Source organism: Leucoraja erinacea, chromosome 6 (assembly GCF_028641065.1).
Source record: "Leucoraja erinacea ecotype New England chromosome 6, Leri_hhj_1, whole genome shotgun sequence".
NCBI lineage: Eukaryota > Metazoa > Chordata > Chondrichthyes > Rajiformes > Rajidae > Leucoraja > Leucoraja erinaceus.
In genome coordinates, this window is record NC_073382.1 from 72267449 (window position 1) to 72339537 (window position 72089).

The following is a 72089-nucleotide window of genomic DNA, read 5'->3' on the forward strand; positions in this document are numbered from 1 at the left end:
ACCTGACAGCGAGTTATAGTTAAATGAGAAAATCCAGAAATTCCTATCAATAATATCGTGGCCCTCTAAAATTTATAAAGTTAGTCATCAAAGTAGAAATTTCATATGGTATTATCAAAAAAAAAAAAAAAAAAAAAAAAAAGAAAATGGCGCGGCCCTGTCCAGTCGCCGTTGTGGCAGCTCCGCGAAAATTGTGTGTGTTTTTAACTTTTATGTTCCTTTTTAACTTATTTCTAAGTTCTAACTCCCTAGTACTAACAAAGTATGACAGGGAAACCCTCTTAAATCTAAACTCCAGGGCAAACGGAGACTTTTTAAACTCTTTACTCACTGATCCAGCATGGCCAGCAGAGATCAGCAGAAGCTGCTGCAACAACAAAGGGAGCTCGGCTGCAAGGAAAACCCGGAGAAAACATCGAGGGAAGCGGGGGGGGGATTCGGAATAGGCTGAGAGCCCAAGCCTTTCGTCCCCCTCTGCCCAGCATTCTTCTGGCGAATGTCCAGTCCCTGGAAAACAAGCTGGATGACCTCAGGGCGAGGATCAGATTCCAGCGGGACATAAGGAACTGCAACATCCTCTGCCTGACTGAAACATGGCTGACCTCACTGATTCCGGATCAGGTAATCTGCCCAACCGAGTCCTTCACTGTCCACCGTGCTGACAGAACAGAAGCATCTGGGAAATCCAAGGGTGGAGGAGTCTGCTTCATGACCAATAACAACTGGTGCAACCCTGGAAATATCAAGATGCTTTCCCGTTCCTGCTCGCCGGATCTGGAGCACCTGACAATCTCATGCCGCCCATTCTACCTTCCCCGGGAGTTCGGCTCAGTGATCGTCACAGCCGTCTACATTCCACCGCAGGCGGACACCGACGTGGCACTATCGGCCCTACACGATGTGCTATGTCGACATCAAAACAAGTACCCGGATGCGGCTATGGTGGTGGCTGGAGATTTTAATAAATCAAATCTCAAGAAGGTCATGCCGAACTTCTACCAACACATCACGTGTGCCACCAGGGGGGAAAGAACTTTGGACCACTGCTACACACCATTCAGGAAAGGCTACAAGGCCGTTTCACTCCCTCCCTTAGGGAAATCTGACCACGCTGCTATTTTCCTGTTGCCGGAGTATAAACAGAGGATAGTTCGGGAAGCGGTAGAGACGAGGGACGTAAAGCGGTGATCCGACCAGTCAGAGGCCATGCTGCAAGATGCACTGAGTGATGTCGACTGGAATATGTTCGAAGCAAGTTCCAGTGACGTCAGTGAGTTCGCGGAAGCAGTCATGGACTTCATCGCAACAGTAACCGACAACATCGTCCCCACGGTAAGGGTAAGCACCTTTCCGAACCAAAAACCGTGGGTAGACAGGACTGTTCGGGTGGCCTTGAATGCTCGTACCGCTGCCTACAACTCGGGCTTGGCATCAGGAAACATGGACGTCTACAAGGCAGAGTCCTACCGACTGCGAAGGGCGGTGAAGGACGCAAAGAGAAGGTACAGGGACAAGATGGAGTTACAGATGGAGCAGCAGGACACCAGAAGCCTGTGGCAGGGGCTACGGATTGTAACCAACTACCGAAGCACCCCTCCCTCAACCGCATGTGCCGGCACCTCCCTAGCTGATGACCTGAACTCCTTCTACGCTCGTTTCGAGAGGGGCAACACCACTCCAGGTCTGACGACTATCGACAATACCACCAGCGGGCTGGCTACCGAAGCTGAAGGGAGGAATGTGCACACATTCTCGCTGTCCGAGCATGATGTGAGGAGAGCTCTGACACGGGTGAACACGAGAAAAGCTGCAGGCCCCGATGGCATCTCGGGGCGAGTACTCAAGTCCTGTGCTACGCAGCTAGCTCCAGTGCTCACTACATTATTCAACCTCTCCCTGGACAGGTCCGTGGTCCCTGCCTGCTTCAAAAAATCCATCATTGTACCGGTACCAAACATCTGCGCCTTCCTACCTCGGAACATGGACCCGTTGCAGTTTGCATACCGTCCGAACACGGACGGACGATGCGGTCTTCCAGGTCTTGCACACTGCTCTCTCCCATCTGGACAGCCAGAAGGGGGGCTACGTGAGGATGCTGTTCATAGACTACAGTTCAGCCTTCAACACGATAGTCCCCACCAGATTGGCCGGGAAGCTACTGGAATTGGGGCTCAACACCTCCCTGTGTGCCTGGGTCCTGGACTTTCTCACTGCCAGGCCCCAGGTAGTCAAGATGGGAGGGAATACATCGAAGTCCCTCACCCTGAGCACAGGATCGCCCCAGGGTTGCGTCCTCAGCCCCCTATTGTACTCCCTGTACACACATGACTGTGTGGCTAGGTTCAGCTCCAATTCAATAATTAAGTTTGCTGATGACACTGTGGTGGTGGGCCTGATCTCAGACAATGATGAGAAGGGCCTACCGGGAGGAGGTGGCTGATCTAGCACTCTGGTGCCAGGAGAACAGCCTCCTCTTGAACATCAAAAAAACGAAGGAGCTGATCATGGACTTTAGGAGGGCACATCATCCGAGGACGTACACTCCATTGAGTATAAATGGGGATCCTGTGGATAGGGGGAACTGTTTTAAATATCTGGGAGTCCACATCTCTGAGGATATGACATGGTCATCACACGCCTCAGCACTGGTGAGTAAGGCAAGGCAGCGCCTTTACCACCTCAGGCAAGTGAGGAAATTCAGAGTGTCTCCGAGGATCCTCCAGTGCTTCTACGCAGCGGCGGTGGAAAGCATCTTGTCCGGGAACATTACCATCTGGTTTGGGAATTGCTCTGCCAAGGACAAGAAGGCTCTGCAGAGAGTAGTGCGTTCGGCCGAACGCACTATGGGAACTTCACTCACCCCCCTGCAGGAACTATACAACAGGAGGTGCAACTCCAGAGCAAACAAAATCATGAGAGACCTCTTCCACCCCTGCAACGGACTGTTCCAGCCGCTACGGTCAGGCAAACGCCTCCGTTGCCATGCAGTGAGAACGGAGAGGTTGAGAAGGAGTTTCTTCCCAGAGGCAATTCGGACTGTAAACGCCTATCTCACCAGGGACTAACTCTACAGAACGTTTTTCCTTCTATTATTTATTATGTAAAAGAATATGTGTGTTATGATTGTGTTTATAATTTGTTTGGTTGTTTTGTTGTTTGTCTTTTGCACAAAAGTCCGCGAGCATTGCCACTTTCATTTCACTGCACATCTCGTATGTGTATGTGACAAATAAACTTGACTTGACAATGAAAAATATTGAACTTTGTTCAATTTTGCTTTGTTAATTCATTTTTTCTATCGATCTATTCAGTAGTTCATCTGCAATTGCTCCTCAGAAGTGGTGGTGAGTGGCCATATTCAATCAATGTAGCTTATGTGTTTGAGGTATTCATGGAGTGCTGTTAGTTACACAAATGCAGATTTTTGGCTCGGTAACAATGAAGGTGTAATAATATAATAACGAAAGTACAACAAACGGCTCTGGGGGAAAGGTGTTATTCTGTCAGCCTTCCCGAGGTGCCACAGCCTCCTGGAAAGCTCTTTGGTTGTTGGGACCTTGCCTGAAGGTTCATCGTCGGCGGGACCCCCCCGAAGCCTCCTGTGAGGACATAATCCGTAACCCACATGAAGGCTCATCAGATGGCGAGACTGAGAAGCAGCTTCAAGATCAGCTGCAGGAAGCGATCCCAGGGCACAAAGATGGTCAGACGAGGAGAGAGAGTTAGTTTGTGGGCCGTGCTCGTCAAGGACGATGGAGGAGGTCTTGCAGCAGCCCAGGCCTTACCTGTATCGAGAGCTGCTCCAGTACATCAAGCGCGTGGAACAGACTTTGGATTTTTTTTATAAATGGTGATGTAAATGGTGCCAAAATATGGCGATTTGTGCATGTGTGATCTTTGTAAAAAGAATTTCACTGTCCAGCGCACATGTGCCAATGAAAGCATAATTGAACCATTGTGTCATTGAGGTGTTACACTTTGGGAGCCCAAACGTAATGGAAAAATATACAATTAATGGTATGACCCTCAAAAGCATTAATATGTGGTGGGATCTTAGGATCCAAGTCCACATAATCCATAACCCACATGAAGGCTAACAATCGGCACGGACATTGTTCTTATGCAGTAATGTTCCATGCACTACCAAATCGGAATATTGTGTGATTTGGAGGGGACATTGCCGTGGTGAGCTTCGTAGCATGTGCTGCACTTATCCTTTGAGATGATGTTGGTCAATTATTTTTTTACAAATCCCAAGTGCGATTTTCTAGTGCATCTTGCAGCCACGATTGACATGGTTTGGTAGTAGTAAATGTTTGTGGTGGCTCCTGTCAATCAAGGTGATTTGTCCCAGATAATATCTAACACAGTTATGGGAAGAAGATTCAATTGTGCTTGTAATTTGTGCAATAGCCATTGACAATGCTTTGCAAGATTATGGCAACTTAAAATCCTCAATTAAGATAATAGACAATAGGTGCAGGAGTAGGCCATTCGGCCCTTCGAGCCAGCACCGCTATTCAACGTGATCATGGCTGATCATCCACATCATGTCATATATCATATGTTGGTTAATTGACTACTGAAGTGGTGACTTTCACGCATAGATCATTTTGCATCATCCCATAAGACTATGTATGTACTCTGCAGTGTACAAAAGCTCTTCCCAATCAGACTATGGATATAGGGCCAGACTCTTTATCATTATTAAACATAAAACATCAAACATAAAAGTTGGACACAAAATGCTGGAAAAACCCAGGCCAGGGAGAATCGCTGGAGATTGATGTAATCATATAGAAAGCCCATCAATGTCTCTACTTCCTTAGAAGATGGAGATTTGGTATGTTAATGAATACTCTTGAACTTCTACAGGTGTGCAGTAGAGAGCATATTGACTGGTTGCATCACAACCTGGTCCGGGTAACTCAAATGCCCAGGTACGAAGAAGATAGCAAAATAGTGGTGAACATTGGCCAGTCCATTACGGACATTGATCCCCTCCCACCTCCCCACCATCCATCGAAGTTGGCCTCAAAAAGGCAGCCAGCATCAACAGAGACCCAAACCAATCTGGCCACACTCACTCCTGCCATCAGGAAAAAAAATCTGATGTCCAGGTTCAGGAGCAGCTTCTTCTCTTCAACTATCTGGTTATTAAACAAAAACCATCAACTAAGCTCCCATTTGTTGTGCTTCTGCAAGAAGGTCACTGTTCCATTTCGGGAGAGATGCAGTGAATCTCTTGACTCTTGCAAATGGCTAGGTGACGTATGGGTCGAACCCTTCTTCAGACATAACACATGTAATATTGTTTATACAATTTGTTCAAGTTGGGAATTATTAAAATATCCACCACTGACAAGATCACCATTTATTGTCCGTCCATATATTTGCATTTGAAAAGATGATGACCTTAAGGAGGCACAAGGAACTGCAGCTGCTGGTTTACAAAAAAACAAAGGAATAACTCAGGAACAAGGAATAACTCAATGGGTCAGGCAGCATCTCTGGAGGTTGTTGATAGGTGACGTTTTGCGTTTTCTTCAGACTTATTGTCGTGGGGGTGGAATAAAGACTGGCAACTAGGTGGATAGAAATGGGGATGACTTGATTGACAGAGGGGTGGTCAAGGCCAGAGTTGAAAAGGAGACCAAAGGATGTCAGATAAGGAGAGAAGTGAAATGGAAAGTCAAACAAATGTAGAAGGGAATACGGGTGGAGAAAGAGGAGCACGCCAGGAGATGGGGGCGGAAGAGGGAGGGAAAAGTGTGTGTGTGTGTGTGTGGGGAGGGAGGATCACCTAAATTTGGAGAATACAATGCACCATTAAGATAATGATCTAAAACTAAAAAAATAAGGATGGCTTCATTGGATAGGAATGGAAATGAAGTAGTCATGATACGCAGCTTAACTGCTCATTTGACTTGCAGCAACGTGCACAGAGTTAGTCTGCTTCTACCCATAATCCTGATTAGGGTTGATGCCAAATGTCCTCATGCAATAAACTGCATTTTACATCTGTGCCTTTCCTCATTTGTTAGGTCTGCCATTCCAGGACAGAGTGTGGTGAATCTCTGCTGCAATCTCTCTATATTGTCTATCCTTTTACCAAGGCTCATCACAGTTACAGTATAGCAAGAGATCCTACTATACTTAAAATAATGACCAATATATAATTTGCCTTCTTAAATGCGTGCTATATCTGCTTGTTACCTTTTGATGACAATATAGGACATTAAGGCCCTTTGAACATCAACTGTTTGGGTCTCTCCTGTTTTAAAAAGATACTCCCAAACTTAGGTAAGAGCTACCCTTATGTAAGACTGATTTTACGCGTTGGAATCACTACGCGTCTGCGAAGGGCTACAATGTGAGCCGCAACAATAGCCCCATCAACCTAATGATGCAGCAGCTGGTGAAGAAGGGCTCGCTGGTGCATCTTGTGGAAGACATTAGTGACTAGGCCGGGAGTTACTCACCTTCCCAGTGTCGCATCAACCCTGGGCAACACTTATATCTATGAAGCAGCCAGGAAGCCCCTCCCCGTTACCATAACATAGGTCATTCAGGAAAAAGGACCGCCTATCATGAATTGTTTAGGTAATTCAGAGTTTACATGTCATCTTATAAAGTAAATTATGGAGTGTCTGTACTTTTCTTTTTTGTTTCAAAATGGATAAACTCATATTTTTCCACCTTTAGATTTAGGGCAGCACAATGGCGCAGAAGTAGGTATGCTGTCTTATAGCACTGGAAACTTGGGTTCAATCCTGACTACAGGTGCTGTTTGTATGAGTTTGTACGTTCTCCTTGTGACCGCATGAGTTTTCTCCAAGTACTCTTGACGTCATTCCCAAGCCGTGCGGGTTTGCAGGTTAATTAGTGACTATAAATTGTCCCTAGTGTGTAATATAGAACTAGAGCATAGGTGATTGCTGGTCGAGGCACATCCGGTGGCCTGAAGGGCCTGTGTCCGAACTGTTTCTCAAAACTAAACTAATGATATGTAGGGCAGAATTATCACCAAACTATTTATAAGTATGATCCTTAACATATTAAATGCTCCATTTGAACCCACAACTGGAAGCAGACATCATGTAGCACATGAGAGAATATCCAATTTCTAATCACACAAGAGTCCCAATTTATAATCAAAATGTGAAATTTATTATTAACTAATTAAATTAAGATGTTGTATCGTTGACTTCAAAAATTTCCCACTCACAACCTATCTCCATATTAGTTTTGCATTTAATTACATAACTATCATAGATTATTCACTTTGCTATAATGTTTATATAAGCAAGTGAAATGTTACATATAATGTAACCATTTCATAGCAGCAGGTAATAAGGTAATTGCTTCATCAACACCTTGACTTTGACGTTATCCTACTGATGAATCTGCAATACAAGAGAAATATTGTAGTTTTAAGTTTGTGAAATATCGACAGTCATTCATGCTGAATGCTTAACATACATTATTCACAGTACCTTCTCCTGTTTGTTGTCCTAGAGCAATATATCTATTAATAATGGACGTTCACAGTGGTACAGACTAAAATCAGGAAAAATATAGAAAACAATTATGTCAACTTTTGTCATTCAACCTTTATATATCTAAACAATTCTAATGAGTGCACTATATGTCTGGATAAATGTAACTTTTTATTTACCTAAAATTTTAGATAGACTGCTAACATTAATTTTATTCTGTTAAATTGTTCAAATAAAGCCCAAAATGTATGTGTATCTCACAATAGGGCACACTAGTTATATTTCATTCTGTACCTAATTAATGTAAAGGATTTGAAAAGAAAATTAAGATGCACCATTGAGTAAATAATCTAAAATTTAAAACATATATGATGGCTTAATTGGATAGGAACCAAAATGAAGTGGGGTCATGATGCACAACTTAGCTGCCCATTTGATTTGACACAAAGAATGTCTCTGCTTCTACCCATTATCATGATTATAGTTAATGCTAAATAAACTGCATTTAGCAAATGCTTGTTTTCGGGCAATCATACAAACTCAATTTTATGAACAGCTCATGGTACAGGTACTGATTGAAGCCTATCTTGCACCTTTAAAGTTGTTAATTGCCTCTGTTGAAACAATGGAAGCAGATTCTTAGAGACAGGATTACTTTTGTTCTGGACTGTATTTTGTTTAAATGCATTAATGCCACTTGCTGGAAGTTCTGGTACAGCAGCATTAAGTTTCATTTCCTATTAGATGGGAAGTTGTCATAAACTCAGAAAGGGTACCTCATGGTGTTTAGACAGTGTAATTCAGTGTGTTTAATCCATTGCCATTATTCCTCACAGAGTTTGTTAGACACAATGTCTGTAAGTAATTATGTTTATTGACATCATCTTTATATGAATGCTATTGAGCAGGATTGTGATTATTAACAAAGTTTAGGAATGTTTCATGTACCCTGGTTGGTTCTCGGATACCAACGCTGTGTTTGGCGGTGGCAACCTCGTTTATGTTCCTATACTAAATGCTAAACCCTATGTTGTTTCTTTTCTGCTTATATGTTACAGTTTCTGTGCTGGACCACATTCTGTTTACATGTATTAATGCCACCTGGTGGATATTCCGATTCCTACAGCTTTGAGTTACCTTTCTTTATACAGGAAGTTATCATAAACTAGGAAGTCCAGCTCAGAGAAAGTACCGCATGGTGTAGATAGTGTAATTCCAGTGTGTAATCTATCGCTATCCTACCCCATCAAATGTTAGACGCAATGTCTGTGAGTAATCATGTTTGTTAGCAGCATCTTTATATGATATAAACGTTATTGAGCAGGATTGCTATTATTAACAAAGTTAAGAATGTTTCATGTACCCTGGTTGGTTTCTCACATAACAGCATTATATTTAGTGGTGGCATCATAGTTTATGGGCCTATATCAAGCGTATAATGTAACTAAATATGGTGTTTCCTTTTCTGCTTGTAGGTTACAGTTTCACAGTTGAATACAGTAAAGCATCAACGACATCTCGTGTCTACGGGTCTTTATTGGATTAATTGTTTAACTTGCTAGATAGCTGGATAGGGACATTCAGCGAGTCCAGTATAGTGAAAAGACAGCACCACAACAAGCTGTACTACAGGGTGGCTCACATCATCACATTGTCCGTCCACACCTCAACGCCATGGCAACAAGCAACCAAGTCAACGCTTCACAGAATGAAGCTAAGTCTCTCAGCGTTCGTTCTTACCGCTCTACAGCCAGATCCAGTTCCAGCATGGCCGCCCTTAAAGCACGGGCTAAAGCAAACGCAGCCGAAGCTAGAGCAGCATTCGCTCAGAGAGAGATAGATATGAAGGTCGAGGCTGCGCGGATGCAGGCGACCTTAGAGGTCTTGCAGCAAGAAAATGAGATGAAAGCAGCCTTTGCAGAGGCCGACGCCATAGAAGCACGTTTATTAGCAGAACAAGGGTCACGTAATAGATCACCAAGCCCTGTTCACCTTCAAAACCAACACGAGCGTACTCTGGACTACGTCATAGAGCAAGCCAGCATAAAGTCAAGCCAACATGTCACCGATTATGATATCGAGAGTGGTAGCACACTACTTGGTTCATAGCTGCCCGTGCATCAGACCAAATCTAATCTGGCCAGTTCATTTCATAGGCATCACAATCCCAGTAATGTCCAAGGAAACGTGGAGCCTAAATTGAAGGATAGAAAACCAACTTCAACCTTTCTGCACAGCGGCTTTATCAACTCTCCTCGAGCCACCAACAATATCAATCCCACCACCATGGACCTCGCCAGATACCTCGCCCGCAGCCAGCTTGTTACAACGGGATTGACGGCCTTTAATGACAAGCCTGAGAATTACTGGGCTTGGAGATCCTCCTTCCAGCGCACCATAGCAGGCCTGGGCCTTTCACTTGGAGAAGAGCTAGATCTTTTGAAAAAATTGCTTGGAAAAGAATCCTCGGTGCAGGCAACACGAATTAAGGCTGTCAACATGAGGAATCCATCAGCAGGTTTGAAGATGGTCTGGCAGAGGCTCGAATAAACTTATGGTTCACCTGAGTCTATTGAGCATGGCCTCTTTACCAAGCTTGAGAACTTTCCCAGGATCACCATCAAAGAGCCATACAAGCTACGTGAGCTCAGGGACCTTCTGTCAGAAATCAAAGCGGCAAAGTTGGATGGGTATCTACCTGGTTTGTCTTACCTTGATACCTCCAGGGGAGTTGCACCGATTGTTGAGAAGCTTCCTTATAACATCCAGGGAAAGTGGATCACTTTTGGATCTAGGTATAAACTCCAGCACAACATCTGTTTTCCCCTATTTAGAGTGTTTGCCGACTTTATCCGCTTGGAGTACAAAAAAAAAGAACGGACCCCAGCTTCAATCGCTGCTTCTCTCATCCACCAATTGTCAAAAGAGAAAAAATAGAGATACATGGTAAAACTCGCGTCTCCGTCCACAGGACACAAGCATCTCCAACAACTCCTGAGACACAGAAATCCAGTGACCCATCCAAGCTGTGTCCCATTCATGCTAAGATTCATCCATTAAAGAAGTGCAGAGCCTTCAGAGAAAAGAGCCTGGAAGACCGCAAACACTTCCTTAAGGAACATTCCATTTGTTTCCGCTGCTGCTCCTCCACAAGTTATTTCGCCAAGATCTGTGAAGCAGAGTGAAATGTACTGAGTGCGACTGTGACAGACACCTCTCTGCTCTACATCCAGGCCCAGCCCCTTGGAAGTCCAAGCCATCTCCCCCCCGCATCTGAGCATGGCGGGGAGGAAGAGGTAGCGGTAAACTAGGAAATCACCTCCAGATGCACAGAGGTGTGCGGTGATGGGGTCAGCGCGAGAGCATCTGCTAAGATATGTCTCATCTCAGTCTATCCAGAAGGACGTCGCCAAGAGGCACGCAGGATGTACGCCATCTTAGATGAACAGAGCAACCGCTCTCTTGCAACATCTGAGTTTTTCAATATCTTTGAGATCAAAGGAAATCTTAAGCCATATTCAATGCGGACATGTGCTGGACAAGCAGACTGCAGGTAGAACAGACTGCGGTTACATGGTGGAGTCTGTGGATGAGAAGACATTGCTCCCTCTTCCTCCACTCCTAGAATGCAATCAAGTGCTTAATTTCCGTGCCGAGATCCCCACTCTTAATGCTGCGCGTTACCACAGCCATCTCAGATGCATTGCCAACGTGATTCCTCCACTGGACCCAAACGCCAAAATACTGCTCCTATTGGGAAGAGATATTCTGCAGGTGCATAAAGTGAAGAAACTAATTAACGGTCCCAACAATGCCCATTTGCCCAGAAGCTGGATCTGGGATGGGTAGTTGTTGGTGATGTAGGTCTTGATGGAGCACGTAGACCTACCCAAGTGGAGGGACGCGCTCCAGGATCTACAGATGCTACAGATTCCACGCCCCTACACCACATTCTCAAAGTTGAGCATGCTACAACAGGTGCTTTGTCTGTTCTCAGACGCATCAGTCAAGGCCATTGCTGCAGTTGCCTATCTTAGGGTCATCACCGAAGACGGAATAACGGAGGTGGGCTTCATCTTTGGGAAAGCAAAGCTAGCAACCCAGCCAGAGCTCACTATTCCAAGACTGGAATTGTGTGCAGCGGTCTTGGCTGTCGAAATCGCAGAGATGATTGTGAAGGAGATGGACGACATCATCTACCACACGGACAGCAAAGTAGTACTGGGGCACATTTGTAACCGGTCAAGGTAGTTTTACACATACGTCCACAGCGGTGTCGAACGTATCCATCAGTTTTTGTCATCTCATCAGTGGAGGTTTGTTCCCACGGATGACATCCCAGCTGACCCCGGATCACGGTCCGTCCCAGAAGCTCTACTCTGCACCACCACCTGGCTGTCAGGACCAGCGTTTCTCAAGAGACCACTTACCTGCAATGTTTTACCTCAAGAGACCATGGAGGTCGCGGAGCGAGATCTAGATAGTGAGATCCGTCCTCTTGCAACTAACATGACACAGGTCCTTACTGTGCTGAAACCCTCAAGAAATGAGTGGCCCGTGGCAATCATCTCAAAGACTTTTCCAAGTCAGGATGGGAAGGTTCGGAGAGTGGAAGTCAGAATCTTCAAGGATGGAGGCCAGAAGCTCTACGTCTGCCCGATCACCAAAGTGGTTCTTCTCTTGTCTCCCGAGGACTCTGGGGGTTAAATGGGAGATTTGCTTGGGGTCTGGGAGACCCCAGGCGGGGAGTGTGCTGGACCGCATTTTGTTTACATGTATTAATGCCACCTGCTGGATATTCCGGTTCCTACAGTGAGTTACCTTTCCTGTTATACAGGAAGTTATCATAAACTAGGAGGTCCAGCTCAGAGAGAGTATCGCATGGTGTAGATAGTGTAATTCCAGTGTGTAATCTATCGCCATCCTACCCCACCGAATTTGTTAGACGCAATGTTTGTGAGTAATCATGTTTGTTAACAGCATCTTTATATGTTATAAACGTTATTGAGCAGGATTGCTATTATTAACAAAGTTAAGAATGTTTCATGTACCCTGGTTGGTTTCTCACATAACAGCATTGTATTTAGTGGTGGCATCATAGTTTATGTGCCTATACCAAGTGTATAACGTAATTAAATATGCTGCTTCCTTTTCTGCTTGTATGTTACAGTTTCACAGATGAATACAGTAAAGCATCAACGACATCTCGTGTCTACGGGTCTTTATTGGATTAATTGTTTAACTTGCTAGATAGCTGGATAGAGACATTCAGCGAGTCCAGTATAGTTTCACAGTTGAATACAGTAAAGCATCAAAGGATAGATCATCTCTATTGGATCAATTGTTTAGCTTGCCAGATAGATGGATAGGGACATTCAGCGAGTCCAGTATATTGAAAAGATAGCAACACAACAAGCTGTGCTACAAGGCGGCTCACATCGTCACATTGTCCATCAACACCTCAACGCCATGGCAACAGGCAACCAAGACAACGCTTCACAGAATGAAGGCAAGTCTGTCAGCGTCCATTCTTACCGCACTTCAGCCAGTTCAAGTTCCAGCGTTGCCGCCCTTAGAGCTCGGGCTAATACAGCTGAAACCAGAGCCGCATTCGCTCAGAGAGAGATAGAGATGAAATTCGAGGCTGCTCGGCTTCAGGCGACCTTAGAGGCCTTGCAGCAAGATAAAGAGATAAAAGCAGCCATTACAGAGGCCGACACCATCGAAGCACGTTTATTAGCAGAACAAGGGTCATGTAATAGATCACCAAGCCCTGTTCATCCTCAACACCAACACAAGCGTACTCAGGACTACACCATAGAGCAGGCCAGCATAAAGTCCAGCTAACATGTCACCAATCATGATATCGAGAGTGAAAGCATACTATTTGGTTCATTGCCGCCCGTCCATCAGACCAAGTTTAATCTGGCCAGTTCATTTCATAGGCATCGCAATCCCAGCAATGTCCAAGGAAACATGGTGCCTAAATTGGAGGATAGAAAGCCAACTTCAACCTTTCTGCCAGTGGCTTTATCGACTCTCCACGAGCTTACAACAATATCAATCCCACGACCATAGACCTCGCAAGATACCTCACCCGCAGCCAGCTTGTTACAACGGGATTGATGGCCTTTAATGACAAGCCTTAGAATTACTGGGCTTGGAAGTCCAACTTCCAACGCGCCATAGCAGGCCTGGGCCTTTCACCTGGAGAAGAGCTAGATCTTTTGATAAAATGGTTTGGAGAATCCTCGGAGCAGGCAACAAGAATTAAGGCTCTCAACATCAAACGTTCATCAGCAGGTTTGAAGATGGTCTGGCAGAGGCTCGAATAAACTTATGGTTCACCTGAGCCTATTGAGCATGCCCTCTTTACCAAGCTTGAGAACTTTCCCAGGATCACCATCATAGAGCCATACAAGCTACGTGAGCTTGGGGAACTTCTGTCAGAAATCGAAGTGGCAAAGTTGGATGGGTATCTTCCTGGTTTGTCTTACCTTGATACCTCCAGGGGAGTTGCACCGATTGTTGAGAAGCTTCCTTATAACATCCAGGAAAAGTGGATCACTTTTGGATCTAGGTATAAACTCCAGCACAACATCTGTTTTCCCCTATTTATAGTGTTTGCTGACTTTATCCGCTTGGAGTACAAAAAAAAAGAACGGACCCCAGCTTCAATCGCTGCTTCTCTCATCCAATTGTCAAAAGAGAAAAAATAGAGACATGGTAAAACTCTCATCTCCGTCCACAGGACACAAGCATCTCCAACAACTCCTGAGACACAGAAATCCCTACACCCAGCCATGCTGTGTCCCATTCATGCTAAGATTCACCCATTAAAGAAGTGCAGAGCCTTCAGATAAAAGAGCCTGGAAGAACGCAAACACTTCCTTAAGGAACATTCCATTTGTTTCCGCTGCTGCTCCTCCACAAGTCATTTCGCCAAGAACTGTAAAGCAGAAGTGAAATGTACTGAGTGCGACTGTGACAGACACCTCTCTGCTCTACATCCAGGCCCAGCCCCTTGGAAGTCCAAGCCATCTCCCCCCGCATCCAAGCATGGTGGGAAGGAAGAGGTAGCAGTAAACCAGGAAATCACCTCCAGATGCACAGAGGTGTGCGGTGAAGGGGTCAGTGCGAGAGCATGTGCTACGATATGTCTCATCTCTGTCTATCCAGAAGGGCGTTGTCAAGAGGCACGCAGAATGTACGCAATCTTAGATGAACAGACCAACTGCGCTCTCGCAAAATCTGAGCTTCAATATCTTTGAGATCAAAGGAAATCTTCAGCCATATACACTGAGGCCATGTGCCGGGCTCAAGCAGACTGCAGGTAGAAGAGCCTGTGGCTACATGGTGGAGTTTGTGGATGAGAAGACATTGCTCCCTCTTCCTCCGCTCCTGGAATGCAATCAAGTGCCCGACGACCGTGCCAAGATCCCCACTGCCAATGCTGTGCGTCACCACAGCCATCTCAGACGCATGCAAATGAGATTCCTCCACTGGATCCAAAAGCTAAAATACTGCTCCTATTGGGAAGAGATATTCTGCAGGTGCATAAAGTGAGGAAGCAGCTTTTCAAATTAATTAATTAATTAATTGATTGATTAATTAACGGTCCCAACAATGCCCCATTCGCCCAGAAGCTGGATCTGGGATGGGTAGTTGTTGATGATGTATGTCTTGGTGGAGCACATAGACCTACCCAAGTGGACACCTACAAGACCTGCATTCTAGGAAACGGTCGACCTATTTACCTCACACCATGCACGTCATGTTACGGTGAAGGAGAAGTTCACCTACTCACCTCTTTGTGAGGATGAACCAGAGTTGATGTCCATGTCCGGTCTACAGGAGACCACATATGGACAGAATCTAGGGCAGTCAGTCTTCCGTCGAACTGCTAGTGATAAGGACCTAGCACCATAATTTGATGATTCTCCACGTTATGGATGACCAGTGTTACCAAGATAACTCAAATAGCTGGGTCGCACTTCTGCCGTTTGTCACCCAGGTAGCGTTTGCCCAATAATCGAGAGTACGCTAACAACAGATTTACCTCTCTCCGTCGGACCTTGGACAAACGACCGCAGATGAAGACACACTACTTGGAGTTCATGGACAAAATGCTCAGCAGTCAGCATACAGAGGTAGCCCCACCACTCAGAGTTGATCAACAGTGTTGGTATCTTCCCTCATTCGGAGTCTACCATCCCAGAAAGCAAGATCAAATTTATTAAATGCTGCTCAAAACGCCTGTTCTCAACAACAGCTTACTAGGAGTCCTCATGAGATTCTGGAAGGAACCAGTGGAGTCATCGCTGACATTCAGCACATGTTCCACTGTTTCATCATGAGAGAAGACCATCAAGATTTTCTACGCTTCCTGTGGTATCATAACAACAATCCAGATAGTGACATCATCGACTACAGGATAAGCGTGCATGTTTTCGGCAACAGCCCCTCACCGGCTGTCGCCACATACGGTCTCCGAAGAGCTGCCAAGGAGGAAGAAACAACCTATGGCAATGACGCTCGCAAGTTCATCGAACATGACTTCTATGTAGATGATGGGGTGAAGTCATTCCCTAAGGAAGCAAAAGCCATCAGCGTCCTCAATCAGGAGATGCTCGCAGTATCCAACCTCAGGCTGCATAAGGTCGTATTGAACAGAACGGCATTTCCTCCTGAAGATCGAGGGTAAGTCATCAAAGATCTGGACCTGTTCGCAGGTGACATCCCTCTCCAACGCAGTCTTGGTGTGTCCTGGAATATCACTGCAAATACGTTAACATTCCAGTGCTCTGCGGAGAAGAAGCCCTATACTCGCAGAGGACTGTTATCAACAGTTAACAGTCTTTATGACCCATTAGGTTTCCTTGCTCCAGTCACCATACAAGGCAGGTTGTTACTCAGGGAATTCTCCAAGCAGGCTAATTATTGGGATTCTCCTCTCCCCCAAGACATGGAGGCAGAGTGGATCAAGTGGAGGGACTAGCTCCAGGGTCTACAGAAGCTACTGATTCAACACCCCTACACCACATTCTCAAATTTGAGCATGTTACAAAAGATTTGTGTGTTCTCAGACGCATCAGTCGAGGCCATTGCCGCAGGCCTGAGGGTCTCCACCAAAGATGGAAAAATGGAGGTGGGCTTCATCTTTGGGAAAGCAAAGCTGGCAACCCAGCCAGAGCTCATTATTCCAAGACTGGAATTGTGTGCAGCGGTCCTGGCAGTCGAAATCGCAGAGATGATTGTGAAGGAGATGGACTTGACATTTGACAACATCACTTACCACACGGACAGCAAAGTGATGCTGGGGTACATCTGTAACTGGTTGAGGCGGTTTTACACATATGTCCACAGCCGTGTCCAACGTACCCATCAGTTTTCGTCACCTCATCAGTGTAGGTTTGTTCCCACGGATGACAACCTAGCCGACTACGGATCACGGTCTGTCCCAGCTGCTCTTCTCCGCACAACTATCTGGCTGTTAGGTCCAGCGTTTCTCAAGAGACCACGTACCCGCAATGCCTTTCCTCAAGATACCTTTGAGGTCATTGAGCCAGATCTAGATAGCGAGATCCGTCCTCTTGCAAGAGTGACCATAATATGGTTGAGTTCTTCATTAGGATGGAGAGTGACATTGTTAATTCAGAAACAATGGTTTTGAACTTAAAGAAAGGTAACTTTGAGGGTATGAGACGTGAATTGGCCAAGATTGACTGGCAATTAATTCTAAAAGGGTTGACGGTGGATATGCAATGGAAGGCATTTAAAGACTGCATGGATGAACTACAAAAATTGTTCATCCCAGTTTGGCAAAAGAATAAATCAGGGAAGGTAGTACATCCATGGATAACAAGGGAAATCAGGGATAGTATCAAAGCAAAGGATGATGAGTACAAACTAGCCAGAAAAAGCAGCATACCAGAGAACTGGGAGAAATTCAGAGACCAGCAGAGGAGGACGAAGGGCTTAATTAGGAAAGGAAAAATGGATTATGAAAGAAAACTAGCAGGGAACATAAAAACTGACTGCAAAAGTTTTTATAGATATGTGAAAAGAAAGAGATTAGTTAAAACAAATGTAGGTCCCTTGCAGTCAGAAACAGGTGAGTTGATCATGGGGAACCAGGATATGGCAGACCAATTGAATAACTACTTTGGTTCCGTCTTCACTAAGGAAGACATAAATGATCTGCCGGAAATAGCAGGGGCCCGCGGGTCAAAGGAGGTGGAGGAATTGAGTGAAATCCAGGTTAGTCGGGAAGTGGTGTTGGGTAAATTGAATGGATTAAAGGCTGATAAATCCCCAGGGCCAGATAGGCTGCATCCCAGAGTACTTAAGGAAGTAGCTCCAGAAATAGTGGATGCATTAGTAATAATCTTTCAAAACTCTTTAGATTCTGGAGTAGTTCCAGAGGATTGGCGGGTAGCAAACGTAACCCCACTTTTTAAGAAGGGAGGGAGAGAGAAAACGGGGAGCTACAGACCAGTTAGTCTAACATCGGTAGTGGGGAAACTGCTAGAGTCAGTTATTAAAGATGGGATAGCAGCACACTTGGAAAGTGGTGAAATCATTGGACAAAGTCAGCATGGATTTACGAAAGGTAAATCATGTCTGACTAATCTTATAGAATTTTTCGAGGATGTAACTAGTAGCGTGGATAGGGGAGAACCAGTGGATGTGGTGTATCTGGACTTCCAGAAGGCTTTCGACAAGGTCCCACATAAGAGATTAGTATACAAACTTAAAGCACATGGCATTGGGGGTTCAGTATTAATGTGGATAGAGAACTGGCTGGCAAACAGGAAGCAAAGAGTAGGAGTAAACGGGTCCTTTTCACAATGGCAGGCAGTGACTAGTGGGGTACCGCAAGGCTCAGTACTGGGACCCCAGCTATTTACAATATATATTAATGATCTGGATGAGGGAATTGAAGGCAATATCTCCAAGTTTGCGGATGACACTAAGCTGGGGGGCAGTGTTAGGTGTGAGGAGGATGCTAGGAGACTGCAAGGTGACTTGGATAGGCTGGGTGAGTGGGCAAATGTTTGCCAGATGCAGTATAATGTGGATAAATGTGAGGTTATCCATTTTGGTGGCAAAAACGGGAAAGCAGATTATTATCTAAATGGTGGCCGATTGGGAAAGGGAGAGATACAGCGAGACCTGGGTGTCATGGTACACCAGTCATTGAAGGTAGGCATGCAGGTGCAGCAGGCAGTAAAGAAAGCAAATGGTATGTTGGCTTTCATAGCAAGAGGATTTGAGTATAGGAGCAGGGAGGTTCTACTGCAGTTGTACAGGGTCTTGGTGAGACCACACCTGGAGTATTGCGTGCAGTTTTGGGTCTCCAAATCTGAGGAAGGACATTATTGCCATAGAGGGAGTGCAGAGAAGGTTCACCAGACTGATTCCTGGGATGTCAGGACTGTCTTATGAAGAAAGACTGGATAGACTTGGTTTATACTCTCTAGAATTTAGGAGATTGAGAGGGGATCTTATAGAAACTTACAAAATTCTTAAGGGGTTGGACAGGCTAGATGCAGGAAGATTGTTCCCGATGTTGGGAAGTCCAGGACAAGGGGTCACAGCTTAAGGATAAGGGGAAAATCCTTTAGAACCGAGATGAGGAGAACTTTTTTCACACAGAGAGTGGTGAATCTCTGGAACTCTCTGCCACAGAGGGTAGTTGAGGCCAGTTCATTGGCTATATTTAAGAGGGAGTTAGATGTGGCCCTTGTGGCCAAGGGGATCAGAGGGTATGGAGAGAAGGCAGGTACGGGATACTGAGTTGGATGATCAGCCATGATCATATTGAATGGCGGTGCAGGCTCGAAGGGCCGAATGGCCTACTCCTGCACCTAATTTCTATGTTTCTATGTTTCTAACCCCATGCAGGTCCTTACTGTGCTGAATCCCTCAAGAATTGAGCGTTTCTCCAAGTGAAGCACCCTGGTCCGCGCAGTGGAAGGCTTAATCCACATTGGTCAAACCTTTTCTAAGCCAAACCAAGGCGACAGCTGCCAAGGTTGGCACATTTGTCGTTCAGGCCCTACTGTAGAAGAGTTTAGTTATTGTCACGTGTACCGAGATACAGTGCAAAGTTTTTGTTTTGTGCTAACCAGTCAAAGGAAAGACAATACATGCTTACAATCGAGCCTTCCACAGAGTACAGATACATGATAAAGGGAATAACGTGAATAATGTTTTGTGCAAGATAAAGTCCAGTATAGTCTGATCAAAGATAGTCCGAGGGTCTCCATATGAGATGGATAGTAGATTAGGACTACTCTCCAGTTGTTGGAAGGATGGTTCAATTGCCTGATAACTGGGAAAAAAGCTGAATCTGAATGTGTGCGTTTCCCACTTCTGTACCTCTTGCCTGATAGGAAAGAGAAGGGAGAGGCCCGACTGCGACTCGTCCTTGGCCTTGTGGGGCAGAGTGAGGTATAATTGGAAAGGAAATTGGTTTCTGTGATGGTCTGGGCTTCGTCCACAATTCTCTGCAATTTCTTGTGGTCTTGGATGGAGCTGTTCCCAAACCATGCTGTGATACACCTCGATAAAATGCTTTTCACGGCACATCTGTGGAAGTTGGTGAGAGGTTGTAGGGGACATGCCAAACCTCCTTAGCAATTTAAGGAAGTAGAGGCGTTGTTGTGCTTTCTTGGCATTGCTTCAATATGGTGGTCCAGGACAAGTTGCTGGTGATACTTGAAGTTTTCACCCATCTCTACTTTGGCACCTTCAATGCAAACCGGGATATGTGTATTGCTTCGCTTCCTGAAGTCAATCAATCCACCTTTGTCTTGCTGACATTGAGAGAATAATTAAGAAGGAACTGCAGATACTGGTTTAAACGGAAGATAGACACAAATAGCTGGAGTAACTCAGCGGGCCAGGCAGCATCTCTGGAGAGAAGTCTGAAGCAGAGTCTCGACCCAAAACGTCACCCATTCCTTCTCTCCAGAGATGCTGCCTGTCACGCTGAGTTACTCCAGCTTTTTGTGTCGACCTTTGGGAGAATGGTTGGTGTCTCTACACCAGGTCACGAGGTTCCCAATCACCTTCCTGTACTCCGTCTTATCATTATTTGATATCCGGCCCAAAACGGTGGTGTCATCTGTGAATTTGTAAATTGAATTGGATTTGTACTTGGCTGCACAGTCGTGGGTGTACAAGTTGTAAAAGGGGCTGAGAACACAATTTCATATGTTCTTAAATGGCCTATACTAATAATGTACACAAATCCTGAATAGCTCTTGGATACATAATGTCCTCACCCTCTTTTGGGAGTGCTGCCATTAACTGAAGAGTAGCACATTCTCCTTGGTACTTTTATCTGGACTTTGTAAATTCGGAATTACAAAGATAGTTTTCTAGTGGCATTATTTCTATTCCTGAGCTGAACAAATTTCCCTCCCAGCCATTTGCTACCTTTACTAACCTGGAACTTCTATTAGGTGACAACCAAGAATAGTTTGGTGACTACTGGAGAGACAGTTGACGGCATGGAAAGATGGCACACGGCACAGGCTGAGATAGCACCCCAGTCTGTGTCTTTCGTGAGAAAGACACCCAACAAAGCCACGGAAAGGCCTAATGAACCACCGTGGCCTAAAAATCCATCAGGCGAGAATGAAATGCTCGGAGAAGGAGAACGAGGTGCAGCGCACAGTCCTTGAACCTGGCGAGATGCAGGAGGAGCCCGGCTGGGACTCACCCCACAGAGCCCAGTCCCTCCATGCACTAGAGTCTCCCAACCCCTGCAGAGTAGTTATTAAGATGGCTGATCCATGGGCGGTTGCTGCTGGGACGCAAGTCGGGGCCTGATCAACCCCGGCTGGGTCGCCTGGGCGAGGGTGTCTGATGTTGTGAGACCAGAAACACCCAATGACCCCAGGTCACATCACTGAGGATGCGTGCCAGCGCATCTAGAAGATGTATATTTTTCACAGGTAGACACAAAATGCTGAAGTCTGAAGAAGGGTCACAACCCGAAATGTCACCTATTCCATCTCTCCAGAGATGCTGCCTGTCCCGCTGAGTTACTCCAGCATTTTGTGTCTACCTTCGATTTAAACCAGCATCTGCAGTTCTTTCCTATACACTGAAACTTCTATTACATCCACTTATGGTGATCCTCATCTTAATGGATTTATCACCCTTGAAATATAATACTTGGGACTATATCCACCAGCCCTCTGATGCAACTGACTATACTTTGGTCAGTTGAAGAATCTTTAATAGGTAAGGATATTCAAAATCTCAGTCAAACATCATCAGTCGTGCAAATTTGGGACTGGTAGATAATGGTTTATAATAACATTTTGTATTTGTTTTTTAGAACTTAACATTTCCTTTCAAAGATTTTGTGCATCTAAGATGGTTTAAGCTTATAAAGTGAAACAGGTCATGCATAATATATAATGTAGGAAGGAACTACAGATGCAGGTTTAATGCTGGAGTAACTCAGTGGGACAGGCAGCATCTCTGGATGATGTTTCGGGTCAAACCCGTTCTTCAAACCCAAAACGTCACTCATTCCTTCTATCCAGAGATCCTTATCTATACATATCAAAAATAGCATAAGCATATGGAAAAATTAAGTTTTGTTTAATTTGTGGACAAATTAGACAAAAATTGCTTATCATCATTAACCTTAAAATATGTTATTAGAATAGAAATTAATCGTAAAATATTTTGATGGCAATTATTCAGTTTACAAAACTATTATCTGAAAAAGAAATTTGCAATACCTTCGAAGTTTTCATTTACTGCAAACAGAGGATGCTTGATTGACACTACTTGTTGACGTTCTGGACTACGGAGTGTGGAACTTTGTGAAGACTGCTTATCATCTTTATGATTCTGAGAAGTCTCTTGTGTTAATGATGTTCCTTTCTGATCTGTGTCTGAACTGTACGTCATCTCAATTGTGTTTTGCATTTCTTTAGTTGTCCCAGCAAAACAAAAGCTTTGGCTTCCTAACTCAGAATTTCTCCCTTCTTCATTGTGTTTACATTTTCTTGATCTCTGACAACCTTGCCTGGAAAACTTAGTCTTTGAATTTGCCAAAATCATATCTGGTTGGGTTTGTTTTGAACAGCAATTTTGATATGCTTTCCTACATTTTTTCTTCACAACTGGGCTTTTGGATGTATGGTATGATTTATTAAGGGTTTCATAACACGCACTGCATTCTTCATCAGAAACATTTAAGTAATTACCATCATCATGAATCTGAGATGCAATTATCATTTTTTCCCCCACGGAATCACAAAATGCTGTGGGTGGCGGCTGTGAACAGATCCTTCCTGATAAATCAACTTCCATGTTTTTTTCTTCATTCTGATTAATAACGACACCTGCAGTTATTTTAACATAAGCATGTTCTTCATCTTGCTGAATATGAATTGTTGCCTCCTCAGTCAATTGTTTTGAACAGGACTCATCATTCTCAATGTCACTTGCAATTTTTAATAACATTTCTTCACAATCCACATAAGGACCAGGAAGTGGCAATAAAACAGAATCTGTATTTTGTTTATAAAAGTTCAAATCCTCTTGCATAGTCAAGGGGCACGAAGCCACGCTTTCCCCTTGTATTGGTTGACTTAAACAGAATCCTTCAATTGCCATTGGATCATATGTCAAATCAACCAACTTCTGATTGGATATCCAAGTTGAAGAAACAACGGTTTTCACAGATTTTGGCTTGTAATTAGGTGAATCAATGGAATAATCTACAAGATGATTATCGCATTTGCCTTTTAAGTTTTGCTTTTTGAAACTTGTATGCGGAGTATTCAAATTCAGAAAATGCTTACTTGAGGCTGAGCAGATACATTCATCCACTGTGTTCATTTCTGAAGATTGCTTTGCCACATACACCTCATCTTTATCACTAGATTCCGGTTCTGGACAGGTAAAAGATTCTTCCATACAATTAACATTGCTGCTTTTATCAAAATCTCTGCAATTTGTGCTTGTCATTGAACTATGATCAGCAGGTGCAATTATATCAATTTTGCTCAATTCAGATTGTTCCAATTCTATTGTGCTTCTCTTGTCAGTCCTTAAGAGTTGCAGATCCTTTTTTATTGTTGGTGCAGCAGGTATAAAACTATTACAAGATGCATGGATAATACTCAGAACACCCCGGCTGTAATTTATGTTTTCATTACCGGTATTTCTTTCCAAGTCTTCTTTATGTTCTTCATTTATAAATCTTAGATCATTTACAGAAAGGGCAGTATCCAAATTAAGATGCTGAGTAAATTGGGATGGTACTTGTTTTGGAGAAAGTAGGATGAGTGTGTCAATTGACCTTTGGAGATGCAATGGTATGCACAAATTCTGCTGTGATTGTTTTGTTTTAATATGACATTCGAACATTTTAGTGGTTTCAGCAGACTGGAAGGTTAATTCCATACCAACATGCTCTACTTTAGCATCTATTGCTTTTATTGCTGGAAACATAGATGGCGGTTCAGGGATCATCTTTTCTATTGATATGTCAAATATAGTTGTTGTACCCCAAAGATTGTTAAGCTGTTTATGCTTTAAATTCATATCTAAGCCATTAATAATATCCTGTTCAACAAACAGAATATGTGATAATCTTGGTCTTTTAAATCCTTTGCCAGCTGTTATGAGTTTTGCTAATGGTTTCTTCAAAGAAAAACTGTAAGACTGTTGGTATAGTTCTTTTACAAGCTCAGGTACACAATCTAATTTATTAGATACGTTTTGTTTCATTAAGCACATGTTTAGCTTATTTTTGCTTTCTGGTAAAACATTTGAAAAAACAGTAATTTCTCTTGTTTTCATTCCAACAATTTCCTTAAAGTATTCACAATCTAAAGTATTCTTCTGTCCTTTGCTAAAATGAGAGGTGCGCTGAGCAGAAAACATTTTATAATTCTTTGATATGTCAATGAATCTTGATCTGCATTTGGCCTTAATATTAAACTGCACTGTCTTATCCTTCATTAAAGGAGCTGGTGCCATGAATTCCTTTAAAGATGACTCGATAACCTTGGGAAGTCCCCATCTATGATTTTCAATCCTCTTTTTTGTATTAATTTCTAATAACTTCTTATGTTCATTATTTACAAATGTTAACTCAACTGCTGCAATTTCTATTTCAAAATTGGGCTGAGGATTAAGCTTGGTTAATGTCAGCTCTGGAGCAGGAGGAATAAATGCCTCAGCTGACTTCTGAAAATGTGATGAGGCTCCACAAATATGTTCCATTTTCTTTTGCAAAATATGCCAATTTAAAACGTTGGTAATTTCTTCAGCAAAAGTGGATGCTGCTCCTTCTACAGGCTTTATTCCAGTTCTGCCCGCCTTAATTAATGGAGGCAGTGGTGGTCCTTTGGAAATCATCATTACCATTGACTTTTCATATAATGTTTCATGTCCACAGACACATAAAAGTTCTCGGTGTTTTAAGTTCATCTCTATCTGATCAACAGCAAATTGCTCAACAAAAGGAATATACTGTGGCCTTGTCTTTTTTAATCCTGTGCTGGATACAATCAACTTTGCTAATGGTTTCTTTGACACCGGGGGATAGGCAATTTTGTGACTATCTTTTACTCGTTTAGGAATACAATCCATTTTAGTTTCCAGACTCTGCTTTGTTATGATTATATTCAGATTATATTGACACTCTGGCCTGAGATGTGAATTGAAAGATGTTTCTTTTGCTTGATGCATAGTCATCTCAACGTCCTCACATTGCGGAGGCAATTTTCCTCCTTTGAGGCACAAGTTTGTACCCTCACTCTGACGAATATTATAACTATGTGTTATTTTGGATTTGTTACTACCTTTAGATGGTAGAATTACGTCTTTCTCACCTGGAATGCCCATAAATTGAATTAATGATGAGTAAATAACTTTGGGAAGACCCAATTTGCAATTTATGATCTTTTTCTTTACATTCCGATCCAGTATTTTCTCACACTCATCACTAAGAAATGCAGCTTCAGATGTAACAACAACTGTTCTAAAGTCGGGTATGGCATTGAGCTGTGATAAAATCAGTTTTGGAGCATGTGGAATGAATGCATTTAATGAGCTCTGAATATGTATTGGTAAGCCCCAATTGTATTGAAGTTTTTTCTGGCTTATTTGACATTCCAGCGTTTCCCTTGTTTTACATGAAATGAAGATTATTTCCGTACCTAGAGGTTCTATTCGGCCTCCACTAGCTTTGATTATTGGAGGTAACGGTGGTCCTTTAGGAATCATCATTTCCATTGATTCCTCATGCAGGCTTAGATATCCCCATTGATGAATAATCTGTTTGTGCTTTAAATTCAATTCTAAACAATCAATTGTGTTCTGTACAATAAAAGACATTTTTGATGATCTGTATTTTTTAAATCCATGGCTTGGTAAAATAGCCTTTGTTAAAGTTTTCTCTGATGCCTGAACATCAGTTGCACTGTAGGAGTCCCTTACCAAATCGGGTAGATGGCCCATTTTTATTTCTAAGTTTTGCTTTATTAAGCAGGGACCTATAACATCTTCATATTTAACCTTAAAGTTATCAAAAGAGACCCCGTGATTCTCTTTTGATTTTATGTTTATTTGTAATTTTGGTGACAGCAGTCTTTCATTTTTCATACAGAGAACAGTGAGTGTAGAAGTAGACATCGTTGTAACTGGAGCAAGTTGTTTTTGACACTGTGGTATGAAATCCTTCATTTGCGGGGCAGCAGGTATAAAACATCTCACAGATAACTGGACTGACTTTGGAAGACCCAATTTGCAATTTATAATGCGTTTCTTCATATTCAGTTCCAGAACTTTCCGGTGTGCAGCAGGAAGGAAGATTGTTTCTGCTCGGAAGATAACCAATGAAAAATCCACCTGTGGTTTTAGCTGAGATGCAATTAATTTTGGTGCTGGTGGTATAAATGTTTCTTGTGATATTTGAATAAGAGATGGATCGTCCCAGTTGTGCTGAAGTTTTTTCTGCACAATGTGCCATTCCAGTCTATCTTTAATTTCACTGTAAATGAATGTTGTGTCCATACCTATGTGTTCTATTTGAGCTCCACTTGCCTTGATTGCTGCAGGGACCGGTGGTCCTTTAGGAATCATCAATGCTACTGATTCTTGAAAAAGTGTTGTAATTCCACACAGATGAGTAAGGTGTTTATGCTTTAAGTTCAACTCCAAGCAGTCAACAACATCGTGTTCAATAGAAGATATGTACAATGATCTCGGTTTTTTAAATCCTTTACCAGGTGCAATTGGTTTTGGAAATGGCCTTTTTGAAATTGGAGTGAAAGTTGCTTCATACATCTTGTACACTATCTCAGGCAAAAAACAGCTTTTTATGTCAAGACATTGCTTTATTAAACATGTTTCCAGCTTAGCCTTACATTCTGGATGGAGTTTAGCAGAAACCCCCCCCTCTCCCATGCTGTTGCATTTTTTATTTTGTTTTGATGATAGCTTTTCATTTGTATTCTTAGGAATATCGACTTTTCCCTTTTTTGAACGAGAATTATAGAAAGATTCCTCATTTCTCTCCATCATTTCAGACTGCAGAGAAAGTGGAGGCATAAAATTATTGAGAGAGTTCTGAACAGCTTTGGGCAGTCCCCATTTGGCATTTATAATTTTCTTCTTTGTCATTAACTCAAGATTTTTTCTATGTTCAGAACTTAGGAATGACAGTTCAGATGAAAAAGGAACTGAAGTAAAACAAAGAGGTACTTTTAGCTGTGACAGAATTAGCTTTGGAGCATAAGGAATAAATGCTTCTTGTGATTTTTGAATTGGTAATGGCAATCTAAAGTGATGCTGAAGTTTTTTCTGTGTAATGTGCCATTCTAGTTTGTCCTTCACCTCATCTTCAATTAAACCTATTTCCAAATGCTCAGAGTAGAATACAGCTCCACTTCCTTTGACTGCTGGAGGAACAGGCGGTCCTTTAGAAATCATTCTTTCTTTGGATATGTCATATAAATTTGGAACTTTCCAGAGATGGATAATGTTTTTATGCCTTAAATTCAACTCCACTTGATCAACAGTATCTTGCCCAATAAAAGGTAAGTAATATGGTCTTGATATTTTAAATCCTCTGCCAGGTGCAATAAGCTTTGGCAAAGGCTTGTTTGGTTGTGAAGAATAAGTGCTTTCGTAGAACTTGCTTACCATTTCCGGAAAGTAACCACTTTTATTTTCCAGACATAACTTTAGTACACAATTCTCCAAGATGTGTTTCGTCTCTGGGCAGAGGCGAATACGTGAAAGATCATCTATTTTTTTAGATTTCTTGCTTCTATCATAAATTCTCTCTTGTGATGAAGATAATTCTCCACATTTGATGATTGGAAATGTATGCTGAGGAATCATTTGTCTTTCCTTGTCCATATTGGTGAGATTGTATAAATCTGAGGAAGCAGCTGTAAACATATTCAAAGATGATTGAATGAGTGTGGGAAGACCAAACTTGCTATTTATGATCTTTTTCTTTACATTCTTCTCCAATAATTTCTTATGATCATCATGAAGAAATGACAGTTTGCTTGGAACAATAACCACTGAACATGCAGGCTGAGGTTTTAAATGCGATGATATTAATTTTGGAGCAATTGGTATAAATGCTTCTTCTGACCTTTGAACATATATTGGCAAGCCCCAGGTTCTTTGAAGTTTATTCTGCATAACATGACTTTCAAGGGTTTCCCTCACTTTGCTAGCAATGAAAAGTATTTCCATTCCCTTAGGGTCTATTTTAACTTCAGCAGATTTGACTGCTGGAAACACAGGAGGACCTTCAGGAATCATCATTTCTATTGATTTTTCACATGGTGTAGCAAGCCCCCAAAGAGAGAGAATCAGTCTATGTTTTAGATTCAGTTCTAAGCGATCAACCGCATCTTGTTCAATAAAAGCTATATACAAGCAACGGATTTTTTTGCATCCTTCCCCAGGTACAATAATCTTCTTTAATACTTTCTTTGTACTTTCAGAAGGATAATTTTCCTTATACATCTGCTTTACCATTTCTGGCAAACCATGCAGTTTATTTTCTAGATGTGATTTTCTTATGCACACATCTATTTTATCAATACTTTCTTGTTGAAAGTTTCCAAAAATATCTGCTACTTTTGTTTTATATGGTTTTGTGTTTTGGCTATCCTTTTTATGCTGTAAACATGTTGTCGTTTCGGTCTTCTGTGAAGGGATTTCAACTTTATTTTCTATATTTATGCCGCAGGACCCTGGTTTTCTGGCTATTTGTATACCTGACTGATGCTCCGGCTCATTCCTCAAACAATTTAGACCCATGAAGTCTCTTAATGATGACTGAATAAGTGTTGGGATGCCCAATTTATTATTTATTATCTTCTTCTTTACATTAAATTCCAATAATTTCCTATGTTTTTTATTCATAAATGGCAGTTCATTTGTAGCAACCATTACTCCAAAGCTAGGTTTTAGATTTAGGTGGGGTGGAATCAGTTTTGGGGCCGACGGAATAAAACATTCTGCTGACTTTTGAATATGCGGTGGTAAGCCCCAATGTTGTTGTAGTTTTTTCTGTGTGATATGCCACTCCAGTCTGTCTCTACTATCACGGGCAACGAAAGATGCTTCTGTACCCTCCAGTTCTATTTTAACCCCACTTGCTTTGATTGCTGGAGGCAGGGGTGGTCCTTTAGGAATCATGACTTCCATAGATTTATCATGTTGAGTTTCAAGTTTCCAAAGATGGATAATCTGTTTGTGCTTTAATTTCTGTTCCAAATGATCGATGGCATCTTGCTCAACAAAAGGTAAGTGCCATGGTCTTTGTTTTTTAAATCCTTCATTTACCATAACTGGTTTTGTTAATGTATTTTTCAATACTGCAGGATAAGAATTGTTTAAAGATTCCTGTATAATCTCTGGTAAGCAATGCATTTTACTATTGAGAATTTGCATCAACAAGCAGGTATTGAGCTTCCACTTATGTTCTTTCTTGAGTTTGACAGAATGTGGAGATGCACTTATCTTCCTAATGTTTGCGTTTTTAGAGTGTAAAGTTTCTTTCGTAGCTCTCAGTATCATTTTGGAATTAAATTCTTCACATCCTTTCATGGTTTTAGATTTTAGAGCATAATTTTGCAAAGGCTGAGGTGAAGGCATAAATTCTTTCATGGATAACTGAATACGATTTGGGAGCCCCCATTTCTGATTTATGATCTTTTTCTTTATGTTCAGTTCCAAGCATTTCCTATGTTCAGAATTTATGAAAACTGGCTCCTCGGATGCAACTGCCACATCATTAAAGCAATGCTGTTTTGACTGACTAGAGACTGGTTTTGGAGCAGAAGGAATTGATTTCTGAATGTGTAATGGTAAATCCAAGTTGTTCTCAAGTTTTTTCTGTGTTACATGCCATTCTAACATGTCCCTTATTTCCACTTCAATGAAAACTGTTTCCACACCGACAAGTTCTCTTTGAACTCCTTTTGTTCTAATATCTGGCTGTACATTAGGTCCTCTAGGAATGATCATTTTGATTGACATTTCATACTTTGTGTCAAGTGCCCAAAGATGGTTAATGTGTTTGTGTTTTAAGTTCAATTCTATACAATCCACAACATCCTGTTCAATGAGAGGTATGCACACGGGTCTTGGTTTCCTGAATCCTTCATTGCATGCAATTAATCTTGGAAGAGGTTTTTTTAATGGTACACCATAGGTATTTTTGTAGAACTCTTTTACCACATCGGGTAAATAGTCCATTTTAACGTCTAGGCTTTGCTTGGTTAAACATACATTTAACTTATTTTTATGCTTTAGTTTGAGACCTGAAAAGACAGTTTTATATGTTTTGTTGTTGCTACTACTTGCATTCTGAAGTAACAAATGTCTATCTTGAGGAAACACTTTGCTGCTTTTTTTCTCAATGCAAGTGCCCACCTAAGGACTTCTTCATTGATGGAGCTGGAGCCATAAAATTACACAAAGATGATTGAACAACCTTAGGAAGGCCCCATTTATGATTTACAATCCTTTTCTTTATATTGAACTCCAATATTCTTTTATGTTCTTCATTTAGGAATGTCAGTTCAGGTACAGAAATGGTAAACTCAAAATCAGGCTGGGATTTTAACTCTGACAACATTAGCTTGGGAGCAGGTGGAATAAATATATTTTCAGATTTTTGAATAAGTAATGGCAAGCCACCATTGTGCTGAAGTTTTTTCTGTGTAACATGCATTTCAAGATCTTTTCGAACATCAGCAGAAAAATTAATTTCTCTCCCTACAGGTTCTATTTGAGCTCCACTTGCTTTGACTGGTGGAGGTACAGGTGGTCCTGCAGGAATCACCATTGTCAAAGATTCAACATAAGGAGATGCAAGTCCCCAGAGATGGTTCATTTGTTTGTGTTTTAAATTAAGTTCCAGTTGATCAACAATATCTTGTTTAATGAAAGATATATGTGATGGTACTGGCTTTTTAAATCCACTTCCAGGCATAATAAGGCGTGGTAATGATCTCTTTGATAATGGAGGATATGTGCTTTTATAAAACTTTGTCACACATTTTGGCAAAGCGTTCATGTGAATTTCTAGACTTTGTTTTGTCACACAGACATCTGATTTATGTTTATCTTCTTGTTTGAGTTGAGCAAAAATAAATTTCCCCCCTGAATTTTTTGTCTTTGATTTCTTTCTCTTTCTTTCATGATGTGCTGAGGTCAACTTATTTTGTTTTTGTTGCACAATTTTTTTCTGTAGATTTTCAGTTTTATAAGGCTCTTTGATTTTAATGTTATCAGTCTTTAACTTCTTCCTTGGCACAGCTTCTGAAGGCTTTTTATTCACTGGTGGTACACGAGGCATAAAGGTTTCTAACGATGATTGAATAAGGGTTGGAAGTCCCCATGTTTGATTGATGATCTTTTTCTTTATATTTAACTCAATTTTTTTACTAATTTCACAATCAACAAATGGCAATTTACAAGGAGTATTAACCACCATGAAATCAACTTGTGAGTTTAACTGTGATGAAACCAGCTTTGGAGCAGCTGGAATGAATGTTTCCATTGATTTCTGATAATGAAGTGGGAAGCCCCAATTGTGTTGAAGTTTCTTTTGAGTTAGCTGCCATTCTAATTGACATCTGACATCCCTGCTAATGAAAAGAGTTCCCATTGATGCAGCCTCTATTTGGGCTTTATTTGCTTTGATTGCTGGGAAGTCAGGTGGACCTTTTGGGATCATTATTTCCATTGACTTCTCATGTAAAGTCTGAAATCCCCAAAGGTGGGAAATATGTTTATTCTTCATGTTCATTTCCAAGCGAGTAATAGCATCACATTCAAAAAATGGGATATATGCTGACCTTGTTTTCTTAAAACCTTCACCAGGCCTGAGAAGTTTGAATGAGGTTTTTTCTGGTTCTGAAGCATATGTATTTTTGTAGTGTTCTTGTACAATTGATGGTAAATAATTCAGTTTTATATTGAGACATTGTTTAATTAAACACATAGCTAATTTATCTTTATGTTCCGATTTAAGGAAATCAAAGCTTGGCAAGATTCTGTTTTTACTTGCCTTCTCAAATTTGCTACTTTGTTCACATTGTGGCACAGTCAATTCCCCCCCCTTGAGTTGTAGATGCTTGCTTGGCAAACAAACAGCTTTACATATATCATTGATTAATGACTCATTTTCTGCTATTCCTAATTGTGGCCTGACAGGGCTTGGAGATGGAGCATGAGGAATAAAGCTCTCCATTGACAAATGAACAAACTTAGGGAGACCAAAATGATGATTTATTATCCTTCTCTTTACAGTCAGCTCCAATTTGTTCTTGTTTTCAGCAGATAAAAATGTGGGTTCAATTGGAATAACATTTATATCAAAATCGGGCTGTGGCTTCAGCTGAGAAACAATCAGTTTTGGAGCAGGTGGAATGAATGCCTGTTGGGATCTCTGAATATGCAGTGGCACACTCCAGTTATGTTGAAGCTTTCTCTGTGTCATGTGCTGCTCTAAAAGTGATCTAGTATCATTAGAAATGAAATGTGTTTTTAGAGCTACAGGTACTACTTTCTTAACAGTTATCTTGTTGGATGGCAGAATCCATTGTCCATTAGAAGTCATCATTTCGAATGACCTTTTATGCAAGGTTTCAAGCCTCCACAGATAGGAAATCTGTTTATGCTTTAAGTTGAGCTGCAAACGGTCAATTAAATCTTGCTCAATAAAATGTATACAAGGTGGTCGTGATTTCTTATAACCTCTACCAGGTGCAATTAATTTTGGTAATGTACTCTTCGATTTACAAGAATATGTGACATTGTACATCTCTCTTACTATTTCTGGAAAATAACCCATGTTGATTTCTAAGCATTGTTTCCTTATGCACATTTCCAGTTTATCTGTAAATACTTTGGTTTGTTCAGTACTCATTCTGTTATCGTCTCTTAGTGTCCTCTTAGAATAATCCGAGTTGCCGGTTAATATGTTTCTTCCATTTATGAAGTCTGAAGATGCAATGGTATCTTTCATTGAATTAGAATCCATAACATTTATTATAGACTCCTGACCACCATTAGGAAGACCATGTTTATGATTAATTATCCTCTTCTTTAAATTGACCTCCAATATTTTCATATACTCGATACTATTGAATGATTGTTCAGTTGGTGACTTTTGTTGAGAATCTATCAATTTGGGGGCAGGAGGCATGAATATATCTCTTGATCTTTGAATTGCTGATGGTACAGCACCATTAAGTTCACGTTTTCTTCGAACAATGTGCCTTTCCAAATGATTTCTAGTTTTCTTTTCAATGAAATCTATTTCCATACCAATGAGCTCGATTTTAGTTGCTCTTGCTTTAATTGGAGGAGGTACAGGTGGTGCTTTCGGGATCATTGTTTCCAATGACCTTTCAAATGAATTGGGATAATCCCACACACTCAAAATAAGCTTTTGTCTTAAGTTAATTGCTATACGATCAACAGCATCACGTTCCATAAAGTGTATAGACAAAGGTCTTGATTTTTTATATCCATTCCCAACACAGATTAACTTGGGTAAACGTTGCTTTGTTACTGGACAATCAAACTGTTCATCTGCTTCCCTAACCACATTGAGTAAACCATCTAATTCAAGTTCCACCTGCTGTTTTGCCAAGCATATATCTAATTGACTTGTCTCATTTAGCTTTAATGTGGTAACAGATAGTTCTTTTAACTTGTTTCTCTCTCCATCCCTAGTACCACCATCAGGAGATGGGAAGATTTTTTCCCTTCCCTTAATATCTTCCCGATGAGGAATCATTTTAAAAGGGTATTGTTTATCAGTGTCCCCCAACAATGAGTTATTCTGTTCCAGGTTTTCTGACTGTGGCGGTGCAGCAATAATATAATCCAATGATTGCTGGAGATCAAATTTATTACTTGCAATTTTCCTCTTCACATTTCCTTCAATCATATTTTTATGTTCTACAGTTATGAATGACAATTCATTGCTAATAACACCACCATCAATTAACTGCATAGGAATACATTTTGGTGAAGCCAAAACAAGGTCCTCTGTAGGTTTCTCAAAATCGGAGGATAAATCCCAGCTGTGTTGAAACTCTCTCTGTGCGATCTGCCATTTGAGACAGTTTCTCATTTTTTCATCCATGACAACTGGGTCGCTTTGGACATTCCTTACAGTTAAGGCTCCTCGGGAAGTTATCGCTCTTGCTGATTTTTCAGTATTACTTGGATATTCCCAGAAATTAGCAATGAGTCTGTTCTTAAAGTTCCTCTCCATATATTTAATAGCATCTTTCTTAATAAATGGTAAGCTTCCTGGTCTAGTAATCTCAATAGTCTTATTTGAAATATCCATTTCTTGTATAACAGATTTATTCAACAGCTCAGACTCTATTTTTGCTGGCTGATGTGCTGAATACGATTGTTGTTGCAGTGCATCAGTTTCATTAATGGTTTGAGCAGTATGGTAATTAGACAACTCTTCAAATTGTTGTTTGATCCCAAAAATGTTTGATCCGTTCTGCAGAATTTTCCTTCCCAAATGGGATTCCTGATAATCATTGTTTTCATTGAGTTTTGCTTTACCAATTTTTTTAATGTCTTCAAAGGAGTTTACTTTGTCTTCAGCTAGTTTCACTTCAAAGCGAGACATTTGATTATGATATATTGATGATTTTTCAACATCGTATGCTTTAATTTCAACTAATTCAATTGAATCATCGTCAAGAGGAACTTCTGGAGATTTCTGTGTTTCAGCAGAATATTGAACAAGACCATTCCATTTGTGAGTTGCATGTTTCCCCAAATTTATATTGAAGCAAGTAACCTGTCTTTCATCGAATGATGGTGCTTCAGATTTCAACGTTTGATAAACCCCACTTTCTGTCTGCCAATCTTTATCAGTTATTCCCTGATTACTTCTGGTAATTTCCAAATGTTCTGCAACTGATTGAAAACCATTTTTGACCTGGATGAACTCAATTTTTTCATAATTTTCTTGTGAAAAAGCAACTTCCTGAGCTAATGGACTTGTGTCAAAATCAGTATTTTTAATCTCTGCATTTTTTTCCTCCAAGTGATAGATGTCATTCAAATGTATTAATGATTCTATTTGTTTATTCGCTGAACACCCATCACTACTGGACAATGAAATGGATTCAAAGACCTCTGGTGTCAACATTGGAGTAAGTGAAGAGAAAACTGGAGTTTGTACCACTGAATGAGGTGTCAGCTTGTTTGCATTAACACAGGGGTTTTCATTCACTGTGGTTACATTACTGTAAGTAGTTTTAGCTGTTTGCATGCTATTACTGAGACACAATTCAGAAGTTGATAACTGTGTTCCTGTCTCTTTGGCAATCTCACCAGGTGTTTCTTTAGACTTTGCCGTCTCACCATCCTTCAAGCATGAATATACTGAATATTTCTCTGAAATGTCACCATCGTAACCGGATTCTTTGTATGCAATGTTATTCTTTGATGAATCTGAATGTTTGTGGTTCAAATATTCATTAGTATCAAGATACTGATCGGTATTTGTCCATGAACCACTAGGAGTCATTCTCCATATTTCATCTGAAGAAAATTGGTCAGAAGTATTTGTTCCAACTGAAGCATGCTTCCCAAGCAACCTGTTCTTAGAAATAGATCTGGACTTATGGGAACTTAATTTATCAGCTGTGACTGTTGCACCTGAATTATTAGATTTTTTCCCACAGCAGTCATAACCCGGATGGTCCAAAATGGGTACATCAATGGCATTTTCATTTGCTGTTTTGTTGTCATCTGTGCCGTGTCTGGTTTCATCAAACTTTATTTTCTCCAACACTTGGATTGCATTATGTTGTTTTCTGTTTATTTGCAAGATGTGGAAATTAATACATAACAATTATTTCTACATTACCTTTGAAAACATTAAAAAACAAAATACCTTTTCCTTGTTACACATTTTAAAAGTACGTATACATACTAGCAGGATCAATTTCACTTCTATTAGATTAGACTTTATTAATCCCCTTATTCAGGGGAAATTCAGATGTCCTTGCAATAAAAATACAACATAGCATTCAGGAAGAAATTCAACACCAAAACATCCCCCCCACAGTGGTTCCCACTGTGGGGGAAGGCACAAAGTCCAGTCCCCATCCTCTTGTCCACCCAAAGTCGGTAACATATATTTTCAGATCAGTGAGGCCCGTTTCCATGCTGTGTCTCTACACTAAACTGAAAAAAACAAATTATAGCAGTCTTGTAGTGTAGTGTCTGTTCAATGTTACTGGATTGAGTCAATCTACATTGACACTGCATGTCATTTGAATTGGCAAACTGCCCATAATTTGAGTGTGGGTGGATACCTGGAAATTTAGGAGCTCAGGTTATCATAGATCTCTAACATCTGTAAAAAAGTTAGCATTTCATAAAGTTCATTTCTAAAAGGGTGCCTTGGTTGCTGTGATATTAATCTGGCTAGGTTAGTGCAATAAATCAAGTCCTGAAGAGATACATTAATCCAAATATCATCAGAGAAACCTGACAGAGCACAATGGTAACAAATGATTCTGAATGAATAAGCATCAAATGCATTTGAAAGGACAAATTAACTATAGCAGCAGCAGCACAGGTTCACCTCTTGAAGGTTGTGGTGAAAGGGTGTTATTCTGGCTGGAGCTCTGTGACCAGTGGAGTTCCGCTGGAATCTGTTCTGGGACCACTGATGTTTGCGATGTAAACAATCAGAACATAAATATAACTGGGCTGGTTAGCACATTTGCAGACAGCACAAACATTGGTGGAGTTGCAGACAGTGATGAAGGCTTTCATATGTATACAGGGGGATACAGCTACATAATTGGGTGTTGAAATGGCAAATGGAGTATAATACGAGCAAGTGTGGGGTGTTGCAATTTGGAAGGTCAATTGTAAGGGGAAAGTATATAGATCCTTAACAGCATTGAAGCAAAAGTTCATAACTCCCTGAGAGTGGTAACACAAGTGGAGAATGCAAATGGTATGTTTGACTTCGGCAGTCAGGGCATTGAGAATGAGAGTGAGGAAGTAATGTTGCAGCTTTATAGGACTATGAAAAGGCCACATTTGGAGTATTTTCGACAATTCTGGTTGCCATCATTACAGAAAGGATGAGGAGGCTTTAGAGGGGGTATATGTTTACCAGAATGCTGCCTGGATTAGAGGGTATTTGCTAGAAAGGAGGTGCGGCAACCCAAAGAAAACCCTGTCACCAGGGGCTATATCATGACCTGCAACTATAGGTGTGTGAACCGGTGAAGATGGGCTCACTGATGCAGACCAGCGGCATCAGCATCTATTTTTAAAGTGAAATGACACAAAATATTGGGAGTTACTCAGCAGAAGAATCAATCTAAGGGTCCCGATGTCACTTATCAGTGTTCTCCAGAGTTCCTGATCGGTTGAATTATACCAGCACTTTGTGTCCTTACGGTGGAGTTGGGAGGTGGGGGGTCAGAAGCTGGGGCTCTAAATGGCTGAGATGGTGCGGGGATGGATTGGCAGGTCATCCCTCTCATAATCAGATTACATTTTATATTTGTTTTATATAAGTTTCTGGCACTGCAAGGTGCTTTAGGGACCCGGGTGAGGTGTCACTAGCGGGCCATAAGTGTAGTGTCGTTTCGTTGTCATGTGATCTCCGATGGTCCAGAAAACCAGATAATGCACAAAAGCTCTAGAACAGAGCGTGCCGGAAAATTGGTATTCAACCTGTACTTTCAAATTATCGATCTTCGTGTCATTAGCAAATTTGGCCCCTCTCATTCATATCACGTAAAAATGTAAAAAGTTGAGACTCCATGGCACATCAGATACATTTTGATAACCATAAAATGACATATTTATGTCTAATGTCTGTTTATGTCTAATGTCTGTTCCCTGTTGGCAACGCAAACTTTTATTCATGCTAACATATCGCCTTCAACATGGCACTAAAATCCTTGTGGAAATCTAAAGAGTGCATTCACTGGCTTTATCTGCAGTACGTATTACTTCAAAGAACTCCAATATGCTGGACAAACATGATTTTACTTTCAATGTTGATTTTGCTTCAACAATGTTAATTTTGCCTGGTTACCTTAATTTTTTTTAATGCCCTACCATTGGATCTTTCTTAGTAGCTTTTAATATTTTCCTTATGACAAACATTAACCTAATTGTTTTAAAGGTTTAGATGGGGTGGGATTAGTTAAACTTGTTCAGTAGAATTTCCTCTGGCAATATGTAGAGGGCCCTACACATGAGAGGACAACTATTGATTTAGTCTTGGGAAATTGAAAGGGGCAAGTGGATGAAGTGTTCGTTGATGAGCCTTTTGAGACCACTTTTCTATTAGATTTAAGATAGTTATGGACTGGGACAGAGCGAGTTAAAATGCTAAATTGGTGCAAGGCCAACTTTGAGGGTATGAGACAAACTCGCTCAAGTTGATTAGAATAGGTTGTTTGAAGGAAACGGAATGTCTGGAAAGTGGGATGTTTTTAAAAGTGTGCTGACAAAAGTTTAGGATGTGCATGTCCCTGGGGTGGGGGCAAGGTAAGCAAACTTAAGGATGCCTGGATGAGGGAAATTGTGGCTTTGGTCAAGAATAAGGAGGAGGCATGGGACAGGTATAGGCAGCTGGGATCGTGTATCCCTAGAGGAGTTTTGAGAACTAAGGAGCAAGCTAAAAAAGGAAATCAGAAAGGTTTTAATACTGAGAAATGGAGGATGAGAGGTGATCTTATAGAGATGGACACCAAGGATATTCAGGTGCATTAATTGCTTTTAGTCACTCTAGTTAATTGATGGATGAGGGCAGTCAGAATTTTTAAAAAGAACAAACTAGAATTAATTCTTTATTTTAGAATCAAATTCTTGATTAGAACGGGTGTCAAGGGTTATGGGGAGAAGGCAGGAAAATGGGATTAGGAGGCAGAGATCAGCCATGATTGAATGGCGGAGTAGACTCGATGGGCCAAATAGCCTATTCCTATAACTTGTGAACTTATGAATTGTAAAATAGAAGTGAATTCTGCAAACATTTAAAAACCATATCAGGCCGCATCTGCAATAAAGGAAAATTAATGTCAGAAATTACTAGTTCTACCACAAATAAGTAAAACTGGTTATCTGAATGATTGAATTACTGAGTACTTGGACTGACTCTGCTCAGATGAGCTGCTGTTCCTCAAGGTTATGTTAGGCATCAATGACCAATCAAGGTCCAAGTGGATCTGAACCTAAAACTTAGAAGTTTAGGATCTCCTATTTCAAATCAATGCACGGTTGCATGTTTCTTGCAGAATGATAGAGGTCATCCACAAAAAAAACAAATTTAGTCTAATGTGTCTGTGTCAGGTTTTTGTTAGAAAATTTAAAAACTAAACCATATTTCTACGTCCCCCCCCCTTAACCATGTGTCATTATCCACTTCTTAAATTATACTTTTGCTCAAAAGATGCAAAATTATTTTCCACAAACTAGGGCAACACAGGTAAAGCTACAACTTTTCATCCTGTGATTTCTCCTATCCTCTTATCTTCAGTTTCAGATTGCTCACCCACCGATTAAAAGAATTATAATTCTACTAAAGTTTCACTTTTGTGTTATTCAACTTGCAACACCAGTGGTATGGATTAATAACTACCAAATTTCAGTTCTCAATGTAATTATTTAACAAAAGAAAGTCTATTTAAAAATCGGGGCATAATAAATTATCTTCAGTGAAGGTGATCATGAATTTGTTGGATTATCAACAAAATCCAATTGTCTCACTGATGTTCGCCAAAGAAAATAGTCTTAACCGCTTCTAGCTTTTATAAAAGTCAGTGCAGCCCGAAGACTTTAGCATATATCCACCAACTGACATTTTTTTCCATATTTGTAAAAAAAAACAAAAAACTTACTGCTTCTTGCAATGAAAGCCACGCTCAGTATTATGTAACGACACGGGACTACACTTTTGTGTTTCTTGCTCATTGCCGGTTGATTCTTAAGAAAAGAATTAAGAGAAATGTCAGAATTATCTGTGTGTTGGAAATGCTTTTTACACACTGAAATTGGTTGAGTAACATTGGTTAGGTCTTTCAATCATTCCAAAATTACCGTTAATTCCAGGTTTCCAACGACATTGAGTCTTCTTCTGCTCTTTACGTAAACGGCACTGAGAATAATCACATATTTAGGTTACATACTGGCAGATTAAAAATGAACTAGCAATCCAGTAACAGAATGTGCCTATGAACATTTGGAGAACAATATCATTATAGATATGAATATAATAATGTGTTGTATGCACACAATCCAGATGCTCTGTCACAGCTCACATCTATTAAATTCACCAAATCACAATGTTCCATTTCAAGATGAACTGATGATTTCCACAGCAGGTGATTCTATTGACAAAAACAATTATAAAAAATGTTAAACCATATCTTTAATATCAGTAACATCTGAAGGTGAGCAATATTGTCTAAAAAGTCCCCTGTGATATTAGGGTTGCAATTTGATGCCCAATCATTTTTTAATTATTTTATTCTGTCCTAAAGCTACTATATAATGTCCCAGAATTGTCTATTGTACACAAGGAAGATTTTGCAACTTTAAACTAAAAACATGGTTTCCACATGGCAGCCAGCCACAAGATCTATACATAACTAAAGCTCTGATCTTGTCATCTTCCAGTTTGCGCGGTCATTCTATTTGCGCAAAAATGATATGCGATAGCGCTATGATTTTTCGCCAGTTCCCCTGTGCTGCGATCGCACCAAGTTTCGTTCCGATCGGTGGTCTAATGTAAAAGGTAGCGAGGTTTATAAATCTTAAAAACCCAAATCGATCTCCTCTCCTGCCATTCAGTGCTGTGTGGAGTGGTCTTTTCTCCTGTCACTCCGCGGGACAGTCGGTCCATTCCTGTGCCATCGCGTCCTCTCCCCCACCCACCACCCCCTTCCCCAAACACCCTCCTCCCCCCCCCCCCCCCCACTTTCCGGCTCTATGCTTGGTGCCCCCCCTCCACACATCCCACCTCACACCCCCCCCTCCCAACCACACCCCCCTGCCGCCCACACACCCCCCTGCCGCCCACACACCCTCCCCCCCCCCCCACACCCCTCCCCCTCCCACACATCCCTTCTCTCCTCCCCCACAACCGCCCTCACCCCCTCCCCTACACCCCCCGTGATATACACACTCTTCCCCACCCACATCCCCCCCTCCAGACCACACCCACCACACCACACAGCGGCAAGCCAGGGCAGCGCCCCTCCCCACCAGCCTCCGACTTTCCCTGCCCGAAGCCGTCCCCCTCCCTGGCTGCAGGACGCTCCCCTATCCCCGGCCCCCCCCCGCGCCTGCCTGAAGCCGTCCCCTTCCCCCGGCTGCAGGACGCTCCCCCCTCTGGCCCCCGACAACTCCAGCCTGAAGCCGTCCACCTCCCCTAGCTGCACAACACAACAAGAGATGCAACAAGAATGGACTGAATAAATCTCATCTTTAACGTTAAAATTGTTGTTATATTTTGTTATTCACGTTTTAAGCTTTAATAAACCCCTTTTCTACTTGCTGTGCACGTCGGCTGTGCCTGCACTGTAATACCTGCGTGTTCAACGTCTCAATGGGACCCAATGGGCGGAAATGGCTGCGTCCCCAGAGAGCTGCTAAGAGTGGTTGGGGGGGGGGGGGGGGGGTTGAGGGGAGGATAAAGTGAGTTCGTAGGGGTGGGGGGGGGAGGGCAAGGGGCGGAGTTGGGGGGTGGGGTTGAGAGGGAAGACGGGGGATCAGGGGTGTCACAACTCTAAATTTTCTTTGGGGTTATGAATGGCAAAATGTTTCCCACTGCTGTGAGAATTTTTTTTTTTAAACCTTAAAAAAAAAATCAACCCTTCTCAGGAATCCATGCACTTATCAGAAAATATAAACTAAACTGAAAATTAAACCTCAGCCATCCCAAAATCAATGTATTTGAGGGAAGAGGAGCCCTGATATGGCCCTTGACTCCTTCTCCATTCCAAAACCATCACTGCCTTTGCTTACATCTACTTATTTTTTACCTAATCCTTATGCTCTCTTTTTTCTCCCCTCTCTTTTCTCACGATTCTTTCATAAAACCACTCTCCTCTCCCCTTCTCTTTTTCAGGACCCATCATTTTACCCATTCTCTGAACTATCTCAATGAAATATTGTAAATGCATTTCTTGATATGACTGGTACATCAAAAACCAGCTCGAATTAATTTCAAATCTATAAAAACCAATTTCTGTACTACAAACTCCACAATTATATCTGTGACATGGACATAAAATAATCCCCAAGAAAATAAGCATAGATGAGCTGCATTCAGTTGAATATTTTGCCGCCTGATGCCAATTCTAGGACCTTATCTGAACTTGATCTGCTTGATATGGACTAGTGCTGACAAATATACACATTTGGGAATGGAATTAATTGTGTGGGAAACACTAGAGGATTTTATTTTGCCAATCATGATAGTGAAAGACAATGTGATGCAAGGAGGGACACTGATATATATCCCCCTTTTACTGGTTGCATTACATAACACCAGAATGAGTACAGTATACTCTCCATCCACTGCCAGGAATTTGCACAAAATAACATGCCATCCAGTGTACTGAAAGTGGACAGTCTTCATCATCCAGATTACTGGTGATGATCCAAATGAAAAATACAAATGTGCAGATAATTTTGGTGGAAGCATGGAAATTAAGGGGTAACCTTGTTGAAGTGCTTAAGATTTAGAAGCGGTCACATCAAAGAGGTTATGTATAATTTGTGCAAGACACAAATTAAAGCTGGTGGTTCAAAAAGGAAGAGGGTGCCTCCCTGCAGCCTCCAGAGAAAACAATCTAAGTTTGTCTAACTTCACCCCGTAGCTAATACCCTCTAATCCAGGCACCATCCTTTTCTGCACCTTCTTCAAATCTCCACCTCCTTCCTGCAACGGGGTATCACCTCCACCTCCTTCCTGCACACAATAATCCAAATGAGGCCCAACCAGTTTTATAAAGCTTTAACATGACTTGTATTCAATGCGCTGACCAATGAAGACAGGTATATATTCATTTTTAAGCAATCTCTTTACTTCTGTTGCAACAACCGGAGAGCTAGAGTTGGACCCCATGATCCCTCTGCACATTAAAATTAAGGGTCTGCCATTAACTGAATACTTTCCACGAACATTTGACCTCTCAAAATGCAGTTCCTTCAGACATCTCTGGATTAAAATCTGCCATTTCTCTGCCCAAATCTGAACCCGATCTATACCCTGCTGTATACTTTGCCAACCTTCTTTTCTGTCAGCTACACCACCAATTTGTGTCTCTGTAAACTTATTTGTCATCCCATCCTTGTTTTTGTCCAATTCATTTATCTATAACAAAGTGACATCCCAGCACTGATTCTTGCAAAACACGACTGATCACGAATCTCCAACATGAATGAATGAATAAGTTTATTGGTCAAGTATTCACATACAAGGAGTTTGCTTTGGTGCTCTGCTGGCGAGTGACAACATGACATACAGTGACAGTTATAAAACATTAATAATAAAACATAATCGATTAAACTTGTTAATTAAATAAAATACCAGAGCAAAAGGATTTTTAGTTATTGAGTAGAGCTACTACTCGTGGAAAAAAAGCTGTTTTTATGTCTGGCAGATTGACAGTCCAGAGTCGCCTTTCAGAGGGAAGTGATTCAAAGAGTTTGTGGCCAGGGTGAGTGAGAGGGGTCTGAGATGATCTTACCCACTCGCTTCCTGGTCCTTGCAGTGTACAGTTGTCAATGGAGAGAAGATTGCAGCCAATTGGACGATTCACTGTAGCCTCCGGATGTCATGCTTGGTGGCTGTGCCAAACCAGACCATGATGGAGAAGGTAAGGACAGATTCTACGATGGTCGAATAGAATTGGACTATCATTGCCTGTGGTAGATTGTGCGTCCTCAGCTGCCACAAGGAGTACATCCTCTGTTGTGCCTTTTTGACTGTTGAGTCGATGGTGGCCGGTCCCCCTCATTTAAGGTCCTTGGAGATAATGGTTCCTAGGAACTTAAAAGACTCCACAGATGTGACTGTGGTGTTGTTGATGGAGAGTGGGGTGAGGGGAGGGGGAGCTCTCCTAAAGTCTGCAATCAATTCCACTGTCTTAAGAGCATTGAGCTACAGGTTGTTGCGATGGCACCAGGACACCAGCTATGTCACCTCCTGTCTGTAGGCAGTTTCCTCCCCATGCTGGATCAGTCCAATCAGGGTTGTGTCGTCCACAAACTTGAGAAGCTTGACAGAGGAGTCAGTGGAGGCGCAGTCATTGGTGTGGAGAAAGTAGAGGAGAGGTGCTCCTATGCTGAGGGGCTGCAGGTCCGAGATGTGCTTTCCCAACCTCACATACTGTCAGGAAGCTGGTGATCCACCAACAGAGGGATTCAGGCACAGTCAACTTTGAAAGTGTAGTAGCTCTGGCACAATGGTGTTGAAGGCAGAGTTAAAAACAACAAACAAAATCCTAGCATGGGTCCCCTGGTGGTCTGGGTGCTGGGGGATGATGTGCAGGCCCAGGTTGACTGCGCAATCAACAGATCTATTGGCCCGATATGCTAGCTTCAGAGGGTCCAGCTGGGGGATTGTGAAATTTTTCGGCTTGGCCAGCACAAGCCTTTCATGGGTTTTCATGACGACAGTGCGACAGGCCTGTAGTCATTAAGGCCAGTAAGCCATGCCTTTTTAGGTACAGGGATAATAGTGCTAAAGGACACAAATGCACATCCTTCTATGACACATCCTTCTAATACTACCAGGGTCTAATATCGCACCAGGGTCTCATCCATATCCCGTAACACTGCTCTCTCTCCCCATCCCCGCACTCGCAACAAGGGCAGAGTCCCCCTAGTCCTCACCTTTCACCCCACCAGCCGGCAAATACAACAAATAATCCTCCGCCATTTCCGCCACCTCCAACGTGACCCCACCACTCGCCACATCTTCCCATCTCCCCCTATGTCTGCCTTCCGCAAAGACCGCTCCCTCCGCAATACCCTTGACAATTCTTCCCTTCCCTGCCCGGACACTTTCCGTTGCAACCGTAAGAAATGCAACACCTGTCCTTTCACCTCCCCCCTCGACTCCATTCAAGGACCCAAGCAGTCGTTCCAGGTGCGACAAAGGTTCACCTGTATCTCCTCCAACCTCATCTACTGCATCCGCTGCTCTAGATGTCAGCTGATTTACATCGGGGAGACTAAGCGGAGGTTGGGCGATGGTTTCGAACACCTCCGCAATAACCTACCTGAGCTCCCGGTGGCTAAGCACTTCAACTCCCCCTCCCATTCCCAATCCGACCTCTCTGTCCTGGGTCTCCTCCATTGCCAGAGTGAGCAACACCGGAAATTGGAGGAACAGCACCTCATATTCCGCCTGGGTTGCTTGCGTCCGGATGGCATGAACGCTGAATTCTCCCAGTTTTACTAGCCCCTGCTGTCTCCTCCCCTTCCTTAACCCTTGAGCTGTCTCCTCCCATCCCCCCGCCCTCGGACTCCTCCTCCTCCCTTTTTTCCTTCCTTCTTCCCCCCCACCCCCCATCAGTCTGAAGAAGGGTTTTGGCCCGAAACGTCGCCTATTTCCTTCGCTCCATAGATGCTGCTGCACCCGCTGAGTTTCTCCAGCATTTTTATGTGTACCTTCTAATACTACCTTCTGACTTCTTTGTTGCAACATGACCAGAACGGCACACTGTTCTCGAGCAGTATAATTAATATAGAATGATTGTAACATAATATCCCTCTCAGCCACTATGCCTCAGCATATAAACAATGGAATACATTCAATTAATTTATTTTACCAAAATTGAAGAGGCTTTCAACTACTTTGTCCTCTCTTTACCTTTGTTGACGGACGTTCAAACATGAAAATCGAAAATCTGCCATGTTGAAAATCAGAACTAAAAAATGCTGGAAGCACTGAACATATCAGATCTATGAAACAGAAAGCTAACTTTTCAGGTCTGAGCCCCTATACAAAGGGCCTCAAATCTCAAACATTAGTTTCATTTTCCTTTTCAGTATTCTCAATGGATTGATGTTTCTACCACTTCTTTGTTCACCCTTCCCATCTCCACCAATCACTTCCCTTCTCACTGCATTTTACAGTGCAATGACGTGATATTTGCGTCCTTTTACCTCATTCTTCATTTTCCACTGACCCAGAGTGCTTCAATGTAAAGCTGAAATCCACATTTACCTCTTCTGGTCTAGCAAACTGCAGTTAGCGTTCACAGACAATACACAATAGGTGCAGGAGTAGGCCATTTGGCCCTTCGAGCCAGCACCGCCATTCAATGTGATCATGGCTGATCATCCCCAATCAGTACCCCATTCCTGCCTTCTCCCCATATCCCCTGACTCTACTATCTTTAAGAGACCTATCTAGCTCTCTCTTGAAAGTATCCAGAGAACCGGCCACCACTGCCCTCTGAGGCAGAGAATTCCACAGACTCACAACTCTGTGTGTAAATAAGTGTTTCCTCATCTCAGTTCTAAATGGCTTACCCCTTATTCTTAAACAGTGGCCCCTGGTTCTGGAATCCTCCAACATCGGGAACATGTTTCCTGCCTCTAGTGTGTCCAAACCCTTAATAATCTTATGTGTTTCAATAAGGCCCCTCTCATCCTTCTAAACTCCGTGTATACAAGCCCAGCCACTCCATTCTCTCAGCATATGACAGTCCCGCCATCCCGGTAATTAACCTTGTATACCTACGCTGCACTCCCTCAATAGCAACAATGTCCTTCCTCAAATTAGGGGACCAAAATTGCACACAATACTCCAGGTGTGATCTCACTAGGGCCATATACAACTGCAGAAGGACCTCTTTGCTCCTATACACAACTGCTCTTGTTATGAAGGCCAACATGCCATTCGCTTTCTTCACTGCCTGCTGTACCTGCATGCTTACTTTCATTGACGGATGAACAAGGACCCCCAGATCCCGTTGTACTTCCCCTTTTCCCAATTTGACACCATTTAGATAATAATCTGCCTTCCTGTTTTTGCTACCAAAGTGGATAACCTCACATTTATCCACATTAAACTGCATATGCCATGCATCTGCCCACTCACCCAACCTGTCCAAGTCACCCTGCATTCTCATAGCATCCTCCTCACAGTTCACACTGCCACCCAGCTTCGTGTCATCTGCAAATTTGCTCATGTTACTTTGAATCCCTTCATGTAAATCATGCGGTTTCCACCACAATGGAGAAACCAAAATGTCATTTTAACTCTCCCTTGCTCTCCTACCCTGATCAGATCCAGTTTACAACTATGCTCCAACATAGCCCAAAATAAGCCCAAAGAACAGCACCTCATCTTCAGTCTAGGTAACCTGCAGTCCTTGAGATTCAATATTGAATACAACAATTTCATATCACCATGCTTTCCCATTTCTGTGAATTTGGATGCAAAGTCATCAATCAGTAATGTTCCTCTCTTCAACAATTGCTACCTGATCTGCTAGGTATTTCCAGCATATTTCTTTACATTGGAAACCTTCACTTGTATCACTCATCTGCACTACCTCCCCTGCCCAACAGATTATTTATGACTGATGCATTTATATCTCCGACAGTGCAAAAATGTGTGCCAACATAACAATCTTGTCATCCATCCGGCACTCCTTTATTCTCTCCACCGCTCATGGTCACGAAGCATGCTTGTTTTCTCATTTTTTCCCCCAATATAATGAAAGGTCATTGATGTGAATCATTAACAGTTTCACCCTCCACAGCTGCTTCCCAGCCCCACAGATTTTACTTTTTATGTTTTAACTCTAGTTGGAAAGTTATTAGAGAGTGTCCTGAGGAATAGGTTATACATGCATTTGGATGGGCGAGGGCTGATTTGGGATAGTCAGCATGGTTTTGTACATGGGAGGTCATGTCTCACAAATCTGATTTGAGTTTTTTGAAGAAGTGACCAAAAAGGTCGATGAGGACAGAGCTGTAGACGTTTTGTACATGGATCTCAGTAAGGCCTTCAACAAGGTTCCTCTGGAAGGTTAGATCGCATGGGATCTAAGGAAAGATTGCTGAATGGACATAAAATTGGCTCAATGGAAGAAAGCCGAGGGTGATGGTGGAAGGTTGCTTCATGGACTGGCGGACTGTGACTAGTGGTGTGCCTCAGGGTTCACCTGTTGGCGCCCACGACCAACGTCACCAAGCAACCCTTTATGCAGCGTCATAATCACGGTATCACCCGTCCCATAGGGAAAGGAAGGGGGGGGGGGGGGGGGAAAAAAATCATGAGAGGAGTAGATTGGGTAGATGCACAGGCCCAGAGTAGGGAATCCAGGACCAGAGGACATAAATTCAAGGTGAAGGGAAAAAGATTTAATAGGAATCTGAGGGGTAACTTTTTCACACCCTCAGATGGGTGTATGGAACAAGTTGCCAGAGGAGGTAGTTGAGGCTGTATCCCATTGTTTAAGAAACAGTTAGACAGGTACATGGATAGGACAGGTTTGGAGCGATACGGGTCAAGCGCAGGCAAGTGGGACTGGTGTGGGCAAGTTGTATCACTGTATCGCTCTATGACTCTAGCCCCGTCCCAGTTTCCCGAGTTACTGACGAATTCTCCCGAGTTTTCCTTCTCGATTCAAACTCGGAGATGCCAGCCGTAGGTACTCGGGGCTATTTTTTTAAGTTGTGAACATTTTTCAACATGTTGAAAAAACGTCCCGACTTAAGCCCGTCCCACGATGCGAGTTTACCCAAGAGCTCTCCCGAGTTTAAATAAAAATCAAATTTGTGGTATGTACGTAGCGGGTACGTCGGAGCTCGTGGATGTCTCGTAGCGACTCGTAATGCTAATGGCAGGCACTCGGGAAACGCGGTAAAATCCCTGTCCTACTTTACGAATTCATTCAAGAGTTCTCCCGAGTTTGCCCTGATTCGAACTCGGAGATTTACGGTAATGGCCGCTCGGAGGTACTCGGTGCTCTCGTGGACATTTTTCAACATGTTGAACATGTTGAAAAATCTTCACGAGTCTTCCCGAGCTTACCGCGTTTCCCGAGTACCTGCCGTTAGTGTTATGAGCCACTAAGATACATCCCCGAGCTCCGACGTACCCGCTATGTTCATTCTACGTGCTTACCAAGTTTTTTTGTTTTTTTTAACGCGGGAGAGCACTTGAATTAACTCGTACAGTGGGACAGGGCTTTAACTCGTGACGTTTTTTCAACACTGAAAAATGTCCAAGAGTAAAAATATACTCGTGATGAAGTACTACGAGTTTGATTTTTTTTAAACTCGGGAGAGCTCTTGGGTAAACTCGCATCGTGGGACAGGGGCTTTACCTGATGCCCCGAGTACCTACGGCTGGCATTACGAGCCGCTCCGACTCCTACGGACTCGCTACGGACATTCCTCGAGTTTGAATCAAGGGGAAAACTAGGGAGAATTCGTGAGTAACTCGGGAAAGTGGGACAGGGGCATATGCTGTGCAAATGAATGCCGAGGGCCAGACACGGCTGGTTCATGTGCAGACACTCACCTTTTGACACGGTGCCCGCCGCTTCTTCCTTCTCAGGGTAGGCTGCTCGGGGAGCTGTGGCTCCTTCAACCACTTGCTCCTGCAAAGATACGACGCCAAGCGTCCGGCAAGGATGTAGGTGACCACGAACAACCCTAGGGTCACCGCGATGGCAACCCCCTCGTCGGTGGTCCACAAGAGTGACAGTAATTGATAGACGACTTCACCCGTCCGGGTGTAGTGTGGTTTCGGCGATGCGGGCGGCTGTCTCCACCATGAGACTGGTGGTGGTGGCGGTGGCGGAGGCTCGACGCCGCCGCTCATCCCCAGCTGCTCCAAGAGCTGAGAGATCATGGCGCCCGCCCCAGGCGAAGGGACGCCACTTGCCAGCGTCACACCCGCTGGCTCCAGATGACACCAACTTCCAAATAAGTAACGGCTCAGATCCCGCCCACCGCCCACGGGCAGCGGGAAGCGGGAAGGCGCGCGGCCGGTCGAGGCTGGTCCCGCGGACGAGGGAAAGTTTAAACGCTCCGGCTCGTCCCGCGTGAAGCCGACACTGAGCACGCGCACGAACCGGCCCTCGGGCCAAAGCTCCGACACCCGCCCGCCCGCCCTCCTCTGTGACCTCACCGGCACCTCCACCGCAGGCATGGAGGGGGGGTCGGGAAGGCAGGCGCAGACCTAAATGCACATTTCATTGCCAATTTCAACATCATGGGTCGACCAATGCACTGTATCATGTATGGCAAGTGGGGGTTTATTCGGTACTCGATGTTCTTGATTTTAGATCGATTTTGAAAAAGACTTTGGACCGGTTGCCCCCGCCCTTCCTTTCCCTATGGGACGGGCGATACCGTGATTGTGACGCTGCATGAAGGGTTGCTTGGTGACGTTTGACGTGGGCGACCGGCACGTGGAAACCAGGTGAGCGCGGGTAAACACATGGTCCCGGGCGTCCCCACCACCACCACGCTGCACTTTTGTTAATAGCAGTGGTATTTTCTGTGTGTTAAGTGTGGCTTGTTGCAAAATGCCGTTATTAATAAAAAATGAGTATTAATTTAAATTTAAATGTTTTGCCTGCATTGCTAACGGGATCCCGTCATGACGCGATGTTTTTCAAGTTCAAAATGGCAATAACTTGCAAAATATAAGATCAATGTGAACGCATCTCACTCTCCCTCTTCAGTCCCCTATTCCCCTCCTCCATTATCCTCCCTCTCCCCACACGCCACCAACCCTATTCTGCTTCCTCCCCTCACCCACTCCCTCCCCTCTCCCCCCTCCTCTCCATTACCTCGCCATCCCTCTTCCTACCCCTATCTCCCATTCCCCCTCATCCCCACTACTCCCTCCCTCTCCTCTTCACCCTCCCTTCCCCTCTCCTCCTCCCCACTCCCTCCATCACCCCCCTCATTTCCCTTGCCATCAGTTACTCCTTCCCTCCATAACCCCTCTACCCTCCCAACCCCCACCTCTCCCCCAATCCCCCTGCTCCCCCACTCATCACCCCCATCCCACCCCCCCACTCTCCATCCTCCCCTACCCCACTGCCCTCCTCTACTTCTCCCCCCCCCCCTCCCTCCCCCAATCCCCCCTCCTCTCCCTCTTCCCCCACTCTCCATCCTCACCTCCCACACCTTCCCTTCCCCCTATCCCCCTGCTCCCCCACTCCTCACCTACTATCCCACTCCCCACAAAGAAAATCACAATGTTTTTTTTTAAATTAAACCTCCCCCTATTGCATAATGAAAATTTCGATTTTTTAAATTGGAATCCGCAATGAAAATCAAAAAAATTATTTAAAATAACCTAAACACAATGTTAGCTGTTAATGAAAATGGGAGATTTTTGTGGAATAAAATCAATGTAAATGAAAATCTCGATTAAAAAAACAAAACTAGACCAAGTGGTTTCAAGGGGGGGGGGGGGGGGGGGGGGCTGTGGCGTCACACACACACTAACTACCCCCCAAACACACTAACCACCCCCCTTGATATATTATATTAATATTATTAATTTGCTACTTTTACCCCATCCCCACCCTGTCCACTCATGCATAGCCCCCAACGCACAGGCGCTTCTGGAGAGGGACGGGGGTAGAGAGAGAGAGGGGGCAGAGACACAGAGAGCGAGAGAGGGGAGAGAGAGAAGGGGGCAGAGAGAGAGGGGGGGCAGAGAGCGAGAGAGGGGGGCAGAGAGAGAGGGGGCAGAGAGAGGGGGCAGAGAGAGAGAGAGAGGGGGGGGGGGGAGAGAGAGAGAGGGAAAGAGAGAGAGAGAGAGAGAGAGAGAGAGAGAGAGAGAGAAAGAAGAAGAGGGGGAGAGAGAGAGGGAGGGGCAGAGATAGAGAGAGGGGTGGGACAGGGGGGAAGAGGAGGGGGAGACGGGAAAGGGGAGGAAGAGGGGGGAAGGGGGGGAAGGGGAGAGGGAGAGGGGGAGGGAGAAGGAGAGAGAGGAGATGGGGGAGAGGGAGGGTGGAGAGGGAGAGGAAGAGGAGGGGGAGGGGGCGGAGGGGGCAGAGGAGGAGGAGGAGGGGGGGAGGAGGAGGAGGAGGAGGGGGGGAGAGGAGGGGAGGAGGAGGGGGGGGGGGAGAGGAGGAGGAGGGGGGAGAGGAGGAGGAGGATGGGGAGGGGGGAGAGGAGGGGGGGGAGAGGAGGAGGGAGGAGGGGAGAGCTGGAGGAGGGGGGAGGGGGAGGAGGGGGGAGGGAGGAGGGAGGAAGAGGAGGGGGGTAGAGGGATGGGGGGAAGGAGGAGGGGGGTCAGAGGAGGAAGGAAGTGGGGAGCAGGGCGCATGTCAACCAAAAGACTGCATGGTCAGCGGCTTCAATCCAGAGCTCGGGGGGGGGGGGGGGGTCGTCACTGGGGAGGGCTGGCTCCCGAATGCAATACTCCCGGCTGGAGGCTCTCACGGCTGCAGGCAAAGCTCCAGGCTCTGAGTACGGGGAGGAGTGGTTGGGGGGGGGGGGGGGGGGGGGGGGGGGGGGGTTGACGTCACTCACAGCGTGGGAACATGGAACATATACACACATATACACACACACACACACACACACACACACACACACACACACACACACACACACACACACACACACATCCAAGATTTTATAATTATAGAGATGAGATTCGGGATGTCATTGTGATGTAATTGTGACATCTATCTATGTCTGTCTATCTATCTGTAAAACTCTCATCTTGACGACTTCCGGTCTACGTTGTAAATACATTTTAGCAAAAACGCTACCCTATGTCGCTATGATATATTCGCCATCTTACTCACCGTGCTCCTCCGCTCCAAGCGCCCCAAGTTGTTTTCAGATCGGTCAAATAATAGAAAAGTTATGAAGGTTTAAAAAATCGTGAGATCAGCAGATTGGTCTTCTCGCCTATTTCGGAAACGTTGGTATGAGACATTTCCATTTAAAGAAGAGCCAGTTATTATGTCCTACCATAAATCTGGATAAATTGTGGACACTGGTAACGTCCCTTCCGGGGGCCAGGAGACCCTGGAGGCCAGTCGTCAGTCAATCAGCCCGGAAGACCGTGAGTGAGGGTTGAGTCCAGAACTGAGTTTACGCCGTCCGTGCTGACTGAACTGTGAGTCTATGCCGTGAGTGAGTGAACTGTGAGTCTACGCCGTGCTGACTGAACTGTGAGTCTGCCGTGCTGAATTAACTGAGTCTACGCCGTGCTGAGTGAACTGTGAGTCTACAGAGGTTGTGCTCACTCTGGAAGTCCTGCTCACTCCGGAAGCCCCGCGCAGTGCAGAGGTCGAGCTCATTCCGGAAGTCCCGCTCAGTCCAGAGGCCGCGCTCAACCGCGGATTGAAGAGAGTTTTACTGTCATATATATGTATGTACGTCCTCTGAGTGTGCGAGTGTGTGAGTGATGGATTGTGTGAGTGATGGATGGTGTGAGGTATGTGTGTGTGTGAGAGATGGTGTGTGATGGAGGGTGTGTGTGATGGAGGGTGTGAGTGTGTGTGTGTGAGAGATGGTGGGTGTGTGTGTGGGTGTGAATGTGTGAGAGTGAGTGAGATGGAGGGTGTGGGTGTGAGAGTGAGTGAGATGGAGGGTGTGAGAGAGATAGTGTGGTGTGTGTGTGTGTGATGAACTGCCAGCCCACAAGCCGTGAGTGATTTAACTGCAAGCCCACCAGCCATGTGTGTGTGATGAACTGCCAGCCCACATGCCGTGTGATTTAACTGCAAGCCCACCAGCCATGAATGAGTGAACTGCCAGCCCACCAGCCATGAGTGAGTGAACTGCCAGCCCACCAGCCATGAGTGACTGATGGAGGGTGTGTGTGAGATGGAGGGTGTTTGTGTGTGTGTGTGTGTGTGGGAGATGGAGGGTGTGTGTGTGTGTGTGAGAGATGGAGGGTGTGTGTGTGTGTGAGATGGAGGGTGGGTGTGTGTGTGTGTGAGTGTGTGTGTGTGTGTGTGAGATGGAGGGTGTGTATCAGTGTGAGATGGAGGGTGTTAGTGTGTGTGTGTGTGATGGAGGGTGTGTGTGAGTGAGCTGGAGGGTGTGACTGTGTGTGTGATGGAGGGTGTGTGTGTGTGATGGAGTATGTATGTGAGATGGAGGGTGTGTGAGATGGAGAGTGTGTGAGATGGAGAGTGAGTGTGTGTGTGAGATGGAGGTTGTGTGTGTGTGTGAGATGGTGTGTGTGTGGGAGAAATGGAGGGTGTGTTAGTGATGGAGGGTGTGTGAGTAATGGAGGGTGTGTGTGTGATGGAGAGTGAGTGTGTGTGTGAGATGGAGGTTGTGTGTGTGTGTGCGAGTGTGTGTGTGATGGAATGGGAATGCTATTTATTGTCATTCAAATCTAGGTTTGAACGAAATTACATTTACTTCAGTTTTTTACATTACAAAAAAACCCAAGACCACACTTAACACAGTTTACATAAACATCCATAACAGTGAGTCTCCAACACCTCCTCACTGTGATGGAAGGCAAAGTCTTATCTCTTCCCTTTGTTCTTCTCCCGCGGTCCAACTGCAGCATCGAGGCGAACTGGGGCTCCAATGTTAAAGCCCCCCGCTTGGTAATAAGGTAAGTCCAGTGGCCATTTAGCTACACGCCGTGTCCTTTAAACCCCGCGGATCAAGCAGGCCAACCAGCGGTCCAGCAGTCCAACTGCAGTGTCTAGGCGAACTGGGGCTCCGATGTTAGAGCCCCCGGTGACGATGGTAAGTCCCCGTGGCCACTAACCTGCTCCGTGTCCTTTCAAGCCCGCTATTCCAGCGGGAGAAGCTGCCGTTACGGGAGCTCCGAAAAGCCGTCTCCCACCAGGGACCTGCGAGCTTGCGATGTTCCTGTCCACCAGGTCTGCAGCTGAAGCTTCCGAAGCTCCAAAGTCGGGTCGCAGCCGAGTGCCACCACAGCTCTTCCCGCTCCGAAGTCGGTCAGCTCTGTGATGTCAGGTCCGCAGGCTCCGCGACTGGAGCCTTCAGGTTACTCCCGGACGGAGGCCGCCGCCGGCTCTTCGATGTTAGGCCCACCGACACCGACAGGGAAAATGTCGGGTCCCCGTACAGGGAAGAGATTAAACGGTTTCCCCCACATCCCCCCCCTCCACCCCCCACATATACACAGCTAAAAAATAATAAAAACTAAGCTCAAAACATACATTTAACAAGACAAAAATTAAAAAAAGACGAACGACTGTAGTCGAGCCGCTGCCGTTAGGCGCCGCCACCAGAATGGAGGGTGTGTGTGAGATGGATAGGTCCAACAGCCGTGAGTGATTGAACTGTGAGTCCACCAGCCGTGAGTGAGTGAACTGTGAGTCCACCAGCCGTGAGTGAGTGAACTGTGAGTCCACCAGCTGTGAGTGATTGAACTGTGAGCTGGTTGTTCTTTGTCATGCCCTCGTATTTACATTTTGTATTTTATTTGCAGTTGAGAGAGCTCAAAAGGTTAATGCCTCCAATTATCCAAATTGTTCTGGGCATAGCTTGTCAGGTTCCATATTTACTTTTCCTGTGGAAATATGTTTGCATGGTTACATAAATCCTGCGCAAGGTATCATCAGGTGGGACCAGTGTTTCCAGTTCAGTCTTAGTTTCCACCAGGGCACACGTTTCTCCAGTCACGATTACTTTTTGCTGGTACAACCTTAACCATTAACTTACCTCCTGCTTCTGGCAGGTTCCCCTTCACTTGGGAATTCTTCTGCTCCCAGTCTCGCATACTCTGTCTATCAATTACTTATCCTTTTAGATCATGTAGATGAATGGCCAACTCTCGTACAAACTGGGTAATCCGGCCCTTAACATTGCACTTTTCAGTCCTCCAGTAATCGCATCCTCCGGTAGTTGCATAAACTGTCATTCTGTCATTCATTCAAAAGGAGTAAATCCTGTCCTTGAGTAGGGTTCGCTCATAGTTTCATCAGCATTGCTGTTAAGACCCTAGACCAACTTTCCCCACCATCCATTAGGGCCTTCCTTATGGGCCTGTCCCACTTACGCGACTATTTCGGCGACTGCCGGCACCCACCATAGGTCATTGCAGGTCGCCGAAAGTTTTCAACATGTTGACAATTCAGCGGCGACCAGAAAGATGCTACGACTCTTTGGGCGACTGAGGAGACTACTCACGATCAAACAGGTGACACCCTGGCGACAAGTCACAGTGTGAAGCCTGTATAGTCATGAATAGTCGCCCAAAGAGTCGTACCTTGTTCTGGTCGCCGCTGGATTTTTAACGTCGAAAATTTTCGGCGACCTGCAACGACCTCTGACAGGTGCTGGCAGTCGCCGAAAAAGTCGCATGAGTCAAGTCAAGTCACTTTTATTTCTATAGCACATTTAAAAAACAACACTCGTTGACCAAAGTGCTTTACATTGGTGGAGGTTCTAATGTTATACAACAGTGGTTCATAGATTAAGTACATACATAAATGCATACATACAGCCCTCCCTCAGAGGACATCAAGAAAGGCTTGAGAGTATAGATGAGCTTTAAGTCTCGACTTCAAAGAGTCGATGGAGGGTGCAGTTCTGATGGGAAGAGGGATGCTGTTCCACAGTCTAGGAGCTGCAACCACAAAGGCGCTGTCACCCCTGAGCTTATGCCTAGACCACGGGATGTTCAGTAACCCCAAGTCGGCCGATCTGAGGGACCTGGAGGTGGTGTGGTGGGTTAGCAGACTTTTGATGTAGGTGGGGGCAAGCCCGTTAAGGGCTTTGTAAACATAAAGAAGGATCTTGAAATTTATTCGGAACCGCACAGGGAGCCAGTGGAGAGAGGCTAGAATCGGGGTGATGTGGTCCCTTTTTCGGGTGCCCATCAGGAGTCTCGCTGCGGCGTTTTGGACCAGTTGCAGGCGGGACAGGGAAGATTGGCTGATGCCAGTGTAAAGGGAGTTGCAGTAATTGAGGCGGGAGGAGGTAAATGTTTGGATGATCTTTTCGAGGTCGTCAAACTGGAGGAATTGTTTTATTTTAGCTATCTTCCGAAGTCAAATTTCAATGCTGAATCGAATATCACGCCAAGGTTTTTGACGTGAGGTTTGAGTAGTGGGGTAAGGCTTCCAAGGCTGCCTGCTATCGTTTTGATTGAGTCCAAGGGGCCGAGAAGGATGACCTCAGACTTACTCTTGTTTAGTTGGATGAAGTTCTGGGCCATCCAACACTTTATATCCTCGAGGCAGTGGATAAGGTTAAGTAGATTTGATCGGTTGTTGGGCTTCAGGGGGAGATAGAGTTGTATATCGTCTGCATAGCAATGGAAGGAAATGCCATGCCTTTGAATGACTTGGCCCAAGGGGAGCATATACAGGGAGAAGAGAATGGGGCCAAGGATGGAACCTTGTGGAACCCCGCAACAGGCTAGCTGGGGAGGAGAAAGAGTTTCCTATGTTAGTAGACAAACTCCTACCTTTGTGGTAGAAGATGAACCAGCTCAGGGCAGTGCCATCAATACCAACCCCATACCGGAGACGGTCTATTAGGATGGTGTGGTCGACAGTATCAAATGGTGAGAAGTAGGTAATTATGTACCTTCAACAAGGAAGACTCTGTGCTGTGGTGGGCCCTGAAACCTGATTGGAAAGTTTCCAAGATAGTATTTTGGTGAATGTGGGACAGGCCCATTAGGCTCCCTTTTAGGGAATGATTCATTCTCTCAACCATGCCAGAATGCTGATGTCAATATGGAATGTAAAACATCTGCTTGACCCCTAACAAAATGCAAATCCTCTTGACCAACTTTCCAATAAAGTGTATCCCTTGATCCGAATCAAGGGTGGATGGTCCTGCCCACTGGGCATTACCACCTCAGCCAGCACACGGGCTACCGTCTCAGCACAACAATCCCCACACGGAATGCTTCCACCCACCTGGTGAAACGATCAATGATCAAGCAATACCGTTTACCCCTAAACTGAGGTATTGTCCCTGTGAAGCCCATCTGAAGTTTCTCCCATGGTCCTTGCGGCCGTGACTGATGCTCTAGTTGGATTTTAACGGCTTTGCTCGTTCTTATAATCCCAGGCTATATGCCCCTATATTCCGCACCTGAAACATTCCGCGTCTCCTTGCCTGTCTTGTCTTACATCTGCCACCATGGCTGCACGTACTTCTGTTTTTCTCCTTTCTGCTTCTGCTCCCCTTTTCCAGTTATGAATTTGGCTAAATGTGTGGCCAAAGGGTAACCCCATTTTGTTATCTGGGTCAGATGTGGAACAAGACCGTTTTTCAGAAGTAAGAAGACGTCATTGTCCCGTTTAGGCCCATTTAGGCCACGATGTTGCTCAAATGCCTGTTTTTTTTTCCCCTCAGCATAATCCTCACCTTTTTCCTTTGGCTCTTTCTTAAGATTTGCTGAGTTTTCTAATCTGCCTATTCTTCATCACATCCTTAACCGCCTCAGTAAAGTCCCCCAGTTTGTACTGTGGCGATTTGATTCTCCCTTCAAGCCAATTTTTATTTTGGATATGGTCAGGCATTGTGGACCAGACCTACCTGGGTATTTTAGCCTTTAAAAATATGTGTATACCCCAATCCCTTGTTCTCCGACACCAAACACCTCACACTCCGAATGATCTTTTTACCACAACTTACGGTCACAGTCAACTATGGGGTTATCCCCTAAACTAACAGGATGGTATGTCAAACAAACTTGCCCAAACAGGAGACTCGTATTCAGTTATGGTTCAGTGGGGTATCCTGCTGACTAGGCCGATTGTTGGAGCAAATGGGAAGGCCACACAGATTTGGTGTTTGAAGAAGTAACAGGCGTTACATTAAAACTGAAGCACCAGCAGACCCGTCAAGGCTTATCTTTTGAGCGTGACTTTGGTACAGCTTTTACATTCTCAGTTGACAAGATTACACAGAAACTTGATTAACAGTAATACTAAGACTTGATTACAGAATGGAGGTTACAGAAAGACTTAATTGGGTAACAAACTAGGTCATGGTTACAGAATAAAATGATTATCCGCAAGTCTAACTTAGTTGACAATAGATCCAAAAGTTCAATAGTGCTTTATTTGTCACATATGCGACTGCACAGTGAAATTATTTTTGCATATATTACACTTGCCATTATTCAAAGTCCGGTCGCCCCCATCCGCTTGATGTACTGGGGCAGTTCCTGCAAACTGACATCCCCCTTCTCTCTTCTGTAATTTGCTGTTACAATGATGGGTGCACACTATTACATAATCAATTAAGTTCTTGAAAGAAGGGTGTCATCTTTGGTGCAATGGCTTTGTTGTCTAGTTTTCTGCCCCATTAATACAGCAGAATATTGACAGAAAGGCAGAGTTCTTTTTCCCAGAGTGCCTGACCCACACTTTCCCTGCTCACCCACCTCCACAGCCAGTTCCATTTGCTCAAAGACACATCATGCCAATTACCCTACTGCCTGTAACTCAAGAGCACATCCCATGCAATCACACTATTCAAACCAACCACCACTTCAAGAACTCACCACAGAGGTAGAATGCAGAGACAATGTGTATTTGACAGTGATAATGAGTTGTGGGCATGGCAAAATTGTAGATGTTTTATTTATTCTAATTTTTTTTAATACACATCACATATATCTTATTACATTTGTTGTACCACTTCGTTTTTCGAGCTTTAAAAAAGGTAGAAATAAAAGAAGTAAGGAAAGTGAGCAAGAGTCGTGAAGGTGCAGGAAAGTGTTGGGAAAAGAAAGCCCCTTAGGGAAGAAGTTAGAGAAGGAAGTAAAGAAAGGAAATAGACCCTAGAAAGAAAAGAAAAAAAAGGAGAAACAATCGCTCTATTATAACACAAAACTCCGCAAAAAAGGATATACCAACCGTGTTTTTTTGGGGGGGTTTTACCCCCCCGTTACCAGATCCTGGTACCATTTATTTTTTAAATTACTATTGCACCTTATGCTTGTAATAGTTCCATAAATGCAGACCACGTCTTTTGGAAGTGGTCTGCTTTGCCTGCTAGGAGGAGTCTCATCTCTTCCAGGTGTAATGTTTCGAACATGTTTGAAATCCACATTTTTATTGTTGGTATTGGAGCATTTTTCCAAAATTTGAGTATAAGCTTTTTTCCCATTATTAGCCCGTAATTAAGTAAATTCTTTTGAAACGCGTTCAGTTCGGGGTTACCTTCCGATATTCCAAAAATGATACATTCTGCTTTTGGTACAAGTTTTATTTTAATTCATTTTGTGACGATTTTAAATATTTCGTTCCAGAATTTTTGGATTTTTATACAAAAAACAAAAGAGTGCGCTATGGTAGCTTCTTGTGACTGACATTTATCACAAATGGGTGAGACATTGGGGAAAAGTTTATTTATTTTAGTTTTTGAATAATATAGTCTATGTAATGCTTTGAATTTAATTAGAGTATGTCGTACGTTGATCGAGCATTTATGCACATATAGTAAGTGTTTATCCCAGCTCTCTTTTGAAATTTTTATAGCTAGTTCTTGTTCCCAGTCTCTTCTAATACCATCGGTTGTAGGTATTTCTATATTTAAAATAATGTTGTATAAGTATGATATTAGATTTGCTGATTCAGCGTTTGTCTTCATGGCTTCATCCAATAAGTCTGGGGACATGTTATGATAGTCTTTTGTGTATTTTTTCAGATAGTCACGGATTTGAAGATATTTAAAATATTGATTATTTTTCAAATTATATTTCAGTTGTAATTGTTGAAATGATAATAATTTTCCTAATTCATACGTCTCCAAACATTTTGATTCCCATTCTTTATCCCATTGTGTAAATGATTTATCTATAATTGACGGTTTAAACGACGGATTATTGACTATTGGCATTAAAAGAGATAGATTTCTTAATTTTAGATTCTGTTTTATTTGTTTCCAAGTTCTAATTGTGCTATGTATCATTGGATTTTTATTCTAATTTTTGTTATTCAGATTCATTGGTGAGAGGAGAGTCGCTCCTGTATTACACGGAGAGCAGTCCTCTCTCTCCATTACAATCCAGTCCACCTGCTGGGCAGAGTTGTCCAGCAGGTGAATCATATTTTTAATGTTTCAAGAGATGTGTTGAGTCTTTCGGTTTTATCGACATAATTTCACTTTTGTTCCAGTTTATTCTGTATCCTGAGAAAGATCCAAAGTCCTCAATTAGATTTAATATGTTTGGTATACTGATTTAGGGTTTTGTGATATACAGTAGTACAACGTCTGCGTATAAGGATATTTTGTTATTTGAATATTTTGTATATTAACCGTAAATATCCAGGTGTATTCTGATTTTTTCAGCTAAAGGTTCAATCACCAGAGCAAATAACAGCATTGATAATGAACATCTTTGTCTTTTGCCCCTTGATAATTGGAATTTCGTAGATAGTATATTATTAGTTAATATTCTAGCCGTGGGTTTGTTATATAATAATTTTATCCATGCGATGACGTTCTCTCCCATTTGAAATTTTTGCAATACTTTAATCATATAATCCCATTCTACTTGATCAAACGCTTTTTCTGCGTACAATTAAATGATAGATAACTCTTGTTCTTGAGGTTTGTGAGAGTGCATTATGTTAAGCAGACGTCTCAGGTTATTAAATGAATGTCTCTTAGGTATAAATCCCGTTTGATCCTCATTTATTAATTTACTAACATATTGACTTAATCTTCTAGCTAGTGTTTTCGCTAATATTTTTTGATCCGTATTTAACAAAACAATAGCTCTAATATGAGCCTGGTTCTTCTATATCTTTATCTTTTTTAAGTATTAATGTGATCGTTGATTCTGCTAGTGTTTCAGGTAAGATTTGTTCTTTAAAAGCGTATGTATACATTTTCTGTAGACGTGGTGTACCTATGTCGTAAAAACATTTATAAAATTAATTACTGAATCCGTCTGGTCCTGGTGTTTTTCCATTCTTAAGTGTGTTTATTGTGTCTTCTATTTCCTTAGATGTAATTTGTGCTCCCAGTTCCTCTTGTTCCTTCAGTTCTAATATTGGAAGGTTACAATTGTCCAGAACTTCTGAAACTTTATTATTGTTTATTAGCGTTTTCGATGTATATAAGTTCTTGTAAAATTGAGCAAATCTTTTATTGATATCATTAGGTAGTGTTAATAATTCCCCTCTATCTGATTTAATCTTTAAAATTGCATGATCTTTTTCCTGTTTTTTCAGTTGGCGTGCAAAAAGTTTATGGGGTTTATCCCCAAATTCGAAATGTTCTTGTTTTGTAATTTGGAATAGTCTTATAACTTTCTCTGACAATAATTTATTTAGCTTAAATTTCAGTATTAAAGTTTTATTATGTTTATATGTTTATAAATCTGAGTATTCGATGTTTATATTATGTCTGATTTGTTCTTCTAATTGTCTTTGTTCATTCTTATTCTTTTTGTTTTGAAAAGCTTGATATGAGATAATGACTCCTCTAATAAATGCTTTGAAGGATTCCCATAGGAAAGTGGGCGATATATCTGGTGTATCGTTTGTCTCAAAAAATAGGTCCATCTGTTTTTTTAGATATATACTCCCTTGTGGGTCTTTCAGAATTTGCGAGTTAAACCTCCAGAACGATTTGTTCGTAGACATTTCTTCTAATTTAAAAACGAAAGTTAGCGGGGAGTGATCTGAAATCGTATTGGTGTGATATTTAGGGTTCATAGTATAAGGGATTCGTTTTGTATCCACTAGGAAGTAGGCTATACGTGAGTATGTTTTGTGTACCATGGAATAAAACGAGTATTCCCTTCCAGTCGGATTCGCGATCCTCCAGACGTCTGCTATATTTGTTTTTTTTTAATATATTTAAGAGTTCACTAGTTTTAGATTTCATATTACCTCTTTGTTTTTGCATCGATTTATCTAAGTACGGATCTAAAACACAGTTTAAGTCTCCTCCAATTATAACATTTTGGTGGTTAAATCCTGCGATTGTATTCAGGATTTTATTAAAAAATTGAGGATTATCAAAATTGGGCGCATATTTATTTACCAGCGTAATTAGCATATTGATCTCTCCTGTAACTATAAGATATCTCCCTTCCTTATCTGATATCATTTTCTTTGATTTGAATGGTATTCTTTTGCGAATAATAATTGCGGTGCCTCTGGATTTCGACGTATATGAGGAGTGAAATGTTTGGCCTATCCAATTCGCCCTCAATCTCATCTGATCTTGATGTTTAAGATGCGTTTCTTGTAGAAAAGTAATGTCCGTGTTATATGATTTCAACTGAGCTAGTATTTTGCCCCTTTTAATTGGTTCATTAATACCCCTTATATTCCAGCTACACAGTGTGATTCCTCCCATTTTCTTTTGTTTATCATCTTGCATTTTCTCTGATTTTAATATCCTTATTTATTACGGTGCATCCATACCTCAGGACTCTGGATATTTGGGGGGTGTTTATATTACTAACTTCCTTGGTAGATCCCTTTTGCGATTGTCCTTGAAAAAAAACCACATAGTTGTGACATATTATGATTTAAAAAAAAATTGAACAAGTAAAATTGCAGTGTCTGGAGTATTCAACACTGTAGTGAGTGTCCCACCCGCTGTGGGATTCGACATCTATTCGACTTCCGAATTTGATGTTGTACAATTCACCCAATTACACTATATATATATATATATATATATATATATATATATATATATATATTTCATTCAGACTTATCAGATCTTGTGTTCAGCTACTGTGAAATTTATATATCTAACACTTTCATCTACTAATTATTTATAATTAGTTATACTTTTGATAATAGTAAGCTGTTAGCTGAAAGGGTTAACCAGATTCAGGCTCCTGGAATTATGCCAGGTGCCTGAGTCTCCTCCCTTCCCCACACGAACTACATAGCACTTAAACTTTCAGTATGATCTACTTTAATTCTAAAATTTGTCATTTATTATTTCTTTATCCCTGCTTAATTGTCTCGCTCTATATACGAGCTAGTCAGTCTTTTCAACACATTATTACATTTTACCCGTTATATAGTTCAGGTTAGTTTCCATTTATATTTCTATATTAGTATTGTTAATTATTGTTAATTCTCCATATTTTGTAAAGCTATTTTAGATCTTAAACTGCCATTTGTCCTTGTGATGTTTTCCACATTCGGCTCTGCTGTTCGTCTCTGCGTTGCTTATCAATCTTTCCTTCATTTTGAACAAAGAATGTCCTTGAGTTGAATTCCAAATCGTCCAAAGGAGATAAGGTGTCTAGACCAGCGCACGTGGAAATGCTCTTCCATTTTAAACTTTTAGAGAATGGTGTTTCTTCCCTTATCTTCAAGTGTTCTCTGTGAAGTAATAAAAGGAAATAATTTGTCCATATCGTCCCGCTGCCTTGATTAATCTTCTGTTTCTGCCACAATCTCTTGGGCATATTTATAAGATGCGTCCGAATTAATTAAAGTTTTCTCTTTTCCCTTAAAAATAATGCGCATCCTGGCCGGATAAAAACCGCCACATCTGACATCTTTAACTCCATGGAGAATCTGTCTTGACTGTGAGAACTTTCTTCTCTTTTGCACAATCTCATAGGGACAATCCCGGAGGAGTTTGATAGAGTCGTTTCCAAACTGCATCTTCACTCCGTATTTTTTTTTTTTTCATCAGCTCTTTAAGTGCTGAAATGTCCCGAAGTTTGACTATGATCTGTTGTGGGTGGGCTGGATCTGCTTGCGATCTTGGCTTAAATCTGGGTATTCGATGTGCCACTTCAATTTCCGGTTCCACAGGTAAATTGAGTACATGTTTGATTAAGTTAGCAGTGAACTCATGGGCGTTGTTTCCCTCTGCTCCCTCTGTTACTCCCAGTATTCGTAAAATTTAGGCGTCTTGAGCGAGCTTCGAGATCAAGACATTTATCTGAGACTTTCGCCAGTTGACTCTTGAGGCTGTCTAGTTCTAGCTTCATTCCCTGCATATCTTCAGCCATTTGATCAACAATTGTTTCCATGTCTTTCATTGCAGTTACATGTGAAGAAACAATTACATGCACAGCCTCAAACTTCTTCGTAGACTCTTCTTCCCCTTTATTAATTCTCCCCGTTAGCTCTTCTTGCACATCCTCAATTCGTTTTTGTATAATGCCAATGCAGTCAATAACTTTTTGATTACCAGCATTGATGTTCGACATATTTTCCATCAATTTAACATTAATATTTTCCATCATTTTTGAGTTTCCAGCCTCAATATCCTTTCTCAGTTCTCTTACCGAGTTCTTTATCTCCTCCATTTCATTTTTCTCCTTAGTAGCCATCTCAGTCTTGGCTCTTGTAGCCATTCCAGAATCCACTTCAGAGGTCTGTTCTTCAGTTTTCTGGGTTTTCAGCAGTTGTTTTGAGATTGTTCTCTGAGGGCTCTGAGCTGAAGACGTTTTTTTCATTTAAAAACCTTTATCCTCCGTTTAAATCACAGCGCTTACTGATGACGTAATCAGTGTGACGTCCCGGGGCTCCGGTAAGCTTTTTGAATTGGTCCCGACCTCCAGACCCGATTTTAACGCGAAAAATCACGATTTTACAGCAGTGGAGCTAAAAGTTGCGACTGCTAGTCCAGCATGGCGCCACCAGAAGTTTCCAAAATTGTAGATGTTAACCAGAGATAAAATCTAATTGGAAATTCTATCCAAATTCAAATTATGAATAACAGGAAGATTGCTTGTATGTAAATACGAACCATTTGTATTGGGATTTCTCCAATAAATTCTGAAATTGAAGTCTAATTAAATGGATTCATGTGTTTATCAAATTGTTTTCATTGTACAAATCACTAACCTTAATACTTTAATATACTTTATTGATACCTCAGGAAATAAATTGATTGATGATTGAGAAAGTGTCCCACTAAGAAAAAACATGTTCGCTGTGCCTGACTTAATAAAAGAGAGTCCCAGTGACCTGTTGCAGAGATTCACGGTTACAGATAGTGAAGATGGTTGTGAAAGATTGCAGCAGGATCTGGATCGATTGGCCAGGTGAGCTGAGGGAATGATTCATGGAATGTGAGGTGTTGCATTTTGGAACGTCTAACAAGGGCAGAACCTACACAGTGAATGGTAGGCCACTGGGTAGTGTTGTAGAGCAGAGGGATCCAGGAGTGCAGGTGCATGGTTCCTTGTAGGTCGAGTCACAGGTAGATAAGGTAGTCAAACAGGCTTTTGACCACCTTATTGTATTTCATCACTCAGAGTATTGAGATAGAAGTTGGGAGGTCATGTTGCAGTTGTATAAGATGATGGTGAGACCGCATTTAGAGTATTGTGTTCAGTTCTGGGCACCATGTTATAGGAAAGATATTGTCAAGCTTGAAAAGGTTCAGAGAAGATTTACGAGGATGTTGCCAGGACTAGAGGGTCTGAGCTCTAGGGAGAGATTGAGTAGACTGGGTCTCTATTTCTTGGAGTGCAGGAGGATGAGGGCTGATCTTATAGAGGTGTATAAAATCATGAGAGGAATAAATCAGATAGATGCACAGAATCTCTTTCCCAGAGTAGGGGAATCGAGGACCAGAGGACATAGGTTCAAGGAGAAGGGGAAATGATTTAATAGCAATTTGAGGGGTAACCTTTTCACACATGTATGGAACAAGCTGCCAGGGGAGGTAGGTGAGGCTGGGACTATCCCAACGTTTAAGAAACAGTTAGATAGGTACATGGATAGGACAAGTTTGGAGGGATATGGACCAAACGCAGACAGGCGGTACTAGTGTAGCTGGGACACGTTGGCTGGTGTGGGCAAGTTGGGCCAAAGGGCCAGTTTCCACACTGTATCACTCTATGACTATTAGTGGGATTTTAGATGTTAGAATTAAATTGGGAATCATTGGACTTTAATGAAGTTGTAAACTTCTAATTGTTTTTTAAACATTCACTGTATTATTGGTTTGTAAAATCTTTAGAATACCCAATCCACAATATATGAGAGTAACAGATTATTTTGGATACCAAGGGATCAAGGAAGGTGGAGATCAGATAAGAAAGTAAATTTTATGTAGAGAATCAGCTTGGAGGGTAGTATTGATTACTGGAACCGACTCAAGGGCTGTATCACATTTTCAAACTACTTTTTTTTTAAAGGCACAGTGAGAACCTGATAAGCAGTGTGTTATATTGTTAATGATAACAGGTTCTGAAAGTTCTTGAAATGTATTGGGTAACAGCTATCTGGTGCATTGATGGACGCCTAAAAGATTACACAGAAATCGTAGATCTTTTCCTGAAAACTGGGCAAATACTACCAAATTGATTTATCATGTTGATTTATAAAATTAAGTGCCAGCTGCCACACAGGACCATATGCATGCAAAACAGGAAATATATTCAGCGTGCAATAGACAAGTGATCTTGTAACCAGTGGGTGAGATTAAAACTATGCAGTCCTGCCACATGTAATTGCTGGCAGACAATTAAGCTTCAAAGTAGCATTTGTCCAATTGTCCAACAAGGTGGTTTGGTGGCTCCAAAGTAGATCAGCTTCAAGAGGAAAGGAGAACGTATTACAATCATACCTCACCTTATCTATGATGAGCTTTTGGCGGCACTGGGCCTGTACTCGCTGAAGTTTAGAAGAATGAAGGACCTCATTTAAACTTACCGAATAAGTGAAAGGCTTGGATAGCGTGGATGTTTCCACTATTGGGAGAGTCCAGGACTAGAAGTCACAGCTTCAGAATTAAAGGACGTTCCTTTAGGAATGAGATAAGGAGGAATTTCTTTAGTCGGAGGGTGGTGAATCTGATATTCTTTGCCACAGAAGGGTATGGAGGCTGTCAGTTAATATTTTTTAAAGGAGAAATAGATAGATTCTTCATTAGTACGGGTGTCAGGGGTTCTGTGAGAAAGCAGGAAAATGGGGTTTGGAGGCAGAGATCAGCCATGATTGAATGGCGGAGTAGATTTGATGGGCTGAATGGCCTAATTCTGTCCTATCTCTTATGACCTTGGGACTCTATGCAAGATGTGGTCATTGGAGAATAAGCATCCCACTAACAGGCCCTCACTGCAGGAATTCCTTAGGGCATTATCCCAGATTCAGCTATTTCCATCATACTCATACATATTCATACTTACTTTATTAGCCAAGTATATTTTGCAACATATGAGGAATTTGATTTGCCATACAATCATACTAATAAAAAAAACAACAGAACACACAAAATACATTTGAACAAGCATCCATCACAGTGACTTCTCCACATTCCTCAGTGTGATGGAAGGCAAAAGAAAGTTCAATCTCTTCCCTTCTTTGTCCTCCAGCGGTCGGGGCCTCTAACCTTCCGTTGATGGGATGATCTTACTCCCGTAGCCAGCGATGAGCCTCCTCGTTGGGGCAATCAAGCTCCTGCATCCAGGGGAAAATCTCTGCTTCCCCATGCCGGCGATCTACCTCAGGTCGGGGCTAGTCGAAAGTCGTGCGGTTTTGGAGCTTCCAGACTCAGTCTCTCCTGAACTTCGGGCCCTTGATGTTAAAGTCTGCAAGCCGCGATTGGAGCATCAATCCCAGGCAAGGAATTGGCTCCAATGGCAAGTCCACGCCCCGCGGTGGGCCGAGCAAGGCCTCCAGCTCCACATTGTTAGGCTGCAGAATGACCGGAGATACGACCCGGAAAACAATCGCATCTCCGGCAAGATAAGAGATTGAAAAAAATGTTTCCACAGACTCCGCCCAACACCCACATAAAACAAACCGGAGAACATTAACACAAACTTTAAAAACACCCTCAAATTTAAAAAAAAGACGAAAAGGACAGACAGACTGTAGGCGAGGCTGCCATCGAAGCGCCACCCAGTGGATCATTAGTTGAGAAGTGGGAATATTTATTAATGATTACACAATGTTAAATTTCATTTTCAACTCCTCTACAAATAAAACAGTTGATGTTTGCAAACAGCAAGCCATGGAATATTCAATATTCAGGAGGGATAGAGAGAAAGGAAAAGGAGGTGGGGTAGTGTTGCTGGTTAGAGAGGAGATTAACGCAATGGAAAGGAAGGACATTAGTTTGGAGGATGTGGAATCGGTATGGGTAGAGCTGCGAAACAATAAGGGGCAGAAAACGCTGGTGGGTGTTGTGTACAGGCCACCTAACAGTAGTAGTGAAGTTGGGGATGGCATCAAACAGGAAATTAGAAATGCTTGCGACAAAGGCAAAGCAGTTATAATGGGTGACTTCAATCTACATATAGATTGGGTGAATCAAACTGGCAGGGGTGCTGAGGAAGAGGATTTCTTGGAATGTATGCGGGATAGTTATCTAAACCAACATGTAGAGGAACCAACGAGAGAGCTGGCTATTTTAGACTGGGTATTGAGTAATGAGGAAGGGTTAGTTAGTAGTCTTGTTGTGCGTGGCCCCTTGGGCAAGAGTGACCATAATATGGTTGAGTTCTTCATTAGGATGGAGAGTGACATTGTTAATTCAGAAACAATGGTTTTGAACTTAAAGAAAGATAACTTTGAGGGTATGAGACGTGAATTGGCCAAGATTGACTGGCAATTAATTCTAAAAGGGTTGACGGTGGATATGCAATGGAAGGCATTTAAAGACTACATGGATGAACTACAAAAATTGTTCATCCCAGTTTGGCAAAAGAATAAATCAGGGAAGGTAGTGCATCCATGGATAACAAGGGAAATCAGGGATAGTATCAAAGCAAAGGATGATGCGTACAAACTAGCCAGAAAAAGCAGCATACCCGGAGGACTGGGAGAAATTCAGAGACCAGCAGAGGAGGACGAAGGGCTTAATTAGAAAAGGAAAAATGGATTATGAAAGAAAACTGGCAGTGAACATAAAAACTGACTGCAAAAGTTTTTATAGATATGTGAAAAGAAAGAGATTAGTTAAAACAAATGTAGGTCCCTTGCAGTCAGAAACAGGTGAGTTGATCATGGGGAACCAGGATATGGCGGACCAATTGAATAACTACTTTGGTTCCGTCTTCACTAAGGAAGACATAAATGATCTGCCGGAAATAGCAGGGGCCCGCGGGTCAAAGGAGGTGGAGGAATTGAGTGAAATCCAGGTTAGTCGGGAAGTGGTGTTGGGTAAATTGAATGGATTAAAGGCCGATAAATCCCCAGGGCCAGATAGGCTGCATCCCAGAGTACTTAAGGAAGTAGCTCCAGAAATAGTGGATGCATTAGTAATAATCTTTCAAAACTCTTTAGATTCTGGAGTAGTTCCAGAGGATTGGCGGGTAGCAAACGTAACCCCACTTTTTAAGAAGGGAGGGAGAGAGAAAACGGGGAATTACAGACCAGTTAGCCTAACATCGGTAGTGGGGAAACTGCTAGAGTCAGTTATTAAAGATGGGATAGCAGCACATTTGGAAAGTGGTGAAATCATTGGACAAAGTCAGCATGGATTTACGAAAGGTAAATCATGTCTGACGAATCTTATAGAATTTTTCGAGGATGTAACTAGTAGCGTGGATAGGGGAGAACCAGTGGATGTGGTGTATCTGGACTTCCAGAAGGCTTTCGACAAGGTCCCACATAAGAGATTAGTATACAAACTTAAAGCACATGGCATTGGGGGTTCAGTATTGATGTGGATAGAGAACTGGCTGGCAAACAGGAAGCAAAGAGTAGGAGTAAACGGGTCCTTTTCACAATGGCAGGCAGTGACTAGTGGGGTACCGCAAGGCTCAGTACTGGGACCCCAGCTATTTACAATATATATTAATGATCTGGATGAGGGAATTGAAGGCAATATCTCCAAGTTTGCGGATGACACTAAGCTGGGGGGCAGTGTTAGGGGTGAGGAGGATGCTAGGAGACTGCAAGGTGACTTGGATAGGCTGGGTGAGTGGGCAAATGTTTGGCAGATGCAGTTTAATGTGGATAAATGTGAGGTTATCCATTTTGGTGGCAAAAACGGGAAAGCAGATTATTATCTAAACGGTGGCCGATTGGGAAAGGGGGAGATGCAGCGAGACCTGGGTGTCATGGTACACCAGTCATTGAAGGTAGGCATGCAGGTGCAGCAGGCAGTAAAGAAAGCGAATGGCATGTTGGCTTTCATAGCAAGAGGATTTGAGTATAGGAGCAGGGAGGTTCTACTGCAGTTGTATAGGGTCTTGGTGAGACCACACCTGGAGTATTGCGTGCAGTTTTGGTCTCCAAATCTGAGGAAGGACATTATTGCCATAGAGGGAGTGCAGAGAAGGTTCACCAGACTGATTCCTGGGATGTCAGGACTGTCTTATGAAGAAAGACTGGATAGACTTGGTTTATACTCTCTAGAATTTAGGAGATTGAGAGGGGATCTTATAGAAACTTACAAAATTCTTAAAGGGTTGGACAGGCTAGATGCAGGAAGATTGTTCCCGATGTTGGGGAAGTCCAGGACAAGGGGTCACAGCTTAAGGATAAGGGGGAAATCCTTTAAAACCGAGATGAGGAGAACTTTTTTCACACAGAGAGAGTGGTGAATCTCTGGAACTCTCTGCCACAGAGGGTAGTTGAGGCCAGTTCATTGGCTATATTTAAGAGGGAGTTAGATGTGGCCCTTGTGGCCAAGGGGATCAGAGGGTATGGAGAGAAGGCAGGTACGGGATACTGAGTTGGATGATCAGCCATGATCATATTAAATGGCGGTGCAGGCTCGAAGGGCCGAATGGCTAATCCTGCACCTAATTTCTATGTTTCTATGTTTCTATGACTACATTGAGGCATGGGCTGATTGGAGCTATCTAGCTATCAATCTGTGACATCACCAGGTCCCCTAACATGAACTTCCATCAATTACCACACACGTCACTGGACCAGCAACAAAAGAGTCCTCAACAACAGTATCCTGTGGCAAATGACCAGCCTCTGACAGCCTCCAAGTCTGTCCACAACATTCGAAAATGTAATGGAATACTGTTAATTTGCTTGATTGAGCATTGCTTCAAAAATTCTTAAGAAGCTTTACACCATTAAAGAGAGCAATGAACTGAACCCAACCCCAATGAGTGTTTAGTTGGGAAGTATTTGATGCAGATGGTAAATGTTAATATTAAAATTATAGGCATCCACGAGAAAATATAGA

General features: G+C 42.8%; 1 protein-coding gene across 1 annotated transcript; it reads right to left on the reverse strand.

Moving 5' to 3' along the window:
- Positions 1-7153: 7153 nt before the first annotated feature.
- Positions 7154-50244, reverse strand: LOC129698430 (uncharacterized). The gene is made up of 7 exons (XM_055637574.1): positions 49612-50244; positions 40152-40209; positions 39953-40037; positions 30453-35887; positions 27252-30340; positions 22268-26846; positions 7154-7406 (listed from the first exon to the last, which is right to left on the reverse strand). The coding sequence occupies exons 1-7, from the start codon at positions 50242-50244 to the stop codon at positions 7390-7392; spliced, it is 13896 nt and encodes a 4631-aa protein (XP_055493549.1). The 3' UTR covers positions 7154-7389.
- Between the last annotated feature and the right edge of the window lie 21845 nt (positions 50245-72089).

Bases quoted from the DNA above. Each gene is read 5' to 3' on its own strand.
- LOC129698430 (XM_055637574.1), bottom strand. From the start codon at position 50,244: ATGCCTGCGGTGGAGGTGCCGGTGAGGTCACAGAGGAGGGCGGGCGGG. The intron at 35,888-39,952 runs GTAAGTTTTTTG...GCAAATAAACAG, and splicing joins GGCTTTCATTGCAAGAAGCA to AAAACAACATAATGCAATCC. The intron at 30,341-30,452 runs GTGGGCACTTGC...CTGTCTTTTCAG, and splicing joins ATCAATGAAGAAGTCCTTAG to GTCTCAAACTAAAGCATAAA.